General features: G+C 46.8%; 1 protein-coding gene and 2 pseudogenes across 1 annotated transcript; all 3 read right to left on the bottom strand.

Moving 5' to 3' along the window:
- Positions 1-7864: 7864 nt before the first annotated feature.
- On the bottom strand, positions 7865-9382 carry LOC147340555 (large ribosomal subunit protein uL22 pseudogene; annotated as a pseudogene).
- A 14393-nt stretch (positions 9383-23775) lies between these two features.
- NALF2 (NALCN channel auxiliary factor 2) lies at positions 23776-52434 on the bottom strand. The gene is made up of 3 exons (XM_086388510.1): positions 51571-52434; positions 27003-27174; positions 23776-26641 (listed from the first exon to the last, which is right to left on the bottom strand). Exons 1-3 carry the CDS (start codon positions 52432-52434, stop codon positions 26259-26261), a joined length of 1419 nt encoding a protein of 472 aa, XP_086244636.1. The 3' UTR covers positions 23776-26258.
- LOC147340554 (coenzyme Q-binding protein COQ10 homolog B, mitochondrial pseudogene) lies at positions 36958-37924 on the bottom strand (annotated as a pseudogene).
- Positions 52435-71408: the final 18974 nt, after the last annotated feature.

Genomic DNA, 71408 nt, shown 5'->3' with positions numbered 1-71408 from the left:
GGTTGCCATGTCTTCCTCCGGGGGATCTTCCCAACCCAGGGATTGAACCTGAGTCTCTTGCATCTCCTTCATTGGCAGGCGGATTCTTTACCACTAATGCCACCTGGGAAGCTCTTCCACAATACCACCTTCCAATCCTGGAAGTGAGGTTGGTCAAGCTTCTGAGGGCATGATCAGATGGCTCTTTCTTCCACCCCTCCCCAACCCTGCCCACCTGTAGCAGAACAGTTTTTGTGAATGCTGGCAGCACAGCAGAAGGTGGCTGTTAAGGACTAAATGTTTGTTTCCCCAAAATTCATATATTGAAGCCTTAACCACCAAAGCAACTGTATTAGGAAATAGAGACTATGTAGAGGTAATAAAGGTTAAATGAGGTCATAAGTGCTTGCATACGTGTGTGCATGCATGCTTCGTTGCATGTGTTTGACTCCTTGCAACCCTATGGACTGTAGCCAGCAGGCTCCTCTAGAGTGGGACCCTAATCCCTCAGGCTGGTGTCCTTGTAAGAGGAGGTGACCCCAGAGCTCTCTCTCTCTCCCACGTGAGACCATAGTGAGAAAGGCAGCTGTCTGCAAGCCAGAAAGAGAACCCTTTCCAGGAACCAAGTCTGCTAGCACCTTGATCTTGGACTTCCCAGCTTCCAGACTGTAGGGAAATAAATTTCTGTTGTTTAAGCCACTCAATCTGTGGTATTTTCTTAAGGCAGCCTGAGTAGACAGAGAGAGTGACTGTGATATTCAGCAGCAAGATCGAAAGAAAGCTCCCAGCCCACTGTGCAATCCCACTCTATTTCTTTGACCTTTTTGGTATTCAGTGAGAGCCAGGCTGGGTGTCCTCCCAGCCCTGGCTGTGGGGCCTAAGAGGAAGGGGAAAGGAGACAGTTTCTGAAGCTGAAGCTGGCTTGATGCATCTGCCTATGAACTAGATAGGGCTGCTCGAGCAGCTGGGGCCCTGGGTGTGAGGCCACCTCCCCAGGCGGGGCCAGGAACGCTGCAAGAGGAATTAATTCCAGCTGAAAATCTGCAGCAAGAAGCAGGGCAAATGCATGGTGCCATCAATACACAATTCATTTGTGACTGTGAACAGCATATTTGGGACGTGACAGCGGACTGCAGGGTCAAGCAGCCAGCAGAGCTGGTTTGGTTTGGAGGCAGTTCAAGACTCTAAACTAAAAAATCATATTTTGGTGGAAAGACCATGAGCATCTGTTTCAACTCCAAGACTGGCCCCTCTCCATTGATGTTGCTGATCCGATTTCTTTTGTCAAACTGTGGTGTAAGTCTCAACTGTGGCCCCTAGAAGGAAAGCTCCCAGTTGTTCAATGGCATCTCACCCTTGGGGATGTACCTGAGTTATCTTTTGCTGGGTAACAAATTATCACAAATTTAGTGGCTTAAAACAACAACAAATTTATTATCTCATGGTTTCTATGCTTCAGAAGTCTGGGTGAAGCTTACCTGAGTCATCTGCTTGGGGTTTCACTAGGTTGAAATCAAGGTGTCCACAGGACTGCAATCTTTTCTGAAGCTTGGAGTTCTCTACCAAGCTCACTAGTTGTTGGCAGAATTTAGTTCCTTGTGATTGTAGGACTTAAATCTTCATTTTCTTACTGGTTGTTGATTGGGGATTACTCTCAGCTCCTAGAGGTCACTCTCGGGTCCTTGCCACATGGCCCTTTCCATAGGCAGTTCATAACATGATGTTTTACTTCGATAAGGCCAAAAAAGAGCACCTGCTTGGCCCTCTGTCTCTCTGACTCTCTCCCTCTCTCATTTTTAACTTTTTATTTGGAAATAACTATAAAATTGCAGGAAGTTGTAAATATAGTACAGAGAAGACCCATGTTTCCTTATCCTGTGTTCTTCAGTGATTACATCTTATTTAATTATAGTATAATATGCAGATGGTGACGGCAGCCATGAAATTAAAAGATGCTTACTCCTTGGAAGGAAAGTTATGACCAACCTAGATAGCATATTGAAAAGCAGAGACATTACTTTGCCAACAAAGGTCCATCTAGTCAAGGCTATGGTTTTTCCAGTGGTCATGTATGGATGTGAGAGTTGGACTGTAAAGAAAGCTGAGCGCCGAAGAATTGATGCTTTTGAACTGTGGTGTTGGAGAAGACTCTTGAGAGTCCCTTAGACTGCAAGGAGATCCAACCAGTCCATTCTAAAGGAGATCAGCCCTGGGTGTTCTTTGGAAGGAATGATGCTAAAGCTGAAACTCCAGTACTTTGGCCACCTCATGGGAAGAGTTGACTCATTGGAAAAGACTCTGTGATGCTTGGAGGGATTGGGGGCAGGAGGAGAAGGGGACGACAGAGGATGAGATGGCTGGATGGCATCACTGACTCGATGGATGTAAGTTTGAGTGAACTCCGGGAGTTGGTGATGGACAGGGAGGCCTGGGGTGCTGTGATTCATGGGATCGCAAAGAGTCGGACACGACTGAGCGACTGAACTGAACTGAACTGACTGATCCAATCCAGGCAACTGACGTTGGTGCGATGTATGCAGTATTCTTGCCTGGAGAATCCCAGGGACAGAGGAGTCTAGTGGGCTGCCGTCTACGGGGTTGCACAAAGTCAGACACGACTGAAGTAACTTAGCAGCAGCAGCAGCATGCATATAGTTCTGTGCAATTGTATTGCATGTACAAATTTGTGTAACCACCACTGCAGTCAAGTTTCAGAACCATTTCATCCTTTCAAAAGTCTCCCTCCTACTACTCTTTTATGGTCACTCCCACCCCCTCCCTCCCACCATCTCTAACTCCTGGCAACTATTAATGTGCTCCCCAAATCTATAATTCTGTCATGTTGAGAATGTTATATAACATACAGAATGTGACTTTTTGAGACCCTTGGCTTTTTTTTTCACTCAGCAAAATACACTTGCAATCCACCTAAGCTTTTGAGTGTATCAGTTGGTTTGTCCCTTTTTATAGCTGAGTAGTATTCCATGTTCTGGATGTACGACAGTTTGTTTACTCACTCATTCGTGAGGGACATCTTGGTTGTTTTCAGTTCTGGTTGTTACAAATAAAGCTGATATGAACAACTGTGTGCAAATTTTTGTGTCAACATAGGTTTTCATTTTCCTGGGATAAACATAAGAGTACAGTTGCTGAGCTACTTGGTAAGTGTATGTATAGTTTTTAAAGAAATTACCATACTCTTTTCCCAAGGTGGCTATATTATCTTACATTTCTACCAGGAGTGTATGAGTGATCCAGTTTTTCACCTCCTCACCAGCATTTGGTGTTGTCACTTTAAAAAAAAAGTTTATTTTAGCTTTTTGGATGCTGCTGCTGCTGCTAAGTCGCTTCAGTGGTGTCCCACTCTGCGTGACCCTATGGACAGCAGCCCACCAGGCTCCTCCATCCACAGGATTCTCTAGGCAAGAACACTGGAGTGGGTTGCCATTTCCTTCTCCAATGCATGACAGTGAATAGTGAAAGTGAAGTCACTCAGTCGTATCCAACTCTTAGCAACCCCATGGACTGCAGCCTACCAGGCTCCTCCATCCATGGGATTTTCCAGGCAAGAGTACTGGAGTGGGTTGCCATTGCCTTCTCCAGCCTTTTGGATAGGTGACTTTAATCCCGTTACGACTAATGATGTTGAACATTTTTTCATTTACTTATTTACTATCTCCATATTCTCTTCAGTGTATCTTCATGCTGCTACTGCTGCTAAGTCGCTTCAGTCGTGTCCGACTCTGTGCAACCCCATAGACGGCAGCCCACCAAGCTCCCCCATCCCTGGGATTCTCTAGGCAAGAATACTGGAGTGGGTTGCCATTTCCTTCTCCAATGCATGAAAGTGAAAAGTCAAAGTGAAGTTGCTCAGTCGTGTCCGACTCTTAGTGACCCCGTGAACTGCAGCCTACCAAGCTCCTCCGTCCATGGGATTTTCCAGGCAAGAGTACTGGAGTGGGGTGCCATTGCCTTCTCCGCATGTATCTTCATACTTTTTGCTTATTTTCTAATTGGATTAGATAGCTTTTTACCACTGAGTTTTGAGAGTTCATTCATGATACTTGTCGTTTATCGTATACATGTTTGCAAATATTTTTTCCTAGTCTGTAGCTTTCTTTTCTGTCTTGTAACAAATCTTTCACAGAGAAAAAGTTTTTAATCTTGATGACATCAAATATATTCATTTTTTCTTTTATGGATCACTCTTTTTGTATCAAACCTAAGAACACGTTATCAATTCCTAGGTTCCAAAGATTTTTTTCCTATGTTTTCTTCTAAAATTGTTATAGTTTTACATTTTATATTTAAATCTATGATCTACTTTGAGTTAATTTTTATATGAGGTACAAAGTTTACACGAAGTTTAATTTTTTTTTTCCTGCCTATGGATATCCAAATGCAGCAGCATTGTTTGTTGAAAACAATTCTTGTCTCTTTTCAGGGCTCACCTGATTCAGTTGACATTCAGAATAATCTCTTTTTTGATTAACTCAAAATCAACTGATTACGGACTTTAATTACATCTGGAACATCCATTTTGAAATGTGGTAGCATAGCCCATCATATTTAATACTCCTACCTACACTCAAGGGGAGGAGGTTATATAAGGATATGGATCACTGGAAGGGTCATCCTACAAGTCTTTTTGTCACAGGCTGGGAACATCCATTCACACCCATTTTTTTTTTCTCCCTGGGTTTGAGAAAGACTACCTAGCCTTGGTGTCTTGTCTAGGTGAGGTATGGTTGGTCTGGGAAGTTCCATAGGGAGTTGAAGTTAGGTAAGGGTGCATGTATGAATGCCAAGCCCCAAGCCAAATATGATTTGGTTGTTTCTTCCAAGAGTCAGGGCCGGGTGCTTTCACTCTGCACTAAATAACTATGATGGGGACGTGAAACATGGGGTGGGAGAAGAGCACTATTACGTGAGCTTTTTTCCTTGAAAATAGACTTCAGATTAGCCAATGCAGAGCAGAAGCTTTCCCTAGGCCCAATTAACATAGGAAATGCCCATTCTCTTGCAATCTATTTTCTAACCTTTACCAGAGTCAGTATTCTGTCTCTGATCTATTCAGCTAATGAATGTTCTAGTCAGCTAATCATCAGTGTTTGAGGCCCAAAGGTTAAACTTCTTTTAGCTCTGACTTCTTTTAGCCATGGAACTCCTTTTGTACCTTTGTACTTCTCTTGAAGACATCTATCACATCTCTTATTTCTGAAAGAATCAGGTCTTCAGAAGGGAATGCTCAATTGGAGCCTTGTGGTAAAAGCTTCAACAGCTCCTCTGAAACTGCACACCAGCCCTTAATGTAGGGGGACTCGGTTGACTCTCTGACCTTTCAATGCAAGGTGATGTGGTGAAATCAGGTCACAATAGTGTTCTTTCAAGCTGGGGCACACCAAGAAATTGTAAGGAATAAGTGGCAAATAAGGCTGAGAAAAATTTAAGAAAAAAGATGCATTTAGAAATATAAAAGGAAGGCCATTAGAAGAAACCCACTTGAAATGAGTGAGATCCAAAACCTATTTGTTAATCAGTCCTTCATGAAGCCAAAAACAAACAAACAAAGCAAAACTTAAAGCAAGATGAGCTAGAAGAATCACAGAAGTCTCATCTGGTTGCAAATAGTCTTTTATTCTCCCACCCCCATACTGCTCTGAACTTTCTTCCTTACCCAGCCCATCATTCCCTATATGAATGGCATCTCTGGAGCTGAGCAGTGTGGCAGCCGTGATTCCAATGTGTGCTCTACAAATACCTCTCTAAGGTAAGCAAGTTCCTCTACATGCTCAGCCTCTTCTCAGTGTGCACCCTGGACCTCCTGCACTAACTCCTAAAACCAGGTTCTTTGTGGGCACAATACTTTCTCTACAACTCAGCTCCACCTCCCACATCCCACCAGTGCACTGCCTCAAAGTAGGATCAGCATCCCCTAAATCCCTGCAGCTGTTCCCAGACCACTGCTCCCCACTATTGTGTAAAACCACTTTCTCCTTCAATACTCTTTCCATCTGGTATTATATCACCCTCTATCCTCCTCCTTCCACCATCACTGTCATCTACTCTCCCACATTCTTAGAGGATTTTGGTTCCCTCTGGTTTATATACCCCTTTCCTATTTCAACTGCTGTTGTCCACTGGCTGATTTCAAAATGCATGCAGATGATTCCACCCATTTCTATAGCCCAGTGGTTCTCAACCTGAAATCACTTGGAAAACTTAAAAAAATACTTATGCTTAGGACCAACTCAAACCAATTGCATCTGAATGTCTGTGGATGTTAGCATAGATTTCTTTAAAGCTCCCAGGTGATTCTAGTGTGTCAAGATTGCAATGAACATTAAGATTTCCATTACAAGCTGGAACAAGGACTATTGTCCTGGCCTCACAGATCCTTGACATCCTCAATTCTAATGACTTTCATTTCCACTAAACTTCAGAAAACCAACTTCATGGTCATATCCTGACCTTTGTATCACCTAGAATCTCATTACTTCTGAATTCTGTCATCCCAAGAGTCCCACTACAATCTTCTAGCTCTCATACTTCCCTACTTGCATACCTCTTTTATCTCATTATAACTTCACACCCTTAACCCCATCATTCTCCTAATTTATTAGCAATCCTCCATCCTTGCTTCTTTTCCTATACATTCTGGCTTCTGTGGTTGACCATTCTGACCAGTATAACTTTACCCCCCAAGCTCTCTTACCTATCTATCACACTTATCTTGCAAATCCCCAAACCCTGATTCAACTGAAAAATCTGCCTCCTCTGTTCTTCTGCCAGAACTTCTAGAGAAGAATTGGATGCCCGTCAAATGGATACCACTACAAATGTGTGATTTCTAACTTTAGTTGTTTTCTGAACACTGTTGATCCTTTTATTTCTATTCAGCTCTCTCCCATTTCCCTTGGCCACAATTCTAAACATTTGCCCCTTTTTTGAATAGAGGCCATAAGTTATGAGCTCCCCTTCCAGAATCACAAGTTTTTTGCATCTCCTAGTCCCTCTCTCTTTCCTTTTGCTCTGAGAAGAGTATTCCTTTTCCTGAAAAAGGCTAATTCTTCTTTCTGTGTTCTGGATGCAATCATCATGCCTGCTTCTTTGTTGTCTCTTCAATCTCTGCTGGCTTCTTCCCCTGAGATTACACACACACACACACATACACACACACACACACAAATCTCATCTTCTAAAAACTCTCTCTTGAGCATCTATTTTCTTTCAGCTAGTATCTTCATGTGTTGAGCCTCAGCTAACCTTGAAAGAGTGGTCTAATTCATTGCCTCCATTTCCTCTCCTCTCAGTTACTCCTCAGACCACAGCTACCAGGCTTCTGCTACTATGCTAATTGTACAGGCAATCGTCAGGGCAGAAGCCACAGGGGCATTTGCAATCTTTCTTTGATTGGACGTCTTCTCTACACCATTTGTGCTAAGTACTACTGCCTTTTGAAAACCTACCTTGGTTCTCATGATTGTCTCCTAACATGGCTCACCTCCGACCTCTTTGACTGTCTGCTTCTTCTCAGTCTTCATTGCTGCATTATCTATAGTCTTTTTAAATTGAAGTATAGTTGATTTACAGTGTGTGTTAGTTTCATATAAACAGTAAGGTGATTCTGCTTATATATATATATGTACTTTTCAGGCTTCCCAGGTAGTGCCAGTGGTAAAGAACCCACCAACCAATGCAGGAGGCATAAGAGATGTGGGATCGATCCCTGGGTTGAGAAGATCCCCTGGAGAAAGGCATGGCAGCCCATTCCAGTTTTATTGCCTGGAGAATCCCCATGGAGAGGAGCCTGGCGGGTTACAATCCATGGGGTCGCAGAGTCGGACACGACTGAAAAGACTTAGCACGCACACACACATGATTCTTTTCAGATTCTCTTCCATTATAGTTATTATAAGATATTGAACATAGTTCCCCTGTGTTATACAGTAGGTCCTATTATTTATATATGTTATATACAGTAGTGTGTATCTGTTAACCCCAAATTCCTAACTTATCCCCCTATACATAGTCTTTCATGTGTATTTTTAAAGTTGGCATATTTGAAAGTCCTGTCCTTAATCCTCATTGCTTGTCTCTATACCTTCTTGCTTTTGTTGTTGTTGTTCAGTCACTGAGTTGTGTCCAACTCTTTGTGACCCCATGGACTGCAGCACATCAAGCTTCCCTGTCCTTCACTATTTCCCAGAGTTTGCTGAAAATCATGTCCATTGAGTTGGTGATGCTATTCAACCATCTCATCCTCTGTCGCCTCCATCTCCTCCTGCCCTCAATCTTTCCCAGCATCAGTGTCTTTTCCAGTGAGTTGGCTCTTCACATCAGGTGGCCAAAGTTATTGGAGCTCCAATCAGCATCAATCTTTCCAATGAATATTCAGGGTTGATTTTCTTTAGGATTGACTGGCTTGATCTCCTTGCAGTCTTTTGTACTCTCAACAGTCTTCTCCAGCACCACAATTTGAAAGCATCAATTCCTTGATGCTCAACCTTCTTTATGGTCCAACTGTCCCATCCATACATTACATATGGAAAAACTATAGCTTTGACTAGACATATATTGTTGGCAAAGTGATATCTTTGCTTTTTAATATGTGGTATAGTTTTGTCATAGCTTTTCTTCCAAGCAGCAAGCATCTTTTAATCTCATGGCTGCAGTCACCATCTGCAGTGACTTTGGAGCCCAAGAAAATAAAGTCTGACACTGTTTCCATTGTTTTCCCTTCTATTTGCCATGAAGTGAGATGCCATGATCTTCGTTTTTTGAATGTTGAGTTTTAAGCTAGCTTTTTCTTTTTTTTAACTTTTGTTTGCATTTATTTTTTGCGGAATTTATTCCCGGGCCATAAGTTTTTGTTTCTCCAGTTTCTTCTGGGATATCTTTTTCTTCTGTGCAACCTTCTCTTCTGGTTTAGGAACAATCTGTTGTTTTTCAGTAAGAGTCATCTCAATGTGGCAGGGAGAGCTCATGTAGGGGTTGATCCGACCGTGAGCTCTGTAAGTCCTGCGCTGCATCTTGGGGCTTTGTTCACTTGGATGTGCTCAATGACCAGAGAATCTGCATCTAAGCCCTTAAGTTCAGCATGACTCTCTGCATTTTTGAGCATGCGTAGTAAAAATCCAGCACTCTTCTTGGGCCACCGACCCTGCGTCCAGCCCCACTGTTTGGCCTGTGCACACCTACCAACTCCACCGTTGTAGCGACGGAATGGCACACATCGCTTCTTTAAAGTGACATCCTTCAGACACTTGGTGGCTTTTCAGATATGCATACCCTTTATGGCCTGGGCAATTTCACGAGTGTTCTTAAAGTGAACACGAAGATTTGAACCTCTTGATTTGCGTGATTTTGTGGGGTTTTCTGGGTTGAGTGAATAGCGCACCATTTTTAGAGGTCATCTCAGGCCACTCACCTGAAAAAAAAAAAAAAAAAAAACTAAGCTAGCTTTTTCACTCCCCTCTGTCACACCATCAAGAAACTCTTTAGTTCCTCTTCACTTTCTGCCATTAAAGTGGTGTCATCTGCATATCTGAGGTTATTGATATTTCTTTTGGAAATCTTGATTCTAGCTTGTGATTCATCCAGCCTGACATTTTCCAGAATGTGCTCTGCATAGAAGTAAAACAGGTGACAATATACAACCTTGTTGTACTCCTTTCCCAATTTCGAACCAGCCAGTTGTTCCATGTAAGGTTCTGTTGCTTTTTGTCCCACATACAGGTTTCTCAGGGGGCAGATAAGGTGGTCTGGTATTCCTATCTCTTTAAGAACTTTCCACAATTTGTTGTGATCCACACAGTCAAAGGCTTTAACATAGTCAATGAAGCAAAAGTAGATGTTTTTCTGGAATTCCCTTGCTTTCTCTATGATCCAACAAATGTTGGCAATTTGATCTCTGGTTCCTCTACCTTTCCAGCTAGTACATCTGGAAGTTCTTGGTTCACGTACTGCTGAAGCCTAGCTTGAAGGATTTTGAGTGTAACCTTCCTAGCATGAAAAATGAGTGCAATTGTCTGGTAGTTTAAACATTCCTTGGCACTACCCTTCTTTGTGATTGAAATGAAAATTGACATTTTCCAGTCCTGTGGCCACTGCCGAGTTTTCCAAATTTGCAGACATATTGAGTACAGCATTTTAACAGCATTATCTTTTTGGATTTGGAATAGCTTAGCTGGAATTCCATTACCTCCGCTAGCTTTGCTCGTAGTACTGCTTCCTAAGGCCCATTTGACTTCACACTCCATGATGTCTGGCTCTAGGTGAGTGATCACACCATCATAGTTATCTGGGTCATTAAGACCTTTTTTGTATAGTTCTTCTGTGGATTCTTGCCATTTCTTTTTAATCTCTTCTGCTTCCATTAGATCCTTACAGTTTCTGTCTTTTATCATGCCCATCCTTGCGTGAAATGTTCCCTTGCTATCTTCAATTTTCTTGAAGAGATTGCTAGTCTTTTATTGTTTTTCTCTGTTTCTTTGCCTTATTCGCTTAAGAAGGCCTTCTTATCTCTTCTTGCTATTTATTCTCTGAAACTCTGCATTCAGTTGAATATATCTTTCCCTTTTTCCCTTGTTTCCACTTCTCTTCTTTCTTCAGCTATTTGTAAAGTCTCCTCAGACAACCACTTCACCTTCTTGCACTTCTTTTTCTGTGGGATGGTTTTGATCACTGCCTCCTGTACAATGTTATGAAACTTTGTCCACAGTTCTTCAGGCACTTGGTCCACCAGATTTAATCCCTTGGATCGATTTGTCACTTCCACGGTCATTTAGGTCATACCTGAATGACCTAGTGGTTTCCCTACTTTCTTCAATTTAAGCCTGAATTTTGCAATAAGGAGCTCATGATACAAGCCACAGTCAGCTCCAGGTCTTGTTTTGCTGACTGTACAGAGCTTCTCCATCTTTGGCTTCAAAGAACATAATCAATCTGATTTTGATACTGATCATTTGGTGATGTCCATGTGTAGAGTCGTCTTTTGTGTTGTTGGAACAGGATGTTTGCTATGACCAGTCTGTTTTTTTTGACAAAACTGTTAGCCTTTGCCCTACTTCATTTTGTACTCCAAAGCCAGACTTGCTTGTTACTCTAGGTACCTCTTGACTTTCTACTTTGGCGTTCCAGTCCCCTATGATAGGTGGCACTAGTTGTAAAGAATACACCCACCAATGCCAGAGACATGAGATATAAGGTTGATACCTGGGTTGGGAAGGTCCCCTAGAGAAGGAAATGGCAACCCACTCCAGTATTCTTATCTGGAAAATTCCATGGACAGAGGAGCCTAACAGGCTACAGTCCATGGGGCTGCAAAGAGTAGGACATGATTGAGTGACTAACACTTTCATGATGAAAAGGACATCTTTTTTTACTGTTAGTTCTAGAAGGTCTTGTATGTCTTCATAGAACCATTCAACTTCAGCTTCTTTGTCATTAGTGGTTGGGACATAGACTTGGATTACTGTGATGTTAAATGGCTTGCCTTGGAAATTAACCAAGATCATTCTGTCATTTATGAGATTGCATCCAAGTACTTTGTGGCTCAGCTGGTAAAGAATCCACCTGCAATGCGGGAAACCTGGGTTCAATCCCTGGGTTGGGAAGATCCCCTGGAGAAGGGAAAGGATACCCACTCCAGTTTTCTGGCCTGGAGAATTCCATGGACTGTATAGTCAGTCCATGGGGTAGCAAAGAGTCGGACACGACTGAGGGACTTTCACTTTGACCGCATTTGGACTCTTTGTTGACTACGAGGGCTACCTCATTTTTTCTAAGGGATTCTTGCCCACAGTAGTAGATGTAATGGTTATTTTAATTAAATTCTCCTATTACCATCCATTTTAGTTTACTGATTCTAAGATGTCGATGTTCAGACTTGCCATCTACTGCTTGGCCACTTCCAATTTACCTTGACTCATGGACCTAACATTCTAGCTTCCTATGCAAATATTGTTCTTTGCAGCATCAGACCACAGTTGAGCATTATTTCTGCTTTGGCCCAACCATTTCTTTCTTTCTGGAGTTATTAGTAACTGTCCTCCACTCTTCCCCAGTAGCATATTGGACACCTCTGACCTGGGGGGCTCATCTTCTGGTGTCATATCTTTTTGTCTTTTCATACTGTCCAAGGGGTTCTCGGAGCAAGAATACTGGAGTGGTTTGCCATTCCCTCCTCCAGTGGACCACATTTTATCAGAATGCTCCACCATGACCCTTCCATCTTGGGTGGCCCTGAATGGCATGGCTCATAGCTTCATTGAGTTATACAAGCCCCTTTGCCATGACAAGGCTGTGATCCATGAAGGGGGCCTTCTCCTTAGCTAACTTCATACCAAAGAGTTCTCAAACTCTCATTTCAGTTGAGCCTTTTGCCTGAGCTCTAAACCTGTATATCCAGTTATCTGTTGGCTCTCTCTTCCTTCTCCTCCTAGTATTTCACATGTCCCAAACAAGCTCTTAACTTCCCTGAGTCTCTTCCTATCAAACTATGAAACCAGAGCCCATTGTTTCTCAGGTTTATTGGTGATACTATTATCTACTAAGTCTCTCACAACAAAAACCCAGGTGTAGTGTAGTTGTCTAGATTGCCCTCTGTCCCTCAAATCTTATCAATTCTACTTCCTAAATAGCTCTTCAATGTTTCTACTGCTCTCTGCTGCTACCACTTTCAGTCTTTACATTTTGCCATAACTAATGATACAGCCTTCTAATTTGTTCCCTTGTCTATTGTCTTGCTCCTCAATGATTGCTTCACCCAGCACCCAGAGTGATTAGATCTTTAGTAAAGTTTTGTTGAATGAATGGAGGTCCAAATTCTCTCTCAAGTGATGCACAAAGCCTATTCCTACTTTCCAGCCTCATTTCTTCTCTTGCAAGTTAATTCTAGCTAGTGAGTGTAACGGAGGAGGCCACTCTGGTACTCTTGTCTGGAAAATCCCATGGACGGAGGAGCCTGGTAGGCTGCAGTCCATGGGGTTGCAAAGAGTCGGACACGACTGAGCGACTTCACTTTCACTTTTCACTTTCATCCATTGGAGAAGGAAATGGCAACCCACTCCAGTGTTCTTGCCTGGAGAATCCCAGGGACGGTGGAGCCTGGTGGGCTGCCGTCTATGGGATCACACAGAGTCGGACACGACTGAAGTGACTTAGGAGCAGCAGCAGCAGTAGCAGCAGTGAGTGTAAGAACAACGATCTCATAACAGGGTTTCTGATTCTGAGCTTGAGCGCTCTTTCAACCATAGCCCAGCTGCTTCCCTTTCAGCCGTGGAAACCCTAAAAGACCTTCTACTTGGGAGCATATAGATACAATCTCAACTGGAGACAAGAGGACAGGCAATATACCGCCCCTTGTCACTTCCTCTGAGGAAATGCTATGATGTTAGACTCACAGAGGAAGGAAGGAGATAGATTCTGTCGAGGTGTAAAGCATGGAAGAATTCAGATCATAATTCTGCATTCATTAACTCACATTCATTTATTCAGCAGACATTTACTTTGTGCCAGCCTCTGAAGATATGATGTGGGTTCTCTTACCTTCAGGAACTGGACAGCAATGGGAAGTTTTTGACACAGTGGGAAGTGCAAGGGGATGAGCCATTGGAGCACAACCTTGGTAGTGGTGGGGAGTGAGCATGTCCCACACCAAGGATAATGGCCAGAGGGTGGCTCTAGGATGTGTCCTGGCTCACTGCAGTATCATGACAACATGACATCATGAGATGATGGGCAGAAAGGGAGTCATGAGTGTAGAGCAAAACATTATCGTTTTAGCCCCTCAATCCTTACTGTAACCACCTCTTAGAGCAACAATAAATCCTATATCCCTGGATACCTTGGATGCGGCCAAGTCAACCTTCCAAGATAGGTGGCAGCATCAACTTACCTGGGGAGATGTTATTGTATGGAATGGAGCCCTTTCACTCAGGGGCAAGTTGTCCAGGGTTCTTCTCAATCTGGGTTTCCTCCTATAAGCTTCTACCTCGTCACTGGTGACTCACTCAGGAGTCCTCCAAGGAGGATCTTTTGTGTAGAATTTTAGAACTTCTTGGACAGTATTTGAAAAACAATTTTATATACCACACAACTGCTGTCAACATCATTGGTGGTGAAGGGTTGGCCTCTCATACAGTTACTGGCCTGGGAGGAACAGGGCAAGCATATTGAGGCTGCAAAGCTTAGCAGGTGGAGGAATGTCTGTACCTTGACCCTCTGCTTTCTCCCCAGGGGTCTGAGCCGGACCCCTAGGCTGGTCTCCCCTGTGCCCCTCCCCTTGGCTCCCACCCTTTCTGGGCAGGGTTGTACCAGACCCAGAAGACACTGCCCCAGGGACTCATAACCTGAACGAGACAGTCCAATTATCTTCAATTTATAGAGCTCAATTGGAGTGAGTTCAGAAAAGCACAACCCAAACAATTAAGGGACCAGAGGGCTCAGCATCTGGGGCAAGATAAAAGGCAGGAGGTCTGAGGCAGCAGTAGTGGTTTCAGGGGAGTGGTGACTAAAGGGGAGGGTCCATAGGAACGTCTGCCAGCAAGTGAGCGTTGAAGGGGTCCAACGCCTGGGAGGAAGGGTGTGGAACGAGCAGGAACACGGCAAGGGCTGCAAGATTCAATGAAGAGTAGGCAAGAGGCTCAGTGCTCAGATCCAGCCTTTGGGAGTCAAGCTGTATTGAACAAGTAATAAACTTTGGCTTTCCTAGCTCAGGCTCGGGCTTGAAGGAACCTCAGGATGCCCCAGAAAACAGAGCAAGCAGGAGGGTGGTGCCTCTGATAGAAAGAAGCCTACAGCTGGGGCCTGTCGAATGCTCAGACCCCATAAGTAAGTCATATGATGGAGAAAATGGTTGAGCTCCCAAGTATCCTGGAGCCGTGATCTGTTCTAGCCATGCTAAGATCCCACAGGGAAGGATGCTCCTAACCCAACTCAATCCTTAAACTGGATTTTGTATTCCATACTTATAGTTGGCATCACCTAGTACTGGTTGCCAGGGGGCCCTGCTTCTGGACCAGGCTGTGTGACCTTAGGTAAGTCTTTTCCTTTCTTCTGGATCTATTTCCTTTTCTGTCAGACAAGAACCTTTTAAAGCAGCTGAACCTTCCCATTTTTCATGAACTCTTACACAGAACCCTACTATATAAAACAGATCAAAGCAGCACTTTGTGAATAAAAATGTGTTTAATGAGCCTCCTTGGTGGCTTAGTTAGCAAAGAATCTGCAATGCAGGAGACCTGAGTTTGATCCCTGGGTCGAGAAGATCCCCTGAAGAAGGGAATGGCTACCTACTCCCGTATTCTTGCCTGGAGAAGCCCATGGACAGAGGAGCCTGGAAGGCTACAGTCCACGGGATCACAAAGAGTCATTCGCAACTAAAGAATTAACACTTTCGCCACTTTCCCACTTTTTTATTGAGTTCAAGTTTATGAGTTCAACTTGAACTCATAAATCAATCTGAATTATGGGGGAATTTTGATTAAATTAGTGATTTGAAATAAAGGGTTCCTGTCTGATATCTACCAACACATCCAATATTTGCAGAACACCTAAAGCACATCTCTAAAGCCTGAGGCCTGCACAGAACTCTGAGGGAAAGCCATCATCGCCTCAGTTACCCCTCCAGAGTCCTTCCAACTCAGACTTTTTCAGAATCTATACTGTGAGTCTCTAGAAGGCAGGAGCTCTGTCTCCTTTACCTTGCTTCTCCAGTACCTCCGGACCTTTACACTGGCCCAGGGCTTCACGCAAACGTTTGAAAGAGCAAAAGGTAAAAGAAGGAGATCTGTTGGGTCGAACTGGGGACCTTCGGTTGGGTGAAGGAGGGGTACCTTGGCCGGGAGGGTACTCAGATGCAGGTGCTCTGCCCACTTTGGAGCCCCCCCCCAAATGACTGGGAGAAACGCTTTTGGAGAAGTATGCTTTTTAAGTCCTGGTCTTCTGGTCATTGCTCTTGCCAACCCGTTTTCACTTCAGCTGAAATGCTCAGAAGGCTTCATTTCTAGGTGCCAAGGAGGCAGCCCAAACCTGGACTCCGTAGAGGTTGAGTAAAGCCAAGCCAACCAGAGTAGATGAGGTGGCCCAGGCAGGAAGGAGCAGAGTGAAACTAACTTAAATACACTTGGACGTGGAATAATGACTGTAGTAGTGACTTTGCCAAGTAGTTCACTAAGCAACGGTGCACTCCATCTGAAGAGGGCCAATTCTGTTCTGCCAGGCAATGGGGCCCCAGTACTATCAGAACTGCTGACATTTTAAGAAGAGAGAAATACGGATTTTATGTGAACACGCCTCAATTTATAGACAATAAAAATAGTAATAGTAACAGCAAACATGCATATAGCACTTGCTACGTATCAGGCACTGTTCTAGGTGCTTTAGATATCCTAACTCAAAAATTGCTGTAGATCTATGAGGTGGAGGGCTATGGTGTATCTCCATTTCACAGATGAGCAAAGTGGAGGCACAGAGACTTTTAAGTAACCTTCCCAGAGTAATACAGAACAAGGGGCAGAGTCAGGAGGCAAATCTGGGCCATGCTCTTAATGACTATATTCTCACTGAACTTTCATTTAACATTCCTATTAAACCTCTTATTGAGGGAACCAAACCAACATTTAAGCACCGCACAGACCAACACTGCCAAACTGAACAAAATGTCTTTAGAAGCCTGATTGCAGACCTTGGCTTTAGAGGCTGTCTGGCAAGGCTGGTTCTTGCTATGTTGGTCCTGTAAACCTTATGTTCACTGAGCTCCCCTGTCATCATTCAGAGCCAGGGTGGGTGTCAGCACAGCCCAGGGTCCAGGTACAAGCCCCTTCCTCCACTTCATTCACACTGCCTGCATTTTCAACCACTCTTGAAAACAGAGTGATGGCCCAGGGCCTGGGCCAGCTGGCTTACCTTTGGGTCCTCAATAGGTCACCAAACTGTGGGTAAAAGGGTGTTGGCCAGTCTGGGAGATGGAATTCTTGGCTTCTAGTCCTGGCCTTTTGATCTGCATTTTATTTATGGTTTTCTTTCTTTGGGGGATGGTAGGTGTGAGGGTGGGGCTTGTAGCCTCTCTGAGCCTCAGTTTCTTCGTCTGTAAACTCAAAATGATAATCCCTACTGCACAAGGTCATTGTGAGGAGCACAAGACACTGTGTGTACATGTTCAGTGCAAATGGAAGAGGGTGTTCTTAGCAGTAGAGCTTGTTTGGGGAACAGAAAGCTGGCATTTCTTTGGGGAAGCTACCCTGAGATGCAGTCAAGGAAGATGAGCTGCCTCCTCTTATTCCACCCTTCTCAGGATTATGTTTTTGATCCCAAGCTCTTTCATCTATCAGGCCACTTTTAAGACCATGAATGAGCCATATCTAACTCTGGGCACAGATTTCAAGGGCACAGGGCAGCCTAGAATTAACCATCAGTGCTTGTTTGCCAATACATCTGCCTTTGCCAATTTTCCTGTTCACTTGTATGCTTTTCCCTGTTAATTCCCATGTTTCTGTGCCAGGTTCAACAAGGCTAAATTCAATATAGGCATCTCTAGCCTTTACTCACGAAGAGCTACCTATAGTCTTAGCATCTGTGAATATTAAGTTACTCAAGAAAAAACTGCTGGAAGTGAGACTGAACATCATGGGGAAACCTGGTCATGCATGTCATCAACCACTTTGTGAAAGGATGGTGTGCCCTTGTTGAGAAAAAGCCTCATGGACCAGCAGGAGGGGGCATAAAGGAGCGGGCAATGTGGTTGGGAAGGGGGACAGGGAGATGGCAGGAGAGTAGAACAGATCCATGGGACGAGGGAGACAAAGAGAGGGGGCAAAGGAATAAACCTGGATATGTTCTTATGCTCTAGGGCAGTGGTTCCCACCCTCTAGTTTCTAATGCCTGATGATCTGAGGGGGAGCTGATGTAATAATAATGGAAATAAAGTGCACAATAAACATAATGCGCTTGAATCATCCCCAAACCATCCCTCTCCACCTCTGATCCATGGAAAAAATTATCTTCCACGAAATCAGTCCCTGGTGCCAAAAAGTTTGGGGACTGCTGCTCTAGGGGAGGCAGGTGCTCCGTTCTCTGCATCTCTCCAGCTGTGACAGTGTGATCATGAGTTAAAGCTGTGCAAACAGATGCCTATGGAGCCCTGTACAGAGCCCCACAGAGCCTCCCACTGTGTTCACTCCCCCTTCTAGCTCCTCTTCTACTCAGGGCAGCATACCAGGGGTAGGGCTTTTACTCTAGATGTAAGTTGAGGAGAGGCCAAAATAGTGAGGTCAGTGGAGGGTCTTGAACGCCAGCTTTCCATTTTTCCAAGCAATGGGAGCCATTACATGGGCAGGATGCCAGACTGGTGCTCCAGGAGGCTCCTAGTCCCGTGCAAGAAGTCTGGGCTGCAGGGGCAGGAGGCTGGAGGCAGGGAGGCCTGTTGGGAGGTAATGAGGCACTGGGCAGACAAGGATGGCAGGATCAGTTTAGGATATATAATATACATAGAGTTATCAGATATCTGGGCCTATAGTAGGGAAGTAGAAGGGGCCAAAGGAGGAGTCCCGGATGAATGACTTCTAGTTTCAGGGGGCCGAGAGGTAAAGCAGGGCTGTTAACACAAACGAGGAATTGGCCCTTTCATAGCTGGGGCCTCTCTTCAACAAAAGGCTATCCCTGCATCCTTGATATCACTTTAATTCGGGTCTGGCTGGACTGGGTGGCGGGGCAGCTCAGGGCAGTGGCTCTATCACGTCTCTAGGGTCCAGGGAGACTTGAAGACCGATTGGGCTGAAAAGGGAGGGCGTCGCCGGGACCCCACGAGTCCCTGCGTTCCGCTCGGCCCCCAGCCTCTGGCCCGCCCGCCTCTGGCCCCACTTTGGCCTGGCGGGTCGGAAAGCCGAGGAGCGCCAGAGGCAGAGGGCCCCGGGGGCTGGGGTGGGGGTGGAATGGGGGTGAGGATAGGGGTTGGGGCGGGACGGGCCTGGACGTGGAGCAGCGCGGAGGAGGGAGAACTAGGCGGACTAGGAAGAGCCCGCTGGGCAGGCGCCGACGGACCCCCCGCGCCAAGGCCCGGTTCGGCGGTTGCGCCTCCGCCTCCCTGGCGCCTCCTGCCCGGGTAGGAGGAGCCACAGCGCCACCCAGCGGCCAGTGCCGGGGAACGGCAGTTAGGGCTCTTGAGTGGCCCCAGAAGAGTGGGGGGAGCCGAGTGGACCAGGCTCCCCATTCGCTTCGCTCAGCAATCCACCCGGCAGATGGCACTAAATGAATCTTTCTTCAGGTCAACTGATAATACTCCTCTTAATCTCAACCATCTTCCATGGTCCCCGTGGGCCCCCGTATAAAGTTCAAATTTCTTAGCGTGACCTTCAAGACCTTCCATATTTTGACCTCAGGCTGTGTTTCAGTCTTCATCTCTTGCCATCCACTCCACACATCCAAGCACCACTCACTCTTACCCAGATGAGCCACTCACCTCCATCAACATCCATTCAGGCAGTGAAGCTTTTCTAAGGCACTGGGGAGGCAGGGAGCAGACAGAAAACTATTGTTTACTCAGAGCTTACATTCAAATGAAAGAGAGGCAATGAACAAGAAAAATGATGTATAAACAAGATCATTTCAAATAGTTACCAGCACTTGATCATGGAGAAACAAGTGGTATGATGCAGTGTCTGGGGGCAAGAAGGGCAGTACCATACCTAGAAGAGTCAGAAAAGGCCTTTCTGAGAAAGTGCCATGTGAGCTTAGATCTGATAACAAGAAAGAGTCAGTAATACAAAAATCTAAGGGAAGAACATTTCAGGCTGAGGAAGGACACATAGAAAGGTCTTGAGACAGAAACAGGCTTAGTGTATTAGAGGAAAGGAAATGAGGCACAGTGACTGAAGGATGCTAAAGGGAGTGTCCTGGGTGATTGGAGGTAGGCAAGTAATATTGTGTAGGGCTCTGTGGGCCATGGTAGGGGGTTTCCCATCGATTAAGGTGGGAAACTATTGGAATGTTTTAGCAGGGGAAAGACATGATTTGCATTTTTGGAAGATCACTATGGGTGGACTGTGTGTGTATGGGGGGTGGGGGTGGGATGCAAAGCTGGAAACAGGGAGACCTGTTAGGAAGTCATTGCAGTGGTCCAGAAGAGAGTTGATGGTGGCCTGGTCTAAGTGGTGACAATGGAGGTGGGAGAAATTGTCAGATTCTAGAGGTATTTTTTTGTGTCTTTTTTTGGTTTTGTTTTTTTCTAGAGGTATTTTTGAGTGATTTCTGTTCATGTTTTCTTCCTGACCAACCCAGAAGTTTCTTGAGGGCACTTTCCCTATCTGAGTGATCTTTGGACTCCCACTCTACACCCCTAAACAGTCTATTCAGTGCTCAGTGTTTAGTGACTAGATCTCTGTGACCTTCTGCAGAGAATGTGACAGGAGGGAATCATAGTAAGATAGAAGCTTTGGCCTAGGGCAGAAGTTCTGGGTCTGCTTTCTCGTTACTCTGATGCATATCTCCCTTTTTCCTTCTTTGTCCCTCGGTGTCTTCTAAAAGAATCTAAGAATGTTTTTAGAGGGAAGGAAAAGCAGGGATTATGAGTTCTTCCTCTGCACCAGACACTGTACTTAATGCTATCACATATACTACTTCATATGCTAATTTATTTTTTTAATTTATTTAGTTTTTATAAAAACATCTAACCCTATCCATTCATGTTAGAGATAAATAGATCAAAAGTCCAAAAAGGAAAAGTGACTTTATAAAGGTAAAGTCATTATTAGCACTAAATATTCACTAATTGAGTCTGACACATAAGTCCTTCTGTCCCCATTTCATAGCCTAATACTGTTTATCCAAACCCATTATGCTAAGGTCTTTTTCAGCCTCTTGTTAATTGCTAGTATTATGCAATGCTAATAAATTTCAGAGTGAAACTGCAGGTCTTGAAAAAGATTCAGGGTTTCATGAAAACAATGACAGTGACATAGAAGACAATCTCTAATGTCATGTAAAGTCCTTGAAAATGGGATTTGGCAGAGATAAACCAGTCACTACCACTGTCAGAAAAGAAAATCGACCTGGGTAATGACAGGATCAAGGCTTCAAAGAGAATGATTTAACACTTAAAGGATTACAAGAGGTCCTAGGGATAACTGAAGAAGCTCTCTAATTCTGGAAAAACAAAACAACCTTTATGATTGTGTGGCAAAAGTCAATAATGTATTGTCATGCGCTTTGGTCAGGAAGACTGTCATCCCCCAATGATTGATTCATTCTTTGTTCAAAGAATTAGTGCATATTTGCAATTATTTACACTTTTTAAATTTAAATAAAAATGTTTCTCACCTTTTCATTTTATTTTCCAAGATAAAGTCACAGTCAAACCCTTTCCTCCTTTTCCCCCTCTCTGTTATGAAATATTGGTCCCCACTTCAAATGGACTCATTGTAAGAGGCCTTTTTCTAGCACCACTTATCTGAGAATAACAAGGACTTCATGTAGCCCCAATCATCTCTTCATCCTGTGATTGCATGCCTGGCTGCACATTAGAACCTCCTGTAGAGTTTGTTAAACAATACTGAAGCCAGGACCCCAACCTGGACTAATTCAATCCGAATCTCTGCTGGTGAGACCAGAGTGGAAACTCTGCAGGTGATTCTGTAGCATGGTCAGGGGTGTGACTGCTGCCACCGCTCCTGCACATGCTGAGACTGTAAGAGACTGAGGCTGCCTACAGTTGGACTGCTCTGAAGGGAGCACACCAGGGCCCAGGCCCAGGATGAAGGAGCAGCTGCAGGGCAAAATCCAGGAGTCAAAGGGCTGGTAGGGCTGGTAGGGTCACTTCTTTGGCAAAGCTGTTGTGCCCTTTACTGTCTTGGCAATGTGGCTACATAGCCTCCCCCAGTCCCTTGCCTTACTTTCCTGTGCTTTGGTCAAGAGAGCCTGGCTCCCTCATGGACATGTGGTGAGACAAAAACTTGAATGTTATAGTAAGTATATTATGGTTGCTGAGCACATGACATCATGTTATCTTATGGACCAATAACATGTCTATGTCTTGTTACTGCTGTATTCCCAGCACACAGCATGGTACTTGACTTATAGTAATTCCTTGATAGGTATGTTTTGAATGAAAGAATGCCTAAGTCGAATACAGGCAGGATGTGGTAAGTACCATGATTCAGGTACAAAGTGGTGTAGAAGTACAGAAGAGGAGAAGAGAGTGTTTAGCCTGGGAGAAGGGGAATAAGGAAATCTTTGTAGCAGAGGTGGCATTTGAGCTGGACTTTGAAAACTAGCTAAGGCAGTGATGGGTAGAGATGGAGCAAAGACATCCTGGTCAGAAGAAACCATGTGAGCCAAGGACAAGAGGTGAGAAGGTGCAGAGCTCATTCAGTGAAAGGTGTATGGGATGGGAGTGCTTGACAGTCTCAGACTGGTTGGATGGGAATTAGAATCCAAAGAGGCTTGAAAGTCTTGCTAGGAAGTTTAAACTTGATTCTACAGGCAATGTGGAGCCATCTGATGTTTTTGATCATAGGTGTAATATGTTCTCTTTGGGAAGATTAGATGTGTACTTTACCACAGCAGTTCTTTCACAAAATATTTATAGTGTGCCTCCTAAATGCCAAAGCAGGTAGTGCTGGGGAAGATGGATCAGAATCGGAGTAATCGAACAAGACATTAGTTGGGAGGTATTGTAGTAGACCAGATGAAAGTTGCAGAGGGCCTGAAGTGGCTAACCGGGGAGGCAGGGGTGGGAAAGAGGGGAAGGATTTGGCACATTACACCGGAGGAGTTGACAGAACTTGGTGACTGTTTTAGGTGGAGGTCAAGGAAAGAGTTGAAAGACTAAGAGACTGATGACAATAATAATGACCCATAGTTCAGCAGCTCCTTCATGCCAGCTGCTGTGCAGAGCCCTTGATGTCTATCATCTAATTCTCACAATAACCCGGCTAGATAAGGACACGAAGGCTCAAGGAAGTCAAGGAATTCATGCCAAGTTGTGAACTCATACACTCGGAGTCCAGAGACTGCGCCCTAAACTCCATGCTCTGCTGCTTTCTAGGGGAGTTGGGGCACTTGGGTTTTCTCAGTGAAGAAATTCGGCAGCTCAGTGAGGATGCCAAGATTCCCTCCTAGGTCACACTCTCCCCTGTCTCGGGTATGTGAGAATGTGGCTGTGATGGAGGGCTCTGTCTGCCGCCTCTCCTCTGCTACCTGAGCACTTTCCCACCTGGGATGGGAAGATGGGCCTGGTCAGGTGGTGTGGGAGAGATGAGGCTGGGAGACTAGGAACAAAGGCTGCCATGAAGGTGAACAACTGCTAATCCCCAGGCCATGTGGGGCCTGCATATTTAGCCCACAGAGAGGTATGTGGGTTTTTTTGTTTGTTTTAGACTTGAGCCAACATTTCAACATTCAAGGCTTCACATAAAAATCTCAAGCCTTGATATCTCTTGAAGAATGAGATGTCATCATTGGGCCCACATTCCCACAAGTCAGTCCTTGACTTGAGCTGTCCATGTAGATGCCTGCACCCTGAACTTGTCACCACTGCCAGCCCTGGTGTCTGTACTTCAGCCCAGCCTGGCCCACTTCCTTCACTCACACTTATCTGCCTGATCCCTGCTCCAGGTTGAATTTGGACTTCCTTCTCTAGAATGGCCTGCTACAGAGGTTACTCTTTTTTTTCTGAGACTTGAGCCAACAAGCAGCGGGGCAGAGGGGTCAGCATCTCCTGGTCCCGCCTCCTCTCCAAGCCATAGACTTTTTCCTCCGGCAATTTTGATGCCATGGAACAAAACCATCAAGGGAGGGTTATCATCAACTCTTTACCATTTATTTCTTTATGGGGTTAAACAAGAGCAGAGAGGCCTCTGCCCCACAATGCAACAAAACAGAAAGCGGTACACATACAGACTCTCACCGAAACACAGAGGCAGGGGTAGGGCAACAAGTGAATCATAGCCAGGTGAGGGAGGAAGGGATGGGGACTACTAGGAATCCGACTTGGAGACTCAGTCATAGGAACTAGTGCAAGAAAGTCCTACTCATGAAGCACAGTGTAGAAAATGGCGTAAGAAAGCTGCCCAGCTCTGCTGCCTGTGACGAAGGGCAGAGGCAGCTGGAGGGGTGGTGAAAGATCTGGGCAGTGGGGTGGATGGGGACAGTCAAATGACTTCGAAGTGGAGTGAGGTGCCCCTTTCCCCTGCCACTGGGCAAGGCCCTGGGCTGGTCTGAGCCAGGGGTCTCCTGGGCACTTGGTGAGGGGGAAGAGGGGGTAGAAGTCTCCAAGGGTCCATTTCCTGGGGCCCTAAGGCCCTCCCTTTACTTCCCAGTCCCTTTTCCCCTCTTGAGGATGCAGGAATTAGAAGGCAGTACCTAGGGTCTCTCACGGCTACAGAAGCATCTCTGGAAAGGAGCCAGCACCTCTTACCCTCCCCAGCTGAAAAGAGCACTCTAGGGATGGGGTATGTGGCTAGGCCTGAAATGCTGAAGGCCGAACAGGGAGTGTGAGGGCAGGGCACAGGGCTGGGGGTGGGTGGAGGGACACGCTGTGAGAAATGGGAAACCTGGCATGGAAGGACTCTGCAGTCTCACAAAGCCTATTTGGGGACCCTGCTGAGGCCCCTGAATGATTTCCTCTCTACTGCTGAGGTCTCTTATTTATCCCTCAGCCAACCAATTCCAGCTGTCCCCCTCTTGGTTTTGCCAATGTAGCTCCAGGTCCACCATCACCCACCCCCCACCTAACTCACTGGCATCTCATCCCAGACACAGGCCCTTCCGGCACTGAAAGCCACCTGGCCTGTCCCAGAAACATAGTTGTGGCTCCCTTTCTTGTCTGTGCCTGTTGGTTTGTAGATGTCCCAGGCCTTTCACTCCCAGGAGATCAGCACCAGGCTGATGGCCCCCAAGGCTCTCTGCAGGCCTCTTCTCTCGGGCAGCACTGTGGCTTGACTAAACACTTCAAGTCTCTTGGCCAAGGGACCACAGCACATTGTCTTTATCCAGTGGGTCCTCTTGCCAGTTTCTGGACTTTCTCCAGCAAGGGGCAAGGGTGGTTGGATTAGGGGACCCCGCTATAGGGTGAGGAGCAGTCTGGTGGTTCCACAATTAGGGAAGTAACCCACGGGGTCAGGGATTGGAAGGGATAAATACTCTTTGGTAGGCTGGGAATGGGGACAGGCTGGGGATGGGGAGGCTCATCTCTGGAAAGCCCTGGGGCAACACCACCAGGGTTTCCTTCATGGAGGCCTGGGCTAGGATGAGTTGGGGGAGTTTGGGGACCCAGGCCAGGCCTGACCCTCTTGGGCTTAAGTCCCTCCTCCCCGTGGAGATCAGAAAGGGAAACATCTTTGGCCCCAAGGCCAAGATCTCCAGGGCAAGAGTGGCCCTTGGGAGTATGTGCACCTTCTGTAAGATATGGCCCTTCAGACAGTGGCAGTCTGACCATGTGCCCTCAGCCTTCTGTTTCAAGGCCCAAGACCCCAGTCCCTGTGCTCTTTCCCCAGAGGGCTCCTTTTGCAACTTTTTCTGATTTGGGGCGGTGTCCTTGAGCCTGCCTCACTACTGATCATCTGCTTCCCCAGGGCCAGGTGGCGACAGGCCATTCAGCCATCTTTCTAAGCCCTCTGTGTTCTTCTCTCCGCTCCACTCCCACCCTCCACTATTCCTATCACCTAGGGTGCTGGGGCACAGCTTAACTGGGGCCCCGACCTAGCCGCAACTGCATACACCTCATGTCCCAGCCTGGTCCTTCCCTGTGGCGGGCCCCCCACCGTGGGACAAGGGGCGCTGGAGCGTGAGGAAGGCCACTGCATCGTCTGCCATTGCCTGTAGGAGTATGGGCAGGAGGGAATTAAGGATCGTGGCAACAAAAGGAATGCAGAGGGGGAAAAGAGTTTCTCCCCTCTGTGCCCCCCAACATTCCCTGCAGGGCCAAGACCAGATAAGCAGCCTTCTTCCCTGGGGTCAGGGCTCTCAGTAGGGGTGGGCATTTCCAGCCCCGACCCCCTCCCCTTTTCTTTTGGCTAAGCTCCATATATGGAGCCTGGGGGGGCACCTGCTGCTCCTGCCTTTTTCTCCCGGATGAGTTTTGCAGTTTCCTGGGGCCCTTTGGCGGCTCTGTTGGAGCTGCTTTTGGGGTGGGGGTTGGTCGGGGGTGATGTGTGACCCCCCATTTCCCCCGCCCCCCACCTGGTCCTACACCTCCCATGGGAGGGGCCCCCTCCCCCTCCCCCTGGGGGGGCTGGAGTTGATGTCAGTGCGTGGTGGAGGTCTGATCTCCCTCCCTGCGGTCACTCTTCCCGAGCCAGGCCCTCATCTAGGGCAGGCAGTGCCTCCAGGCCCGGTCCCCCACCACTCTGGCTGCTGGAGAAGGACACCATGGTATGCAGGAGCACGAGGACAAGGATGTAGAGCCGGATCCTGCTGGGGCTGAGGCGGGAGCCCCCAGAAACCGGCAGCAGGGAGGGCTTGTGGCCGAGACGGCCTGGGGGCTCGTGGCGGGGGTGGTAGTGGTGGTACTGTTGGTGGTAGTGGTGGAAATAAGAGTGGTGGAATTGCTGGTGGTGGGTTTTGGGGGCTTCAGACTCCTTGAACTTCTTCTCCGACTCACAGGAGATCCACTGCACGTCACAGCACTTGGTTTCTGGCCGCTTTGGTGAAGTATCCAGCAACCCTGCCAATGGATAAGGAAGGCAGGGTGGGGTGCTAAGGGGGCTGCTGGCTTTGCCTTTCCGAGAGAGGTGATTGTCAAAGCTGGGGCTGCTCTGGCAGTCCTGCCCAAGACTCTGCCCCCTGTCCCTTAGTACCATCCCTTTCTGAACACTATTTCCCAGGGACCCCAGATAGTTTCTCTGGGATAACTCCCTGGCCCTATTCTACTTCATCCCATCCCCACCTGGGGCCTCACTACCCACTCCGGCAGCCACTAACCTTCCCCTAACCCAACTTCCCTGTTGTCCTCCCCACCCACAGCCCTAACCTGGTGCCTGCCTTGGGCCCCCAGCCTCCCCCCTCTCCCAGGGCCCTGTCTTTACCTGTACAGATAAAGCCAGGGAGCCCTCCGTATACCATTTCCTCATTGTCAGGGAGGATAAAGGGGCATCGGGTCTGCACCTCCAGGCAGTATTGCTTGCAGGGCACCCAGCGCTGGCATTCCTGCTGGGTCACGCTGAAGTATTCTGAGCACAGCCAGGCCTTGTAGACAGCCTGTGGGGAGAGGAAAGAGCGTCAGCCCAGGCGCCAGCCCCTTCCGGCGTCAGAGGAAAGTGATGAGGAGGGGTGTACCTGTAGTCTGTTGGGAGAGGGTATTGTGTGCTTACTAAGCCGACCCTAAGATCCAGGGACTGGGGAAGAAGGGTTTGGGTCAAAACCACTACCTCCTACCCCAAAATCTCACGTTTCATAGCCAGAACTCAGAGTCCCCAGTCTGTAGTAATTGAAGACTTTTAATTTATTCACTGGTAAAATCACAAAATGACTCCTGTATCTGAGCTGGAAACGGTCTTACCAGTCATCCCAACCAACTGCACCATTTTATAGCTGGTCCCAAGAGATGTCCTGACTTCTCTGAGGTTACTTATATTGAGGTAAATTTCACTTGCTTTCGATTCAGCAAACATTTCTTTGGCTGATGGTGTTAAGTTTCTAAACTCAAGAAAAGAGATGGAGAGGATAATTTTTGCTCTGTCTTATTAAGGTGTTGTGTGGATCAAATAATATGACGTATGAAAACGTTTTGTAAATTCTATAGTGCAGTGCCAATGTGAGAGGTTATTTTTTAATAAAAACAGGAATCTGCCTTACTAAGCACCAGATGTGCCTTCAAGCTCTACTTAATCCATGCTCTGTCCTGTTGGCTTCGGCCTTGGAGTGGAGCAGACACCACATTTCATTTGCTTCAAACTTTGCTTGGCCATTTCACTTCACGTGTCTACTTTCTGCCCCTCATCTAGCCCTCTCCTACCAGGCACTGGGTCCCAGCTAAGAAAGGTTTCCTGCACTGTGCTCTTTGGCTATCATCAAGACCAGAGTTCCTCAATGGTGACACTCCTGACATTTTGGACTGCAGGATTCTTTGTAGTGTGGGCTGTTCTGTGCACTGTAGAATATTGAGCAGCATTCCTTGCCTCTACCCAGTCACATCCTCCACCTCCCCATTGTCTCTGCCCATTGCGAAATATCCCCTGAGCAGGGTGGAGGGCAAGGGACACAAAACCATCTCCCATTGAGAACCACTGATCTAACTTCTTGCTCCTGAAAGTGTGGACCTGGACCAGCAGCATCACCATCACCGAGGAGCTTGTGAAAAGTGCAGATTCCCAGGCCCTGCCCCAGACCTGACAAGTCAGACCTGCATTTTAACAGGATGCCCAGAGCCATGCCCACATCCAGTCCTCATGTCTTCAGTTGCTTCTTGTAGCAATGGCTCTCTGACTTCAGTGTGCCTCAGAATCCCCTGGGGTACTTGTTAAATAGGCAGATGGCCCCCTCCAATTCAGCTTCAAGAGGACAGAGGAGGGCTCAGGAATCTGCCTTTGGAACAAGGGTCCAGGTTATTTTGCTTCCAGAGGCCTTTCCACCACACTCTGAGCAACATGGTCAGAGCTTCTTACAGACATTAAACATGTACACTCAAATGCAAATAACTCCACTGTGAACCTGGATTTTGGCAATGTAACCCCACACTGGCCTTTTCCAAAGTGGGGGCAGGGGTGTGGTGGTAGTGCGTTGTGGTGCAAATTATCCTCCTGAGGAACACGGCTTTGCTATCTCACTGGCCTCTCAAGTTTAACATGCTCTAAATCTTAAAATTTAGCTCCTATCCTCCTTTTTTTAACTCCAAATCTGCCCACACCACTAAGTCTTGACCACTTCAGTTAAGTGTCACAACCATGCATCTGAATATTCAAGCCAGAAACTTAGGTGTTGGCCATCATGTCTCTCTCTTTTTTTTTTTTCATCATGTCTCTCTTAATAGGCATTCCCACACACAGTCTATCAGCAAGGCATGCCAAGTCTCCCTCTATGTCCATGACTCTGTGCAGGCCATTGTCATCTGTCACCTCTATGACAGTCTCCTATGTGGCCTCGCTGCCTCCACTTATGCTCTTTCGAATCGACTGTTTACACAAGAGTAAGAGGGATCTCAATATGACATTTGATCATGTTACTCCCTTGCTTCATATCCTTCAATGCATTTAGAATAAAATCCAAACTTTCAACCACAGACTTCAAATTCCTGCATAATGTGGCCTCTGCCTGTCTCTCCAACCTCATTTTCTACCTCTCCCTTCCAGCTCATCATGCTCCACACGCTGAGGATTTCTTTCTTTTCCTTGAACATGCCCTACTTCTTCCCACCTTGGGGCCTTGGCACACACTGTTCTCTTGGCCTGATATGCTCTTGATTACCCATTTCTGGTCTGCCTGGGTCCTTCTCAACTTTGAAGCCTCAGTTCAAATGTTATCTCCTCAGAGCGGGTCTTTCTGACCACTCTAGCTAGAGAATGACCCCTCATCATTCTTTTCTTTAACTGTTTCTTCGCCACAAGTATGAGTTTGTCGGCATCCTTGTTTCTTCTCTGTCAGCCTCACTACAATGTGAGTTGCATGAAAGCGGATGTAGGCGTGTCTTACTGACCATTGTGTACTCAGTGCAATATATGTAAAAAACACAAGTGCTAATGCAATGAACCAGACGAGTATATGAGGACATGTCCCTACTCTCAGAGAAACTCCGGTTTCATCTAACTTGAAACTATGGCACATTTTCTACAACAGAAGTTAAATCACTGGCCATGGGAGGGAAGTAAATAGGAAAGCTGAGAAAGATTTCAATAAGGGGATGAGAGTTGAGCAGGGATTCAAAGTAGGATTTTGGATGAGAAGGGCAGAGATGGGAGAGAGACAAAAGGGCATTTTGGACTGAGGCAACAGCTTAAGCAAAGGTACGGACGTGAGTGCAATGTACAATGTGTTGGAGGAATGGAGAATGGTTTTGTATGAATGAAGTGCAAAGGATACCAATTTCTTGTAAATGGACATTTATTTCCAGGTTTTTACTATCACAAACAATGCTTCAGTGAATAGGTCTATACACATTTCTCTTGAATACTTGTGTTAAATTTTATTTACATAAACTCTTAAGAGTGAAATTATTGGGATAAAAGGTCTGTGCAATGGAGTGAGAAGGGAGTGGAAGGAGGGTGGAAAGGGACAAGTAAAGGTAAGAGGCAGGGGAAGAGGGATCTGGAGTGGCAGGAGAGGGGCTCAGGGGTTGGAGAGAGTGGTAGTGGGGTCAGCAGTACAAGGGAGCAGGAGAGGAAGAAAGAGAGGGCAATAAAGAGTAGGGAGATGGAAGGGAAGAAATGGTGGTACTTGCAGGATAGGAAAAAAAGGGTTGAGGAGGAAGCAGGGGAATGAGAGATGGAGGGTGTAAGGGAAGCAGACAGGTGTGGTGAGGGTAAGAGAAGATGAAGGGTAAGAAAGAGTAGGGGATAGCGGTGAGGTACAGGAGAGCTGGAAGAGGGGCTGTGAAGAGGAGAGGCAAGAAAGAAGGAGTAAGAAAGAGGGTTTAAGAGCCAGCACGGGAATATGGAAGGTGAGTAAGATGGGAGCAGAGGAGAACCGAGATAAGAAAGAGGGATAAGAGAGCAGAAGGATACGGGGAAGAAAGAAAGACAAGACAAAAAGAAACCTGTAATGCTAAGGGCCCCAGGACCTCAGAGACCCCCCTCCATCCTGTGGGCCCCAGAGTTCCAAGAGAAATCTCTCTGTCCACAGCCTCTTCCCCAATCTCTACGGACTGGACCCAGAGTCTACCTCCACCCTCACCCTGGACTGTGTGGAACAGCCCAGTCCTCCACCACTGGGGTTCAGAGGCCCCCTCGGGATTCTCCCTGCGCGATTCTGGTTCAATATTCCTGCTCCCAGGTGAGGAGGTTGCAGTGGAGGGTCAGCCCTCCTCCCAGGCAACTGCAATTAGCTTAACGGCAGGCACTGGTGGCTGGCACTCCCCGTCTCTGCCCTAAGAGAGAGGGAGGGAGTTGAGGGAGGTGAGGCAGGAAGAGGGGTGGCCTGATTGTGGGAGGGAGGCCTTTCTCCTTAGTTAGATGACCCTCCCTCAAGCCCCACCCCCCAGAGTCACCATGGCAACAAGTGGGTGAGCAGATTGCCTGAGGAAGACACCAGGCCTGTGGGTGGCAAGGCAGGAACCGGCAAGGAACTAGTGAGGGAAATGGAGGAAGAAGGGGCTGAGAGGCAATCCAGTTCCTTGGCTCAGCAGATGGCCAGCTGAGGTCACTGCACTGGTCCACATGCTTTAAGAGGGGCTGGGGTCCTTCTCAGATGAAAAATCTGGCTTTCAGGACGACCACCTGGACAGCAAGCCTGCCTTAGTCTCTGCAGCCCTCTTCCTTAGACAGGCTTAAGTCACTTGCCTCATCTCATCAGTGTTAGGACTGAGCCAGAGGGGATTGTGTTACTTGGGCAGCTGCAGGGGTCCTGGGCATTCATCCACAAGGAAGGGGCAGAGCTGAGAGAGCCAGGTTCGAGACTTGTAGGGCTGGCTGGAGACGGGGCATGCAGGGCAAAGGAAGAAATGTCTCAGAACCAGACAGCAGTCAGTTGGGAGACCCTTGGAGATCTTTTGCTTGTTTCTCAATTCTGGCTGCATATTAGAATCACTCAGTCTTTTAAAAATGCTCCTGCTTGGCTTACATCGCACTCCAGACCAAGCAGTTAGAATCCTTGTGGGTGGAACCTACACATCTAGAGTTTTTCAAAACAGCTCAGGTAATTTTAATATGCAGAGATCTTAGCCTCACTTTATTTTATAACTGAGGGAACTGAGGCTCAGAAAAGGGGGGAAGGACTTGTCTACAGTCACACTAAATAGTGGCAGAGAGAGGAACTTGAAACCCAGTTTCTCGATTCCAACTCCAGGGTTCTTCCTACTGGACCATCCTATCAGTGACTGCATTCTAAACTCAGGACACAGGTGTGTGGGGAGGGGAGGACAGCTGAGGAGAACCAGGACTGCTCTGGGCTTTTCTTCAAACTCCAGCTCTGGCAGGAAAGGCTTCTTTATCACGCCCTGTGCACTGTGCTTAAGCATCCTGGACCTTTGAAGTAGCAGCAGACAATGGGTGGGGTGGAAGCTTTGACCTGGCAGTGCCCTCTTTTCCCTACAGAAGCCCCTTCCCCACGTCCAGCAGGCTGCTGCTGGGCTCACTCAAGTTCTGGCAGATACAGCCAAGTTGCTATGGGAACTGGGAGGGGAAGGAAGCAGGGAGTAACTAGAGGGAACACCAATTAACCCAAAAAGGAAGCTGAGAAGGCTATCCCACCCCTCCTCCCGGCTGGGCTGTTAAACCACTCTTGAAATGGGAGCGGGTAAGATGAGAGGGATCCCCACCCATCCTGGGCTCTGCAGCTGCTAGTTTAGGGGGGAGCAGGAGGACCTAAAGAGCCTTAACTTCCTGCTCCCTGGCGTGCAGCCCTGGCCCAGGCATTCTCATTCTTATGCTCTTCTGGGAAGAAGCAGGTGACTTGTCCAGGCCCCCACAGTGCTGCAGGAATGCACACGAGTGTGTGTATACATACACAGCCCACAGCCAAGACTTGGGGCCAGAAGGTTTAAGAAGAGGAGGCCACCCTGGACTCCTTGTTTTGGGGGCCAGAAAACCTCCAGAAAGGAGAGCTTCAGTTCCTGCCAACCAGAAAGTCGGCAGTTTCCTTCTTGGATTCCAACTTGCTTTCCTCCCTAGGGCCAGTTTTCCCATCCAAATACTCCCAATAGACCTTCTCTTCATCGTTGCTTGTTGTCCTAACGCACCCCTGGGACACTTGGCCAGGAGCTGCAGCTGCAGAGACTGTACAGGCAGAGTGGTAGTCTGGGCTGGGCTTGGGGATGAAACCCACTGTCCACAGCAAACAGTAAACACCCTGCCCCTAGATTTTACCTAAGGGGAAACTGAGGCCGAGAAAAGGGATTTGTTTCAGCCAACTCAGAAACATGCAAGAAATCAACTATTAATATAAAGCCAGGACTAGAAGGGAGTTACTCTGATGACTAACCCGATGTCTCTTCGCACTGAGTCCACACCTAGCATTGTGTGAAGGACCTCCGTGGGTAGATCTGAAAAGAGCCACATGCCCCTATTCCTGATTCTGGGCTTTCAAAGAGTTGGATCAGAACAGGGTAAGGTTAAAGTCAATCTCTCCAACCCAGGGAGGGAGATAATGGACATAATTCTGGGAGTAGTTCTTTGGGACTGGCAAAGTCAGACTGAGATTAGAGGCATTACAGCGCAAATGCAGGTGGGTGACATGGCTTTACTTAAGTGGCTGTAAAAATAAGCAATAGCTTTCCTGCTGCTGAGAATGAGCAGTCATGAGTCAGAGTGGCCTGGCCTGGCCTGGAGGAAAGTCAGGGTAGATAGCTGGAGAGGTATATATGAACCCAGAGCCAGTGTAGTTCCAGAGGGCCAGTCGCCTCCAAGTCCCTTAGGCCACCTGCTCCAAGACCAGGGGCAGCCTGGTCGGTGCAGAAGTGGTGTCCCTGGTGCAAGAGCAGCTCTCCGAAGGAGCCTAGAGGACCCGTATCAATCAGGTGATCAAGGAGGCAGGTTCATGACCATGCAGGAATGGAAAGGACTGTGACAACCATAACCCCACCTCCCTATCTGCTGTTGGAAGTTCCACCCCAACATCACTGCCACATCTTATCCAGCTACTGACTGTAAACCTCTTGTCATAGCACACATTCTCCTAGGGAAGCCCGTATCTTCAGACAACTCTCACAATTAAAGAATTCTTTCTCCTTTTGAGCTGACATAATGCCTCTCTGTGGCATTACTCATGGCTCCTACTAGCTCTTCTGGGGCCATAAACTTCCTGTCTCCATGCCAGCCCTGCAGGAGGTATTTGTAAACTTCCTTGAATCAGATCAGGTCTTCCAATTCATTTTTTTCCTGCAATGATCACGTTTGAACACGTTTGAGTGCCTGGCACTGTGCTGGAGAACTAAAGATGATAGAGATAGGGAAGACAAGATTGCTATCTTTAAGGAGCAGGAGAGATAACCCTGTGTATCAATCATTAGAAGTCACTGTAATAAGTAGTATGTACTTGGTACAAGTGATCCCATAAAGGGAGGAAGGATCAACTGTGTTTTGAGGGGTGAAGCATAGGAAAATATCTCCATATGGGAGAGGCTAGAGTTGGGGCTTAGAAAAAATGAGTTGAAGTTCACTGGATAGAATATGGCAGGAATAAGTGCACTTAAAGCAAAGGAATAAGCAGGTATAAAGGCCTGGGGGTTTGAAATACTGCCAGGTTCAGACACTGTTGGTAGTTCAGCATAGTTAGAGGATACGAAGGGGGCCATGATGGGAGATCAAGCTGCAGAGGAAGGCCATGGCCATAATATCATAATATATTATGATATGTTCTGGATGCCAGGCTTCATCCTATAGGCAACAGAGAACCTTTCGTGAGTTTTAAATAACTGCTTTTTAAAACTGCTTATCACTTCTATGACTAACTTTTTAGATTTATGTTCTGAAAATGTGGATGATGGATTATAGGCATCAAGACTGGAGGTAGAGAGATCAGCTAGGAGACTATTGCAACAATCTGAGTGAGAGACGATGGGGGCCTCAACTGAAGCAGTAGCAGCAGAGTTAAAAATGGAGAGAAGGGGATGGATATGAGAAGAGGTAAATTAGGGATATGGGGATTGAGGGTGAGGGAGGGGGTCAAGATGACTACCAGGTTTCTTGTTTGCGTGGCAGGATGAATAGTAGTTTCATTAAGGAAGGGAAAGCAGGAGGAGAAGTAGATTTGGGGGTCAAGAAGATGAATTCAGTTTTTGGTCATGCTGACTTTGAAGTATAGGTCAATATATACTAGGCAAGGTATAATGTCAAGGAGACAGTTGGACATAATGGTCTGCATTCTGAAGGAGGGTCTGGGCTAGAGATAAAGGTTTGGGAGTTACCAATGGTTAAGGAGTTAATCACTAGGAACATAGTAGGACTATACTTTCCCACACCTTTTGAAATCAGCTGTGGCCATAAGACTTTGGCCAATGAAATGTGAGTTGAAGTGACCTGGATCACTTCTGGGGAGAAGCTTTAAGAAGCTGGAATATGATTTGCCACATTCTCTTCCCTCTGCTGCTGACTGTGGAAGTGATGTTGAAATGGATCTTTTACTAGCCTAGGTCTCTTGGTGACTATCATGAACAGATGCTCCGTGATGACCTGTTTTGGACATGTATTATGAGCAAGAAATAACTGTTGTGATAAGCCTCTGATATTTGGGAATTCCCTGGTGGCTCAGACGGTAAAAGCATCTGCCTGCAATGCGGGAGACCTGGGTTCGATCCCTGGGTCAGGAAGATCCCCTGGAGAAGGAAATGGCAACCCACTCCAGTACTCTTGCCTGGAAAATTCCATGAATGGAGGAGCCTGGTGGGCTACAGTCCATGGGGTCACAGAGTCGGACACAGAGTCACAGAGTCGACTGAGCTACTTCACTTTCTTTCTTTCTTTCACAGCACAACCTAGCTCACTCTGACCTATAAAGCAATGGTGGAAGCCAAAGAAGTAGAGGATGTTGCCTAGGGAGAATGAACACATAGAGAAAAGGACCAACAGCGCAGCCCTGGAAAACATTAACATTTGGGGGTAGGTAGGAGAAGGGAGTGTGATGAAGACGAGGGAGTGGTTAAAGAGCTTGGAGAAGAAACAGAAGAGCGGCATTCTGTAAATTAGGGAAGAAAGTTCCAAAGAGTAAGAGTGGTCAGCAGATGAGGACACGCTGGCAGTTTCATCATGGTGAGAGCAGTTTCAGTGGAGCAGTGGGGACAGAAACCAATTTAAAAGGGAATGTGAGGGGAAAAAAATGGAGAGAGCTATGTGTACACTACTTTTCCAAGAAGCCAAACTAGTTTTTCAACTATTTTGGGGGATGTAGTTTCCATTTCTGTTTTATCCTGGTTGTTCCTATTCAGACAAATTCCTATTTTTTTCTTTTTTTTAAACAGATTAACTTTATTAAGTTACCACTTCAGTCCTTACATTGATTTGTTTACAAAAATATCAGTTTGAAATACATTATTGAAAGTGAATTCACACAATAAATAGAAAATAAGGATGCATAGTGCTGTAGACATATCAACCAACTTATCTTCATTTATTGTCCATTGCTATAGACAAAATTTGACACTGATTCAGCATTATTAAAATAGCAGTCAAAGGACTGGGGAGAGGGTTGCAAACAAAGACAAAAGTAGCTTAAAACTCTGGACCACTCAACAAAAAATTATTTATCTGGAAGCTAAGCTCAGTTTAACATTGAATTATCTACACTACCCATAGGAACAATTTAAAAATAAGAAAAGTGCCAGGGAACCTTCATTAACAATATTTTTAAGTCAAAGTTTTACTTTGTCTGATGACTACTCAATATCCTAAGCCATGAGGCAGGCCCTAAAACAATAAGTTATAAATAGTCTGAATTTAATAATTTAAACATGATATGGTTAATATTATACACACTTCATGAGTATCTCAACCAGCCTCTTCAGGTGACATGATAATTAAAAGGTTTAAATTTACAGTTTTGATTTCTGTTCAGAAGAGTGATGTCAGTATTCTAGCAACAGTGATGACATCCCATTATTATAAATATGCTAATATACATATTAGTCTGAATTAAACTTGATTAAATTCTACATACACGTGGTTTCATATTTCAAGTGCAAATTTTCAAAGGTACAAGTTTATAATCAAAGCTGGGTTTGACAAATGCTTTCTGACTTCCCTGGTGGCTCAGACGTTAAAGTGTCTGCCTACAATGTGGGAGACCTGGGTTCGATCCCTGGGCTGGAAAGATCCCCTGGAGAAGGAAATGGCAACCCACTCCAGTACTCTTGCCTGGAAAAATCCCATGGACAGAGGAGCCTGGTGGGCTAGAGTCCATGGGGTTGCAAAGAGTCGGACACAATTGAGCGACTTCACTTTCTTTCACTTTTTCTGACTTCTAAAAGCAAATGATGAAAGCACTTTCTAAAAGTAAATAAACTAGTTGCAAGTAGGTGACCACTTTTTTTCTCTTTATGTGCGGTGAACTTCATGAAGCATTCATTCCTGAAGTATATTTGTTTCTGGACCATACACTTACACGCTCTTCTTTCAAAGGCAGACACCATCTGCTTTACAACTTCATTGAAAAACCATGTGGCAAGCTGTGGTAGAAGTTTGCAAAATTCAAGAGAAATTGAAAAAATCCAAAGTAGAAGTTCTTGGGTAGCCAGGAAGACCTGGGCTAAAATGCCAAACAGTCTCCAAACGATTGAAGAGCTTCCCATCAGCACAGTATGCCTTTACCAAATGTGGTTACACTAAGGTTACTACTGATATATAGTGCTCCACTGCAGGTAGAAACCCAATTTCTAATCATGTTTTGCAGTATTCAGATCTCCTTGATATTACATCTGTTTTTTTGCACCAAGGAGCAAAATGCTTGTAATCCTCCATTCCTAATACTACATCATACATTTCCTGCATAGAACATCCTGTAATTCTCCTGTCTGAATATTTTTTTCTTCTGTTTATTAATGGTGCAGTGATTCTGAAGAAAGTTCTTGCATATATCTCCTTAGGCAAAGCTGAAGAGTGTAGTGGAAGAGTTCCGCTCATCAGTATACTGTGCTGGAGCCGGGGCTCTGGCTGCTACAGCCAGCTTTGGACAACATCCCCAAACCACCGTTTTCAGGGCCCTCTGACTGGTCCAAGCTGCCATGCCATCATCATCTTCTGACAAGTTCCTATTTTTCCATGTCCCTTGCAACTGAATGCAATCCCTAGACAGAGTTTATCAACAGAGTCAAGTAGAAATATCAGCCTTCCAATCCTAGAAGCTCTGTTTCTGTTAATACAGTCTAAGAACACATTTGCTCTCTGGGAGACTATATTGTATTCTTCTGATAATTTAGTGGAGATGGAGGGAGGAAGTTCTGCCTAGAGTGTGGGATCAAAGACATAGCTTAGATCAAAGTCCCTGGAAGGCGCTCAAGCCTTCTGGTGAGATATCTGAATAAATTATTAACATTCTTGGGACTGTAGGCTCCCTGAGGACAGGGGTTGTATCTTACATATCTGTGTATTTCCCTCAGGACTTCACAAGGAACTAGGTGTACAGAAGAGATGCTTGCTAAGTGCTTGAAATCCAACCGCTTAAAAGCCAAGCCTCCAGCAACTAGTCCAGACTGGAGGAAGGTGGAGATCTCCAAGAAAAGGATGGAAGTAATGGTTATGTAATGTGTCACATGAATTTTACAGCTTTGATGGAGAAATTGGGAATGCATTAGCAAAAAAAAAAATAATAGAAAACTAAGCAAATAGGGGGAAAAAAGAGGCAATTATTAACTCCAGGAAAACAAGTTGGCCAAGGAAGAAAATATAATCACAGTATTCTACATGACTCAGCTATGAACAATATTTATAATCCTAATGATATAAATATGGAATACTGTTAAAACCAGAAATTATGATATGACAATATTGGATATATGAGAGGAGTGTGCATATGGTGCTGCTGGTAGTAAGACAACTAAATACCCCTCTATAAAGTGAAAGTGAAGTCACTCAGTCATGTCCAACTCTTTGCGACCCCATGGACTGTAGCCTATCAGGCTCCTTAAAGTCAGTACATATTTAAATCAGAAAAAAATCAAAAAATAATAGCATACTATTTAGAGATGTGGAGGTACCTATCACAAGAAACAGCTAAGAAGTTTAGAAGTATTTGACTCTGAAGAATGAGGCTTAGGGTTGGAACAGAGGGCTTCTGCTTTAATTATAAGCATTGAGATTGCTATTTATTATTTAAAAGATATTATATTATATATAATTTAAAAGACAGATAGATGCTACAAGGATATATATGTATATATGTGATAGATATACATATGTATATATGTATATGTGTGTATCTTCACGTGCACAAAGATATTTCAAACAGAAAAGTCAAAAAATAGCAGCAGTATTGGCACATCATAAAAAATGTGACAATAAATATCAAAAGAAAAAGCTAAGTGTCTATACTGAAGATTCAGTATATATGTGTAGCTAATATGTCTTTTAAAATTATGAACATATATTACTTTGATAAAATGAAAATAAAATAAGAATATAAACTAATGCAGCCATGAACTTCAAAAACAACAAAACAAAGCCCCCAACACTTGACCTGATCAACCTTACCAGACTCAGCCCCCAAACCCCAGGTCCTAGTGTCTAGTCGTGGATCATCTATTCCATCACCACTGTCTGGGCCATGGGCTTGGGCCAGGTTAACAGGCCAATGAAATTAATGAGTGGTCCCATAGCCAAAGAGAAGAACTAGTGTGAGAGGAGGGGAACTTTGGTGGCCTCTGTACCCAAGCGGTGCAGGCTACCCACCCACAGAAATGGTGCCACTGTGACACTGACAACCATAGCTTCATTTGAGCTGCACACAAATGTGCTGGGCATGAAATCCCATTGCCCACTCACAGGCATGCCTGTCTGCCACACGTTGCTAATCCTGGGCTCAGGCTCAGGCAGGTATCTTCAGTTTCCTGCAGGGATCATTCTGAAACCAGCTCCTTACCGTTACCTTACTTCCATCCTCAAACACAGAACCTTGCTAAACAGACGACAGGCTGGGGAGAACAGAGACCCAATGAAAGGACCTGTCAGTTGTGCTTGGTCTCTGAGGGTGAGGTAAATAAAGGCTTTGGAGTCTTTCCACCTCTGGCTCTTCCCTCTCCTACCTGAGCATGTCTCTGTGTTCTCACGCACTAGAATCTCTCCAGTTGCCTTCTGGCTCCTAACTTTCCACCTCCACACTGAACACGTCACCTCCTGCTCCCAAATTACCTTTTCCTCCTCCTAAGGGAAAGTGTTGTTGATCTCAATTGAGTATTAAGCAGTCATTTAGATTAAATACATCCAATTAAAGTGAGAATAATAATAGCTACCATTTATTAAGTGCTTCAGAGAAGGCAATGGCACCCCACTCCAGTACTCTTGCCTAGAAAATCCCATGGATGGAGGAGCCTGGTAGGCTGCAGTCCATGGGGTCGCTAAGAGTCAGACACGACTGAGAAACTTCACTTTCACTTTTCACTTTCATGCATTGGAGAAGGAAATGGCAACCCACTCCAGTGTTCTTGCCTGGAGAATCCCAAGGATGCGGGAGCCTGGTGGGCTGCCGTCTATGGGGTCGCACAGAGTCGGACACGACTGAAGTGACTTAGCAGCAGCAGCAGCAGCATTAAGTGCTTACTATATGCCAGGCTCTGTTCTAAGCAACTGACATTTATTAACTCATTGAATCCTCACAACCACCTCCTGAGATGGAGACATATTTACAGGTGAGAACAGGAAGGACCAGAATTTAAACAGCTCATCCAAGGCCACACAGGCAATAACAATAATGGTGGCTACCATTTCTTGAGCACCTTCCATTTCATAGGCACTGTGTTCTTGAGAGATTAGCATGTTATATGCTATTGAAACCTCACAATGACCCTATTTCTTAGTTTTGAATTCAAAGAAAGTGAGGTTCCAAGAGAGATGAAAGGTCTCAACAACTGTTTTATGTAGTAGACAGATTTTGAGCCAGAATTTGAAGTCAGGTTTACCTGGACTTCAGTGCCCAAGCTCTTATATATAATATTGTCTCTTGGATGGTCCCTCCATTTCACTATGACCATTGAAGTAATTAGCTTGTTACTCAAATCTTTTTGATGGAATTTCAGGTCAAGTTGGGGAGAGATTTCTAGGACTGGATGGGAGAGTGATTTTCTAAAATCTGTGTATTCAGCTCATTCCTGATATAAGTTTTCTTTGTAAGGAGGTGTGGGGTGAAGAACATTCAAGTATGAGGGGCTACAAAAGACCATTTCCATTCCTCCATCAAAGCACTCCCTTTCCTCTTTTCTCTAAATGTATGCATGTGTGCAAGCACAGACACACACACACACCTTGGGAGTGTTGAAAAGAGGCAACTGTTCCTGCTTTAGCAACTGGTGATGGGAAGGCAGCTGTCTCCTTGTAGAAAGGTCTTCTTGTCTTTGGACATGAGGTTTCCTGTCCTAGGTCTTACCATGTAGGGGCTCCTGGAACTGCCTTGCTCTAGAAGGCTCCAAAACCAGAGTTAATTCCTTTAGAAAGGTTTCAGGGCAGCCACACACTCTACCTAATTGTTCTTTCTTCCCAGTTTGCTCTGTAAATATTCTTCATCGAAAAGCCTTTGCTCTGGTCAGGTAGTTAGCCAGAGCTGGGTTCTGCCACTAAGTGGCTGTATGAACTTAGACAAGTCATCTGTAAGGAGGGAGAGACTCAGTCACTAATTTGCTATGTGGCTGTAAGCAAAGTACTCTCTCTCTCTCTGAGCCTCAATTTGTATCCAAGAAGATGGTCCCTAGGGAGGCAGCATGTATAGGGAGAAGACAGGGTCAAACATCTTTAACCTCAAACAGTCCTGTGGGCAAAGGTCAGGTCTGCTCTCACTAGTTATGAAACCTCACACAAGTTACTTAAATTCCCTGATCTATACTTTCCTCATCTACAAAATGGGAGATAGTAAGAGCATATATCCTCAACCTTTCTGCAAATGATGTCTGTAAATCAACTAGCACAAAGATTTACCTATAGTAAAATTACACTAGTACAGATCGGGTAGTACCATTGCCTTCTGGTAACTAAATCCCTGGATTTGACCTGAATTCAAATTCCAGGTCCAACCCTTACTAGCTGGATGACCTTGAGCTAGTTACCTAACTCCTCTGAGCCAGTCTTCTAAGTAAAACAGGGATAAATATATAGGCACAAGACAGATGTAAGAATTAAGTGAGATAAAGTATATAAAAGTGCCTGGGATAGTTCCTTTCCTTCCAATGCACCCCTTTCAGCTCCAAGAGTCAAATAATAAATGAAAGAATACTGCCATAAATGTAATCAGAAAAAACTCATTAATACACATAAAAGAGTACATACAAATCAATAATAAAAACATAAGACATAAATAGACAATTCACAATGCAAGCAATACAAATGGCCCATAAATAAGAAAAACAAATGTTTGACCTAAGGAATGAAAATTACAACCAATGATATACCATTTTTAGCTCCAAATTAATATAGTTTTTAAAAATATGATACTCAATACTGGACAAGAGTGGTAAATTAGTCTCACATTTGTGGCAAGGGTTTAAATTAGAATCACCCTTCTGGAAATAAATTTGGTAAGAAAGAAATTTGTATGCCACAAGCTTGAAAAAGGTCAATACTCTTTGATTCTGTAAGACTCATCCCGGAAGTTCATTCTGCAGAATTAATGTATATGCTTTCATGTGTATGCAAAACAAGGGAAAGAATCATTTTGTGTACAAATGCTAATGTAAGCTCAGAAAGAGGGATGGAAGGATACACACCAAATTGTTAACATCAGTGGCCTCAGGGCAGTAGGATTGGGAGAGGAGGGAACAGAAAGATTATTAAATATTTTTTTATAAACCTCTGTATTGTTAGATTTGGTACAATGAAGGTGCATTATTTTGTGATTTAAGAAACTTAGCAAAGTACAGAAATAAGAAAAAATGATTGAGGTAGAAAATTTATTAGAAAAAGAAAATTGTAGATGTGACAAAGACTTATGGACAAAGTTATCCATCACAGCATTATTTATAAAAGTTGAAGGTAAATACCTAATAATAGGGAACTAGGTAAATAAATTGCACTAAATTCATGTGATGGAATATTATATGCTCATCAAGAATGATGTTTGTGGGAATTCCCTGGTCGTCCAGTGGTTGGGACTCCGTGCTTTCACTGCCGAGGGCCCAGGTTCGATCCCTGATAGGGGAACTAATCCCACAGGCCATGTGGTGCAACCAAAAAAAGAAAAGAATGTGGTTTGTGAATATTTAATTACATGGAAAGATACTCAGTATAATTTTAGCAATAAGTTAGAAAAAGTAGAGTAAAAAACCTAGATGATTTCAACTATGTAAAAAATATATAGTCACATCAATTAGGATGGCTACTATCAAAATAAAAGAAAGGAAAAGAGTAAGTGTTGATGAGGATGTGGAGAAACTGGAACCCTGTGCATTGCTCATAAGAATGTCAAATGGTGCAGCACTGTAGAAAGCAATATGGAGGCTCCTCAAAAAGTTAAATATGGAATTACCACGTAATGCAGCAAGTCTAGGTATACAACCAAGAGAACTGAAAGCATGGGTTCAAATAGATATTTGTATACCAATGTTCATAACAACATTACTCACAATAGCCAAAAGATGGAAGGAAATGAAAATATAGGTCCACACACGAACTTGTCCATGAACATTCATAGCAGTTTTATTCATAATTGTCCCAAAGTGGAAACAACCCAAATGTCCATAGAGATGAATGAATTTTTAAAATGTGGTATATCCAGACAGTGGAATATTATTCAACTATAAAAAGAATGAAGTACTGATACATGCCACCACGTGGATGAACCTTGAAAATGTTATGTTAAATGAAATACGCCAGACACAAAGGACAAAAAGTATATATGATTCCACTTAAATGAATTATCTAGAATAGTCAAATTTATAGAGATGGGAAGAAGAATAGAAGTTACCAGGGGCTGGGGGAGGAGGAATGGAGAGTTATTGTTTAATGGGTAAAGACTTTCTATTTAGGAGAATAAAGACATTTTAGAAATGTATAGTGGAGGTGGTTGTACAACATTGCAAATATACTTTAATGCCACTGAACTGTACACCTAAACATGGTTAGAATGGTAAATTTGATGTTATGTATATTTTACTACAGTAAAAAACTATGCCACAAAAAGACATATTGGGAGGAAATACACTAACATTAAGAACATCTCAAGGACCCTTTTCAAACTGTTATATTTCTATTTTCCAAAATATTTCAAAGATCATTTTTTTGGTAATTGAGAAAAAAAGTTTTTTTGTTTTTTTTTTTCTGTTAAGATTCTGAGTCTATAATAGTTCTGAAGGATTAACCTGGTTGGAAGTTTTAGTTGAGTTCAACACTAAGCAGATATGCTCACCTTCCACAGATCAGCCAGGTAGACATGCTATCTGCTGGAAACCAAATACAGAGACAGGGAACAACAGTAACACCCACGACTGCCACATGTCCTTCTCCAGGCAGAGCTTGGTGAGTTTGCACTTCCTTCTACCTCTAAGAGAAGTTCAGCCATCCTAGGCCAGGGCTCACCAAAACCCTGGCATGGGAACTGTGTGTCCAAAGCCCAGAGGCTCTTGGGTAACAAGGTCTCATCATTTTCTCTCCCAGCAAAGGCTGGGCAGGGCTCAGGCCTGTTTAGGGGGATGTACTCCTCTCATGCTCTGGTTGATCCTTCTAGCAGATTTGGATTGAGAATATAGTAGATACCTCCCCTCCAGGCAAGAGGAATCCAGCTCCTCCCATCCCCTTGGAAGAGCCTTTAGAAATAGAAGGGAGCAAACACCTCCCTTTCTCATCCTCTGTCACAATCCCAAGAGGATACCAGTGATTATCACTGGGGCTCAAGGACAAGAGACTGGGGTACTGAACAAAGACGGTGCTGGTAGGTCCCCACTTTGGATCTGAGCCACTCCAGGGGCTCCCTACAAGTTGGCAGTAGGTGTTGCTGGATCCCCTTGCACTTGGTCAGCTTCTCACTCCAGTCTCTCAATAGTCAGCTGGGCATTGCCTCTGACAGCTGGAGGGAGTTTATTAAGCATTTCTTTGTACATGTGTGACTGGGGAAACAATGGACAGACCTGGGTTTGTGTGGCAGTCTTCCCACCTTTTAGCTATGTGACCTGGATGAGTCCCTTTCTGTCAATAAACCTCAGTTGTCACATTTGTAAAAAGGGGATTATAAGAGTACCTGCCTGCTAGGATGACTGTCAGAATTAACTGAGTTCATGGACACACATAAAGCCCCTGGCATCTCCCAGGCACTTGAAAGCTGGCAGTTTTCTTTTCCCCTTTCTCTTTCTTCTTTGGTGCCAGCCTGCCTTTGCCTTCTGGCCCAGAGACTTGTGGTTCAGGTTCCAGCTCCTTTTGCCAGAGTCCATTCAAACAGGAGCTTTGGCCCTGGCAGCACCTGTTACTCCATAGTAACTTTTTCCTTCCCCAGGGCCAGCTGCAATTCACCTGGTACCCTTGCTCTCCCCCTCAGCACCTGTCTGGCTCAAAAATTCAGGCTCTTCTGAACCCCCTTACATGCCCAGGAAGAAAAGTCTGGTCCAGCATCACTACACACACCCTGGTTTGCACCCCTGTAACCACAGGAATAATACATCTGTCCCAAGAGGCCTCCTGGGTCAGCATCAGAGAATGGTGCTCCTGGAGGCCCACAATTGTCTACCCCAGCCTCAGAAGCTGCCTCTGGCTTTCCAACAAACACCTGCAGCTGGAATCCACATGTGGCTGAGATGTGAGCTGGGGGCAGGGAGGGGCAGGTCTGACTCCCAGGGCACAAGGGCGCACAACAGGTAAACAGCCTCACAGGGTGGGAACATAAAAGACTGCCCTGAGGGAGAAGTTTTTCTAGGGCAAACTCCCACCCTCGAGTCTAAGGTGTCCTACAGATGCACCCACACACTGAAGGGTGGATATGCCCTTTCCCTGAGACACTGATGCTGCAGGAGGAGACCAACACACACCACCTGGCTTAGAAGCACCCTCCTGTGCTTGTGATGTGTTTGGAGATCCTTAGCCCTCCTTTAGTCTAAGCCCCACCGGCACCCACTGTCTTCCCTTTCCTCACCCTTCCCTCCACTGTGTTCGGCAGACTCTTCCAGCCAGACCAAGAGATGGGTGGGAGGCTGCTGGGCTCCCTTCCTCCACCTAATTCCCCCCACCCCCACCTTCAGGAGATACCAGTGTATCCTTCCTGGAGGTTCCCGTTGCTATGGTGACTATAGTAGTCAGGCACCAGCCTGTGGGAAGGATGGGAAGTTGCCATGAAGAGGACTGTGTGTCTGTGTGTCTAAGCATGTGTGCACATGTCCACCCTGAGTGGGGAGGAGAGAAGGCAGGAAGGAGAAAAAGAGCAGCGAGGGAGAGAGAGGACAGGAGAAGAGGGGACCAGAAGATCAAAGGGGGCAGGAAGAGGGATGCGGATCAGAGAGGCAAACAGTGAGTGGGGTGTGAGGGATGCGAGGGGTGAGGGGGCATGGAGGTGACAAGGGCAAGAGGTATAGTGCTTAGGGGATGAGGCCAGAAGAGGATCACAGTGGGGCAGGGTAAAGGTTGGGGGAGTGTGAGAGACAAGGGGAATGGAGCAGGATGGGAGATGGGAGAGGGCTGGCTGTTAGAAGGGAGCAGTGAAGGGCGAGGGGGGAAAGGAAGGGGTGGGAGCAGATGGGGGTAACTGTGGGGAGAAGTGGGGACTAGAGGAGTGTAGGTGTGGGGATAAGAAATAGAGAGTGAGGTGCAGGTGTGGTTTGGGAAGGGTCTAGGGTGACCTTCTGCTTCTCCGGTGGCTCAGACGGTAAAGAATCTGCCTGCAATGTAGGAGACTGGGATTTGATCTCTGGGGTCAGAAACATCCCCTGGAGAAGGGAATGGCTACCCACTCCAGTATTCTTGCCTGGAGAATTCCATGGGCAGAGGAGCCTGGGGGATACAGTCCATGGGGTCACAAAGAGTTGGATACGACTGAGCGACTAACATAGGGTGACCTTCTAACAGAAGGTTGGGAAAATTGTGCAGTCCTTGGAGTATGGATAGGGGATGTTGGTGGTGGGTCAGAATTCGGGGGATTGTGTGGATTGGAGTGCGGTGGGTCAGGATAGGGGTGAAGGGGTTCAGAGTGGTGTGGGTAGCATAAGGCCACTTTCCCATTCTCACATTTACGCTCCTACATCCTGTCCGAGCTACAAACACTGCCTTTTCCCTATCGCTGGCCCTTCCCAGAAGCCCAGTGCTCATGGCTGTGGCCAATGAACTTCCACGGATGTGGATGCCCCTCCTCGAAGCTTTGCCATGGTTCCTAGGAGCCTGCTTCTTGACTGACCCCCCCTTTCTTCCTCCACCCTCCACATGTGAACAGGTTCTTTGCCTGTAAGAACCCTGGGTCAGGGAGGCTGACTGTGGGGCACTGTTCCCTGCCAGCAAGCTTGGGTGACAACAGGGACCACTTGCCAACTTGGGGCTCCTGCCCTTAGCCCAGTGCCCTGAGCTTCCTGCTCGCAGCGCCAGCGTTAGCCTGGGAGTCCTGATTGGCAGGAAAGCTGTGGCAGGTGGGAGGAAAGAGGAAGGCACCGAGGCAGAAACAGCTGCCAGCCGGAGTGGAGGAAGAGCAGGGCCCCTAGAGTAAGGGCAGAAGGCAAGGTGCTGGCTCTGGCAGCCCCGACCCCTGCTTGTGGGTGTTAGGCCTCCTTCCTGGCCCTCTCTATTCAATCCTGCTGCTGAGGGAGCAGCCTCTGTTCACGAGCCTGAGCTCTGAGCTGACACAGACCTCAGAGGTGGCTGGTCCAACCTGCCCTATAATCTGGAGTCAGTCATCTCCACAGCATTTCCTCTAGGGGTCTGCCTGAATCAGCCTAGACCTTTCCCCTGGGAGAAGGAACTCACCTCCTCTCAAGGCACTCTGTTTCTTCTTTGGAAGGAAAAAACTGTTAACTGAACAACTCTGACATGCCAGGTCTACGTACTGTGCAGATTTCTCGTTAATAATGAGCTCACAGGGCCATTCTGATGAATTAGCTCCATTTTACAGATGAGAAAAGTGAGGATGAGAGAGCTGAGTCCCTAGCTCAAGGTCACGTGGGTAATACATAAAAGAGCTGAGTTTGAGCCTAGGACTCTCTAACCATGAAGTCCCCTTGGGGTTAAGCAGGACATGCCTCTTCTTTGGCACCCCGACAACTCTTCAGAGGTCTGAAGTCAGAGACCACACCCTACTGAGTCTCCTCTTCTCCTGGTGAAACAGCTCCTTCAACTATATCCAGGAGAACTTGGGTTTTAGCCTCCTCCTACCTGCTCAGTGTGAGACCCAGAACCAAATATACAATCTGCCAGGTGGGTGCAGGTCAGTCTAGAGGAAAACAGAACTACTGCATCCTTCCCTGGCCCTATGGCTAGTGAGAGCTGAGCACTGGCCTTCTCTTGGGCTTCTATCTCCTCCTGGATCAGAGCTATGAGAGAAGAGGTCAGGGTTTTGTTCCCATCTTCACCACTGTCCCCATTAGACTATACTGAATTTAGACTAGGGAAGGGGCAGGGGTGAAGGAAGAGGCAATCAGAACCAGGCAGGGCCTGGCAGGGTTGGGAGATGGAGAGGGTTGCGGGAGTGAGGAGGTGGTCCAGTAACTGTAGGCAGGGCCAGGAGGGCCAAGCAGAGCGGGAGGCAAAGGCTGAGGGGGTACCTGCACAGGGAGTTAAGGGAGGGGTGGAGAGTGGCCCTGGGGGTTGGGAGAGGCCAGGGTGGGGATGGGCATCAACCTAAGTTATCATCGCCCTGCTGTGCGAGAGGAAGTCAGTCGCACATTAAGGAAATGTCGCAGCTGGTACTAAATTGGGAGGTGTCACAGGAAGCAGTGAGGACAGGTATGATGTGTGGGGCCCTGTGTGGCCCAAAACAGGGGCAGACACTGCAAAGGGAGAGAACAGGGTTTCTGGGGCTGCCCGGGAAAGATCTGAGATACTCGGGACAGGCCCCTGGGGACGGGGGGGTGCGGGGGTGTCACCTGGCCCTGGAGCAAAATCTCCAGGTTTGGTTTCCAGCAGCAGAAGAGGCCTCCTCACCCTGGCCTGGGGCTGTGGGCTTTCCACCCTGGAGAAGCTTGGAGGACGGGGCATTGTCTCCAAGGGGTCCCATTTGGGGGAGGGGCTGGGCAGGACGGCTTGAAGCTGTAGGCCAGACTAGGGATCTGCAAAAAAGGTCTGGGATAGAGATGGGCACTGGGGTGAAGTGAGAGAGGCTGCAGGAAGGAGGGGAGCAGGGCTGTCTTTTCCTGTAGGGCCTGTAATACAGCTGGAATTGAGAGGCCTGTGGGCGTAGGCCTCAGCGGAGGGAGAGCACATCCTCGGAGAGGGTGGGAAAGACAGGAAGAAAGCCGTGGAGCTTGCACTGCCCTTCTCCCAGCACAGCAGGCAGCAAGAGAGCAGGCGGAGTTCACTTGAGAGGGGGAGAGAGAGAGAGAGTGAGAGAGCGAAAACGACAAGGAGACAAAGGAGAGCAGGGAGGACCCAGGCCACTGTGGACCAGATAAGACACCACGGCCAAAGCATGGGCTTAGCACCAACACCATGAGGGTTAGAGGCCTGGTACTCCTGCTCGTTAGCCAAGTGGCGTTGGGGTAAACTGCTTGAGCCTGCACCTCAGTTTCCCCATCTGTAAAATGGAGCTAATGATGCTGGTATTACCAGCCTCCCCAGGCAGTTGTGATCTCATAATATATGTGAGAGAGGATAAAAACCCTAAGCAGGACATCACCATTAGATGTTTTATTATTCTTACAAAATATTATCAGCTACCTCTTCCCACTTCAATTTCACAAAAGTCTCAGGATGTGGGCACAGCCAGGGTTATTATGCTTGTTTTATGAATGAGAAAACAAAAGCTTAGAGAAGTGAAGTGATGTGCCCAAGGTCACACTACGAACAAGTGGTAGAGATAATCAGGCCTCCTGAATCCAAGAGACCAGTTGCTTTTCTCCATCAAGCTGCCTGGTAAAAATAATCAATGGGAGGGGTTATTATTTAGTGCCTCATCAGACAGAGTTTGAAGCCAACTGTGACCTGGAGAAAAAGAAAATCCCGTGGGAAAGTTGTGGCATGGTCTCTCTTTTATCCTGCAGATTGTGGGAAAGAAAATGTCAGGGCCATGGGGTCAGAGTGAAGACCACAAAAAGACAGACATCCTTTATTCCACTTGCTAGTGGGCTGCATCCTTCTATTTGTGCTGAGTGTGTGTATCTGTGGCTGACATCAAGGGTGTACGTCTATCCCTATGTGACAAAATGTGTCCTTTTTTCATGTGACGGTACTTCTGCCTGTGTGTCTCTGAGATGCTGGGGAGATGTGCATGTGTATGACACCATGTCTGATTCAGTGGCACTGTTTGTGGGTGTGCCGACCTCTCTCCATCTCGGTGTGACTTTGCCTGGGGTGGCGGTGGTGCTGTTTGGCAGTGTGTGCATGTCTATCTGTCTGTACACCTTTAAGAAGTGGAATATCTCATTTGGTAGTGTGAGTGAGGCAGTGAGTCAGCTGAGGCTGAGGGAGGCGGGAGGGAGACTGCTAGGTTACGAGAACAGGAAAAAGGAGAACAAGAAAGTGAAGTCAGGAGCAAGGAGCTACCCCTTTCCTCCCCAACCCCCTGCTCAAATCCCTAAGGAGCCCACCATGAGCTTGGAACCCGGCAGAAGGCCACGCTGTCACGGTGGATGGAAAGGGGCACTTTCCGCCCCTCCCCAAAGCCTCAGAGGGAGACAAGCTAGGCTGGGAGGTAACCATCTTCCTCTCAGCCCCCAGTTCTAGGATGGGTGAGGCCAGCACCCCACCTGGCCTCCTCTTCACTTGACCCTTTGACCTTGCTGTTCCTTTTCCTTTCAAAGGCAGGCCACCTGGCAGGCTGCACGAACAAAGGAGTAGCACCACGTCCCAAACGTTTACAGCCCCCACACACTCACTGTCCAGAATGACCCTGCTCAGGGTCAAGAAGTTTCTCAACACTCAGCTCTGCCCCAGGCAGGTGCATTCTGCAGCAGCCTCGCCTCTCCTCTCTCTGGATGCCTGTCCCCAACAGCTTAGAAAGCCAGCTTTTCCTCCACTGCCACCCCAGCGTGCTGGGAAGGCACCTGAGACTTGTAATGCACCAGCCTCCAGTGACCCTCTCACAAGCTGCTGTGCCGGGCTCCCGGCTCCCAGCTCATTCTCTTGTCGGGGGAGAGGAGCTAGCAGCTTCCTTTCTTGGGAGAAAACAGGCACCCTGGGGCTCCACTTGCCTAGGCTCTGACCAGCCACCTCAGGTCATATAAGGTCAGCAGTGTGCTGTGTCCCACGACCAAACGCCCCTCCCCTCACCCACTGGCAGGGGCTGAAGAGTGAGGGTTAAATGGCAAATATTCTTCCCCCCACCTTTGGCCTTCCCCTTGTAGCAGCCAGTCCCAGGACTTTCCATTCCAGCCCAGGAAAGGAAAGGGGCATCGCTGGCTAAGGATGGGGGCTGGGGGAGCCAGAGCCCTCTTTCCACCCCTTTGCTGACTTGCCCCCCCGCCCCACCCTCCGGAACCCTTCCCGCCTCATGCGGGGGACGGGATGCAAGAAAGCCCTTGTCCGATGGTGCCCAAACCCAGAATCAATAGAAGTTAGCCAGGTGGTTACCTGACCTAAATCCCTGAGGCCCCTTCTCCGCGGAGGGTCCCACAGTAGCACTACCCGTGGCCCACTGAGAACGGTGGGGGTGATGGGAGGCGGTAGGGTGGGTACAGGGGGAAACCTTTTTTCTCCCGGTTCCACCGCCACCGTTCCCGCCGCCAAAGCGGCAGCCGTTGTGGCCGCGGACGCCAGTCCCTACCTTACAGCCTTTCGTGCAGGACCGGATTGAGTACTCTTCTGCCTGTAAGTATTTATGCAGCACGAGGTCGAACTCGTCATATTTTTCCTGAGCATGTCGGTCGAGCCGCTGGTACGCCTCGATACAGTTGCTACACACCTCCCAGGCCCCGGAGCCCGGGCTAGCCACCACGGCCAGCAGGTCCCCCAGCAGGTTGTCCAGGCTGCAGTCCAGGCTGTCGGGGCGGTCCATGCCCAGCAGCAAGTCCCAGACCGTGTAGGTGTCGCAAAAGGAAAGAGTGAAGTTCCGAAAGTGGCCTTTGAGCAAGTTTTTTTTGGCGGTGGGGAACTCGGCCGGGGCACGGGAAGGGGAGTCAGGGGGCCGCAGAGGGGGCGCTGGGGTAGTCGGTTCGAAAAGTCTCTGCAAAGATTGCAGTTTGGTGCAAGCTGCGTCCAGCCCCGTGGGTTCTGGGACGCCGCCGCAGTCCGGCCCGGGACCGGCGGCGGCGGCGGCTTTGGTCAGGTTGCTGTATCGCGGGCCGCAGGTGCCCGGGGGCGCGCTGGGCTGGCCGGGAGGCGGCGGCGGCGGCAGGGGCAGCACCGCGCGAGGAGGCACCGGCTGCCGCTCCCGGCCGGCCCCCCAGGGCGGCCGCATGGCGCTGCTCAGCTCCCTGGCTCGGGGCCGGGCCCCCGCGCACAGCCACAGATGGTCAGCGAGCAGCACGGTGAAGAAGAGCAGGGACGCCAGGGACAGTCGCCATCGCTGCGCCCGCTCGGAGTCGGCGCAAGGTTTGTCGCTCGGCCTGGGAGCCCAGCAGCAGCAGCAGCAGCAGATAGTCAGCGCGGCGGCGTCTTTTCCGGGCCACATCCAAGCGCCCCTGAACATATTTCAGGGGGGTCCGGGCTGGAGGGAGCAGGCGGGCGCGAGGCCGGACGGCCGTCTCGGGCGGGCGGCTGCGCGCCGCTTCGCGCTCCTCGGCGCCGTCCAGGCTCTACCTCGGGGGCTGCATGGCGAGTCAGGCCGGCCGGCCCGGGGCCCCGCTCAGGCCGGAGTGGCGGGGCGCTCTCGCACCGTCCTCGCGCCCGTCCCGCGCTCCCTTGCTCGCCGCCCGGGCGCGGCCGCCCGGCCCGCTAGGCACTGCCCAGCGTCCCGGCGGGGGGCGGTGCGGGGCACTGGGGCGGTGGCGGCTGAGGCGGCAGCGCCGCACTCCTCATAGTGTCGGGCCCCTCAGCTGCCCCGAGCCCAGCGCCACTCCACTCCGCGCCGGCGGCCGCCCGGCTAGCACTCCGCTCCGGCCGTCTCGGCTCGGCGCAGCTCTGCGCCCCTCAGCGCCGCCGTGCGGGCCCGGTCGCCGCGCTCCGTTCAGCTCGCTCGCCCCGCGCCGCTCCGCTCCCGCCCGCCAGTCCGCCCGCCCGCCCGCCGGCCGCCCGCTCCGCACCGCTCCCTGCCTCGCTTGCGCCCTCCTAGGCCCGCCGGCCGGCCCGCTGCCCAGCCCTTCGGGCTTCGCTCGCGCTCTGGCTGTTCGCCGGGGCCGGTCCGGGGCCAGCTCCGCTCCGGCTCAGCGCCCGTCGTTTCCGGAGTTCCGGCTCGGGCGGGCCACCTAGCTCTCCGCGGCGCCACAGGCGCCGGACGCCGACGCGGGGCTTTACTTAGTGAGCCTCTAGCTTCCGCCTCGCGTTCGGACCGCTGTGGCGGCAGCCGAGCGGCACGGCCCCGTGGCTCCCGCTGGCCATGCCCCCTCAGTCTGTCGCCATCTTCCGCTGTGCGGAGAACACCTTGAGAGCCCGTGTGCGAGTGTGTTTGGGGGGGAGTGGGGCGGAGAAAGAGCCACGAAGAGGAGGAGGGAGCGGGACTGGGGCCCCGACTGCGCCTGCGCCTCAGGACTTACGCCCCCCCCCCCCCCCCGCCCCCCCGCCAGCCGGCTGCAGCCTGTGCTGTTTGGGGATGTTTCCAGTCCACCCCCAACTCCATTCACTTCAGCGCCTCCGTTCATACGCCCGCTCTCCGCGTGCACACGCCGCACGCTGAGTCCCAGGCCCCGGCGCTCCCCCTCCCTCGCAGACCCGGGCGCCCGCCTTCGTCCCCGTAGCGGCCGCTCACTCCCCACCCGAGGGCTAGGGGACTTTTGAGGGTGATTGTTAGAGGCAGAAAGCAGGAGGCACCTTCATAGCGTCTCTTTGCCACCCTGGGTCGCCGCCCCCGTTCCCGTGACTAGGCGACGCTGGAGCCGGCTGCGGATCGGACCAGTCCCTTGTCCCTAACTCCGCTGTCGCCCTCACTGTCCTGCCTGAGGCCAGGGCGGCCTCTGGTGCTGAAGGACAGCTCCCGGCTAAGCTACCTCAGAGGACAGAGCTTGGAGAGCGTCCTGGAGGGGCAAGACAGTGGGGAGTAGCGATGGGGTGTCGTTTCTGCCCTTAGTAAGATTTCCAGCAACCTCTCCCTGTCCTAGCTTCCTGGCTCCCCCTACAGACTGCTGAGAATAGCTGAGCGAGAGTTAGGGAAGCTACGCCGCCAGGATGGAACCATGTGCTTGGGGCCCTCACAGTCACATGGCACTAGGAACTCAGACGTACAAACGTCCTGCCGCGCCACTAACCTTGTTTGGATTCCACCAGATCTCAGACTGAGCTGGTTGTTTGCTTCCTTTTCTCATTGCCTCATACCCCAGTAACTCCCACCTCCAATTTTTGATCAACCACTACCAGCAAGGATTTGTTAGTATTAAGAATACCAACAATAAAGAAAATAGCCTTTATTGAGTGTATACTAGGTGCTAGCACTTTATATTCATTATTTCATTTGATATTCACAACAGTCTAAGTACATAGGCATTGGTCTTATCTTCATTTATATACGAGGAACCTGAGATTTAGAGTGGTTAGGTTGTCTAAAGTCACACAGCTAGTAACCAATGAAGCCAAGAGAGAAACCTCTAGAGCCTTCAACACTCCAGTTAAGTCCTGGAAAGATAAATGGGTGGAAGATAGTCTTACATTCAAGGAAATTGTAGTCTTCATGAGGAAAATATAGATAAGACACATATTTTGGTTATTGGGAGGACTCGTGGACTGGAAACTTGGGTTCAGGTAATATTTCTACCACTGCACATGCTTTGTGCCCTTAAGAGAGTCCTCTTTCTCTCTCTGAGTTTTGGTTTTCACATGAGTAACATGAGGGGATGCCCAGGGCTGAATGAGATGGTTGGGCATCATTAGCATTACTCAGAGGTGGGCTTGGGTGGATGCATGAAAGGTTTCTGGAGGAGGGAAAATTTGAGACAGTTCTTAAAGAAGTAGCAGAATTTGAGTGGATGGGAGGGAAAGGCATATAAAATAAGAGGATGCGGGTGAAAAGTCTCAGGCATGAGGAGGAGCTTTGTATGATTGTGAAGCCACAAGTGTGACAATTTGGCTGTATTAGTGGTGAGAATTTGTGGGTAAGAGAGTAAAGGAATATGAGACAAGGGACAAAACTGTCAGGTGTTTGGGAGGCTTATTCATTATACTTCAAGCATTATGCTGCAGACTAGGTAGAAGCCTGAGGTGGATCAAACATGGCTCTGCCCTCGAGATGCTCACAGTTGAATTAGGGAGGCAGAATTTTACAGAAAGAATTGCAACCCAGTATAATAAGGATAATATACGAGAGAGAGAGAGGGCTCCTTCCTTAGAGGGAGGGACTGATCAACTCTGCCAGCATCCGTCAGAGATGATTTTCCACACAGCCAACTGAGTTGGGGAGCATTCATTCATTTATTGGGCTTCCCTAGTGGTTCATATGGTAAAGAATCCACCTGCAATGCAGGAAACCTGGGTTCGATCCCTAGGTTGGGAAGATCCCCTGGAGGAGGGCATGGCAACTCACTCCAGTATTCTTGCCTGGAGAATCCCCATGGACAGAGGAGCCTGGTGGGCTACAGTCCATGGGATCACTGAGTAAATGAATTTATTTACTCAGCAAACAACTACTGAGGATCTGTTATATTCTAGACACTGTACTAGGCATCAGAGACACAGACAGCAGTAAAATACGTGTCTTGGGCTGAGGGAGTTTCGTCCAAGTCTTAAGAAATGAGTAAGAGTTGGCTAGACATATAGGAGAGAAGGATATAAAGAATGTCCCAGGCAGAGGGAATGTCATGTGTAAAGGCCTAGGAGCAAAGCCAAGAATGGCGTGCTCAGAAACCTGCAAAGTAGTTCATTGTGACTAGGTGTGAAATGGGAGCAATGCCAAAAATGAGGCTGAAGATTTGGCAGGAGCCAAATCATGAAGGGCCCTGGGTGCCATGCTAAGTAGTTTGGACTTTATCCCAAGGGTACTAAGCTCCATGGGAGAGGTTGAAAGGTTTTCAGCAGGAGGTGACACAACCAGGTTTTCATTTTTAGAAGATTGATTTGGCTGTAGGATGGAGACTAGGTTGGGTGGGGCAGGGGGTGGGTCGGGAGGACTCAAGGCAAGGAAACCGATTATGAGACTGGTTAGTAGTCCAGGTAAGAGGTATTGAGGCTGAACAAGGCCAGCAGCAGCAGGAATAGAGATAAGAAATGCACCGGGGAGGGAAACGACAGGCGTAGAATTGAATGAAGCTAGGACTGGCCTTGGAGAAGGCAATGGCACCCCATTCCAGTACTTTTGCCTGGAAAATCCCATGGACGGAGGAGCCTGGTGGGCTACAGTCCATGGGGTCGCTAGAGTCGGACACGACTGAGCGACTTCACTTTCACTTTTTACTTTTCACTTTCATGCATTGGAGAAGGAAATGGCAACCCACTCCAGTGTTCTTGCCTGGAGAATCCCAGGGACGGGGAAGCCTGGTGGGCTGCCGTCTCTGGGGTCGCACAGAGTCGGACACGACTGAAGCGACTTAGCAGCAGCAGCAGCAGCAGGACTGGCCTGGATGTAAGGAATCAAGTAGAGACAGGGCTTGAAGAAGGAGGATGAAACCAAAGGGTCTGAATTAGTGACATGGGCACAATTGCCCCTGCCCACCTAGGAACTATCTTTCCAGAGCCATTCTTTGTTTAGTCCTTGGAGGGTTCAGTGTTCTGTTTAAAAAAGAAGGCTAATGGCTTACAGATACCCAGTTCACAGATGATTGGCAGGACCACAATGATTGACATTCTTGAGTGCCAATGAAACAGCAACTTGCCAGGCCTAGGCTATCAGCTCTGAGCACCTCTGGAGCTTTCTGTGAGAAGTCACTCAGGCAAGACTCCCTCCCTTCTGTCCAGCAGAGACAGGGTGAAAATTGTCTCACAAAGATCCATCTATCACAGGAACGCAATGTAGCAATAACTTATCTACACAGTACCCAGTGCACACAAAGGAGAAGTGGTAGCACATCAGTGGTCAGAGGGAGCTCTGCTCTAGATGACACAAGAAATTGGGATGGGGAAGGGAAGGCATTGGCCTCTAATCAGGCCCCTGGAACAGAACAGCCTTGTGGGTGGGGTGAGGGGCTGGGGGGTGGCTGCTGCTCCCCAGAGCTGGTGGGCCCTGGCCAGCCTTCTTCCCAGCCCCTTCTCTACACCTGCTCCCAGGTCAGCAGAGGCTTAAGCCGGAGGATAAAGGTGGATCACTTCTGAGGGGAGCCCAAGAAGAGTGATAGAGTGCCTTCAAACTGGGCAGAGGAGAAGACAAGTTGGAGTAGAAGGAAGAGGGAAAGGGTTTTTCCACAGTGAAATTCTGAAAACTAGGCAGAAATAGAAGCGGGATCCATTTAAAGAGACTAATGTGGTGACACAGGGAAATTTTTGTTAAGCTCAGATCTTAAAAGGGCACAGGCAAAAGATGAAAACCAGAGCCCATAATTAAGGGTGAATCGAAGAACGCATAGGAAGACTGCCAGGATGGCTAAAGCACAACTTGAGCTAAAGCTTGTCAGGTTTTGCCTGATCCCACTTTCTGTCCCCCTTCCTCCCTCCACAGTTGGACAAATTTCCCTCCCACCTGCAGGCTATACCTGTCCTAAGACAGGAAGAGTTGAAGTTACTCCTCTCTGTGCACTGGAACTCAGGAACAAGTAGTCCCTTTGCCACAGGTCTGAGTCTGATCTCAAGTTTTCACTGAAGTTATTGTTCAGTTCTGATCCCTGGCCTTCTGTCTCATGTTCTATGTCTGAGTCCCCCAACCTGATCACCAGTCTCATGTTAAGGCCTAGGCCAGTCATGCTTTTAGTTCACCCTCTAGGGAGAGAGTCCTGACCCCAAGCCCTAACACAGTGGCTGATGTCTTACTGATGGATTCCTTTGATCCTGTTGCTCACTTGTATTTATAAATGTCTAAATGCCTCTAGTCATGTTTACCTTCCATTTGGATCCCCAATTTTCCTATACTATAACCCTAAGTCAGTTAGGTGTGCTTTAGGCTAGAAATTGATAACTCTACAACAGTAGCTTAAATAGATAGGTTTCTTTGTCTTATGCAACAAAATTTCCCTGAGTACATGGCCCAGGGATGGAAGGGAAGTTCAGAAATGCCATCCAGACCCTGGCTTATTATCTCCACCATCCTTAGGGTCAGCTTTCATCTACTTGCTTTTTGTCTCATAGTGACAAGACAACTGCTGTCACTCTGGACCTCCTGTTTATAGTATAGACAGAAAGAAGGGGCAAGATGGCTAAGGACAATCGAGCTTCTAGAGAGGTTTTACTTTTTTATTCAGAATGGAGCACTCTACCCAGTGATATCTACCTACATCTCTTTGACTAGAACTGTGTCACATGGACACTCCTAGCTACAGAGGAAGCTGGGAAATCCAATACTTTTAGCTGGGCACATTGCTGCTCCAAGCAAAGTCGGGATACTGTAAATGATCAAGAAAGAGAAATCCATACTGAGTAGGCAACTGGAAGCATCTGCCATGAACCCCAACTACCAACTGCTTGCCTGGACCACTTTTCCTTTTTTAGTAAATTCTGCAGATACTGGGCTTTGACTGTTGGACTTAAATTCCTCACAGCAACTACAGCTGGTTTGTTCTTCTAGCATAGGATAGAAGAGACCTGCCTGGTTTAACAACAGCACGTGTGAAAAAGACCTTGATTTGATTGTAAAGTCAGTGCGAGCCAACAGAGTGATGATGCTGCCAAAAGAGGTAATTAGATTTTAGGCTGCATTAATAGAAATATAGAACCAGAACAAGGGAAAAGATGGTTCTGCCCTTCTCTACACTTGTCACATCCCACCCAGAGCACTGTGCTCCATCCTGGACATCCCCTTTAAATAAGGATACATGACAAAGCACAGAGCGTCCAAAGGTGAGTCACTAGCCTGGTGCACCAACAGCCACATTATATGGGGAACATTTGAAGGACCTGGGGTTATTTGGTCTAGAGGTAAATAGACCCAGGGGGAAGGCTCAGAAGTAATTTTTAAAGTTAGGGTTCAGAGCCAGGGATGTTATAGCAAGCAGGGTAGTATCAAGAGATTAAGTGGGAGAGAGAATCAGTAACAATAAAAACAAACATTTATATAGTACTTGTTTTATGTCCTAGGTACCAGTCTAAGCATTTACATATATTAAGCCACTTAATCCTCTATGACAACAATTCTGTGAGATAGGAACTCTTATTGTCTCCCTTTTCCAGACGATGACAGACACCTTAAGTCATTTACCTAAGATTACCCAGTTAGAAAGTGGCTGAGGTAGAATTTGAACATAAGAATTCATGCTCACCTTACCTCCTCTTTGAAAAGGGTTGGTAATTCTGGGTAATTTCCGAGATATGAATACCAGAGACCATTTGCAGCTTGCTTGATTGTTCAGCTGTGGTGAGTAAGTTGGCACAGATGGGGCAGAGAGATATAGGGTGCCATTTTAAGACCTCCATCTCAGGGGATTCCTCTGAGATACTTTCTTTGATAGCTTCTCAGTCCAAACCAAGAGGAGTAAATGTCCATATCTTAGCCCATCTTGGGCTTTCTCTCTCGCTTCCAATTTCTAGTGTGAGGAATCCAACCTCAACTCTAGGAAGCTGACAGAGTGACCTCACCGTAGATTCTTCCACTGTAGCCCACAATGGTAGAGACGGTCAGCCACCTCTACCCTGGGGCCTGCAGCTCCTGCAGCTGCCACCAACCCAGGCCAAGAGACCTGATTTTCTGGCCGCCAGGCCCAGAGTCTGATAACTCCTCATAGACACTAGGAGTAAATCCACCCTGATCCACATTTCCTGATGTCATCACCTCACTCCCAAAGTGTAAACCTCACCTCTACCCTCCCACTGAATTTCACTTTACTATCAGAGTAGTGATAGTATTACCATCCAATCCATTCTTCCAGTTTTTCTTCACTTTCCTGAGTCTTCCACTAGAGCCTTCTTGACCAGCTGCTCTCTAATCAGCATTCTCAACCTCTTTCACCTAACAGAAACCTAGTTCTACCCAGAAGGCTCTGTTTCCCCTGCTGCTTTCTTATGTGAAGGCTGCTTGGTGTCTTGTCCAGTACCTTAGGGTCAGGAGGTGGGATAGATACCTTCCTTGTTCCCCACTACTACTTCCAGCCCATTAGCTTTCCTCCCTCTTGCAAAAACTATAGCTCTTTTGAGACTCCCATCATGTTGATATTTCATTCACTCCTTTTCATTGGTGTCATGTACATAGCCTCCATAGTGGGTTGAAGTCCTAATCCCCATTTACCTGTGAGGGTGATCTTATTTGGAAATAGAGCCTTTATAAATGTAATCAAGTTAAGAGAAGGTCATGCTGGGTTAGGGTGGGTCCCTGATTGGCGTCCTTATTAGACAAGGGAAATCTGAACACAGTGACAGGCACAGAGGGAAGATGGGAATGTGATAACAGAGTCAGATATTGAAGTGATATCTACAGGTCAAGTCAAAGGATGCCAGGGATTGTTGACCATCACCAGAAACTAGGAGAAATGCATGGGGTAGATAATCCCTGAGGGGTGCTAGAAGGAATTGACCCTTCCAACACCTTGATTTAGGACTTCTGGCCTCCAGAACTGTGAGAGAATAAATTTCTGTTGTTTTAGGCAAACCATTTTGTGGTAATTTGTTGGAGTAGCCCTAGGAAATGAATATATCCTCTTTCTCAGTGAAGACTTTGGTTTTTGTCTCACTGGCTTTCTCTCCACTGCAAATCTTGCCATCATCCTAAGGAACTTCACTGTCCTTGTTGATGATTCAGCCATCACTTGGACCTCCTGCTTCCTAAACATCCTCATCTCTTCCACTCCCCCCGAGCCACCTACCTCTATTGTCACAAATTGGGTTTACTCTACTATAAATCAGCAATCTCAATCGAGTGATCAATACTATTTCATAATCTTACTAGGTACTCAGTTGTTTTAGTACCTCTAACACTCCAGATGGAGAAGGCAATGGCACCCCACTCCAGTACTTTTGCCTAGAAAATCCCATGGACAGAGGAGCCTGGTAGGCTGCAGTCCATGGGGTCGCTAAGAGTCAGACACGACTGAGTGACTCCACTTTCACTTTTCACTTTCATGCATTGGAGAAGGAAATGGCAACCCACTCCAATGTTCTTGCCTGGAGAATCCCAGGGATGGGGGAGCCTGGTGGGCTGCCGTCTATGGGGTCGCACAGAGTCAGACACGACTGAAGCAACTTAGCAACACTCCAGAATGACTATTTCAAATCTTCTCCACTCTTTTCTTAAACCTCCAATCCTTGTGTCTACTCTCTCTCTACCATAGCAGACTATGAGAGATAATATCATTTACTTTATCAAAAGATTGCTCACTAGGTAGAGCCTCCACTTCCCACATTACCCAATCAACATCTCTGTAGGACTTTTCCTCCTGTAACAGTGGAGGATATGTCTGTTCTTCTCAGAAGCCCATTCCTTCCACTGGTATTTGTAGCCTTTTCCTGCCTTCCTTTTCACACTATCAGCAGTCTCTTTTCTCGTCTATTGTTTCAACCTCTTTCTCTCAAATGGACCTTTCTCAGTAGCAGGTAAAATTTTCCCATCTTAAAAATAATGTCCCCTCAACTCCACACTCTTCTGAAGTTATCAGTCATTATTTTCCCTTGACAAAATAAACCTAAAAGAGTTGTCTACATTAACTTTTGGCCTACTCCAAATATGCTTCCTCCCCATCACCTTGAAAGTGGTTTCATTCAGGTCACCAATGATCTTCATGCCATTAAATTCAAAGAGTTCTTTCAATTATTATCTTCCTTAACATCTCTGTGGCATTTGACATTACTGATTGCTTCCTCTTTGCTAAGGTACTTTCTCCCATTAGCCTCTTTTCTTTGTTTTTCTCCTACCTCTCTGAGAATGCCTCATTGGTTTCTTTTGGGAGCTCATTGTCCTCTAACTGGCTTTTAAATGTTGGAGTTCCTCAAATCTGCATTATCTTCTTCCCTTATACTCTTTCTCTAGGAAATCTCATCCATGATTATGGTATGTATCCCATTTTTATATCTCTACTGAGATGACTAAAATGCAACTCAAGTTCAACACATCCAAAACCAAACCTAGGATCTCTTCCTTGAGATCTTTCCTAGTCCATATTTGGGAAGACCAACATTATTTTACATTGAGGATTGCTTTAGGGGGTGGTTAGAAATCCTTTAACCTCCAGGTCTCTCTCAGTTATGTCATTCACTGACAACCTTGCTTCCAATTTTCATCTTTCCTGCTTAAATTTAAAGCTATTTCCTCATGTTCCTCCTAGTAAGGTTAGTAGTACACTGCCCTAGCTATTTCCAAAGAGTTCTTAATAAAGGTTATTGTCGTGGGCTGGATATATGTCCCCACATTTCACAGTACAGAGAATTGAGGTGCCATCTGTTTTACTGTATGTAGGCTACTTTTGGTATTCGGATATTAAGGGTCTTGTAAGATTGAACTGTTGTAAAACCATGGGGGTCAAATCCATGCCTCTCAGTGTAGGGGACTGGTTCTCACCTGAACTGTGGACTAATAAATGGTATCTATCATAATCCTGAGGATCACCTGAGAAAGAAATGTATTTGTCAGAGAGGGAACCAGGACTGAGGGGGAGGCCTCTAGAAAGTCTGGGAATCAGGTTTCTGTGGTATTGGCTGGGAGGGAATTTAGCCCTCAAATGCTTCCTCACTGAAATTGGAGGTGAGTGGTCTACCCTGTGAACATGGGCCAGGGGCAGAGAGGGAAGGAGCCTGGCCTCTGATCCTTTGGAGCTTGAATGTGGTACAGACAGTGTGAGTCTCAGAGAAGAGTTGGCCATGGTTAGCTCAGAGGTGTTGCTGTGGAAGCTGGGCTGTTTGGGTTTCTGTCATTGCCCTGCGCTTCCCCCTGAATACCTTAGGAAGCTCTTCATGAAAATGCTTCCTGTTGCCTCTGCTGTGCCCAGGAAAACGCAAAGATTGGTTTTGTAGCCCTCTTAGGCCAGAGTGTTAAAAAGAGAGGGTCATATGCTTGAAGCTGGGTATATGGCAGCAGGTTAAATGAGAAAGAAGCAGAACCCTACCATGGGACCCACTGTGGAGGTCCTGGGAGTGAGAGCTTCCCTCCTGCTTACCCCCCTCCCCAAGGTCATCATTGCTCTAGTCTGAGAGACTCCATGTTCTGTTTTGCCAAAGGAGTGACAGTGGTAAGATCAGAGTGAGGCCTAGGGCCCTAAAGGTAAGGGAGATTTAATAGACCAGAGTTAGGAGGCAACCACAGCCTCTTTCCCATGCTCTTTTCAGTGCATAATGAGGGAACTGGTTTCTTTATTCACCGGGTACTTTCTCATGGGTTAACAAGGGACTTATCTATAGAGACAAGTAGATTTTCCAGTTGGCATTGGGCAGATGGGGCTCATTCAGCACTGCTCTTCAGATCTTCTCTGGAACCAGTCCCCTAGGCTGGGCAAGGCCTTGGTCAAAAGCCTCCCAGTCTGGGATCCAGTACTGATTGCCAGAAAGTCTCCTTCTGCAGTTTCTTGTGTTGTCAAACCTAGTAAAGGTGGTGAAATGTAGGCCTCCATCCTCCACAATTCAATACCAAGTCACTGCCTGTTTCATCTTCTGACACCAGCAGAGATGAATACAGACGGGAACTGAGTGGAGATTGTAATGCAACAGAGCTGGGCGGAGCCCTAGAGTCCAAATTACATTGAATGCTGCTCAATCTATGATCTGGGACCTTGAAGGAAGGAAGGCCTGGTTTCCTAGACTTGAGCTTTTCCCCCAGTCCCTCCCACAACCTGCTCCTGCTCTGATTCTGACTGGGGTCCACATCCTGGCATATGCTGTGCTTTGGCTCTGTAGCTGTCCTGTCCCCTGGAGGGTCTGTGATTCTCCTCCTTAGTTTTGGGGTATGGCATGGTAATTTAAGCCTTCCTGGGTGGCACTAGTGGTAAAGAACCCACCTGCAAATGCAGGAGACTTAAGCCACGTGGGTTCAATCCCTGGGTTGGGAAGATCCCCTGGAGGAAGGAATGGCAACCCACTCCAGTATCTTGCCTGGAGAATTCCATGGACAGAGGAGCCTGGTGGGCTACAGTCCATAGTGTCACAAAGGGCTGGACATGACTAAAGCGACTTAGCACTCATGCATGCACAGTGATTTAAAAGTTGCCTCTTTCAGCTGACCTTGTGAGCTCTAGTCTATGGCTCCCACCCTCTTTGGGAAGCAGCACATTGTAGTAAAACCAGTACAGACTTTGGAGTTAGGCAGGCTTGGCCTGGTTTTGCCTCCCAGCCCAGCACAAGCCATCAGAGCCTATCAGTTTCCTTATCAGCAAAATGGGGAAAAAATAGCTACTTCATAAGGCTTTTGTGCAGACAAAATGTCATGATGGCTCTGAAGAGTCTGCTATATGGCCCTCAGTATATATTAGTCCACCCTGAACTGTTCCTTGAAGCACAGGTGCATGCATGCTCAGTCATGTCCGACCTTTTGCGGCACCATGGACTGTAGCCCGCCAGGCTCCTCTGTCCATGGGATTTTCCAGTCAAGAATACTGGAGTGGGTTGCCATTCTCTTCCCCAGGGGCTGGTCCCGACCCAGGGATTGAACCCGTGTCTCCTGTGTCTCCTGCATTGGCAGGCAGATTCTTTACCACTGTGCCACCTGAGAAGCCCCTGTAGCACAAGGTAGGTATTTCCTTTTTGTCTCTCATGGCGTCTTTATTCTGTTGCGTGAAACACTAGCAGGTTATTAAGTCTGGTTCTTGGCTAAGAGAAAATGCTGTGTATATTAGAGGCTTGTGGGCTGGGTGCTTGTCTTCATGCCCCTCAGGATAAACATCCTCTGAGATCCAGAGAAAGGGAGCCTCCATGCCCTTGCTGCTCAGGTATGAGTGGGAGAAAGGTGTGTGAAAGGGTGTTGGGGGAAGTAATTCCCACTCTCAAGATAAATAATGCAGAGGGAGAAAGCCTCACAGACCTTCTAGTGGGCATCTTAGAAGGGAGTCAGGAGATAGAGCACAACCTCTTCAATCTCAATCCTCTCAATCCAGGAACTTTCGAAAATGGAAATTTCGCCAGTTCATATTCATTCCACTGTAATACTTCACCAAACCTAGTATGTTCAATGTGTTGCTTCTGCTCTGTATTGCTTTGGTGGTAAGACAGGAAAGGAGGGACTTTCCTGGTGGTCAGTGGTTGGGATTCCGACTTCCAATGGAGGGGATATGTGTTCGATCACTGTTCGGGGAACTAGGTTCCTGCATGCTGAGGAGCAATTAGGCCTGTGTGCCATAATGAGAGAAGCCCGTGTAACACAGCGAAGGATCCCGCATGCTGCAACAAAGATCCTGTGTGCTACAACTGAGACCTGACACAAGCATATAAATTATAATATTAAAAAAAAAAAAAGACAGAAAAGGAAAGGAGACTGAATCCCTAGGTCTTCAGGAAGGAAGCCAGTGGGTCTCTTGGAGTTGGTATGAAGTTCACACATAGTTTGGGAGCTTAGGAGGAAAAGCATGGGAGAGGCTTCCTTCTGCAAGGTATCCCTCAGAGAAGCTCAGCACCTTCATGGGTTGGTCTAAAATCTGAGCCTGTTTATTCTATCAGCTCCATGGTCTTTTGAACCCCTTTGGGGCTCTGATATGTCAGTTAGCAGTCTCTCTTTTCCTGTTCTGAACTCTGAGCTTGGTTTTGGAATCTTCCAATAAGGACCTATTTTTTAGGAGTGCTTCTGGCTTTCAGCTTATTTGCAGGATGTGGATGGCCAGTGTCTTCTGAGTTTAGTAATGAATTAAGCTAGAACTGGTTACCAGACTCACCTTCTTCCCCAAGAAATCACTGATGATTCACTCTTTTGGTGTACCTAAGGGGAAGGTGAAACTCTAGGAAGAGTCCATGCATTGCCCTCTTATAATATCTGGGTACCTTAAATGTATGGACCTTAACAGTAAGAAGGTGGCTTTTCCATGCCAGAGAAACCAGCATGGTTTCCCAGCAATGATATGGAATAAAAGTCATTGCTAGAATGATCTGGGAGAGATGTTGAAGCAGCTGATCAGAAGTTCTAGGCTCACACAGCTCAGCCTAGAATATCAAAAGTTGGAAAATGTTTCTATGTGAGAGTCAGTTAGGGAGGGAGAGATTTCTGTGCACAGATGTAGTAAGTTGCGTGTGTGCTCAGTTGTGTCTGACTCTTTGCGACCCCATGGATTATAGCCCACCAGGCTCTTCTGTCCATGGAATTCACCAGGCAAGAATACTGGAGTGGGTTGCCATTTCCTTCTCCAGGGGAGCTTCCCGACCCAGGGATCGAATCCACGTCTCTTGCACTTCTTGCATTGGCATGTGAATTCTTTACCTCTGTGCCACCCGGGAGCCCCACAGACATAGTAAGGACTGAACTGAATTATTTGCAAATAACTGCCCCCCTCCTTTACCATGCTTTGGACTTCTTTGTTGCGGTATTCTCAGTCCCTGAGGCTGCCCCACTGTCCTGGAACGTTTCGTCTTCTCTAACTTCTCTGGTTGCTCTTTGGGCTGACTCCATCCTCTACATTGGGTTCCATATGAACTGGGCTTCAGGGAGTGATGCTGCCTGGGCATGGCTCCATGCACAGGCACAGATTCTAACCCAGGAGTTCTGAGTCTAGGCTAAGGGCTCTGTAATTTGGCCTCTGCTGCCCCCCCATGGTAACTGAGGTTACTTTTCCTCACCTGAGGTGACTTGTGAAATAAGGCTGTCAGATCTGCAAATTGCTGGCTGCTTTCCCTAGTTCCTTATGGCTTTCTCAACCCTCTCTGCAGTGCTGCCAAGAACATGGCTCTCAGTTGGGGCAGGAGAAAGACACAACTTGGTCAAGTCCTGAGACTGGTAAGTCTCAGACCATCACTGAGAATGGCTGCTGCTCACTTTGGCCTGTATCCAGACTTCCTCCGTCAGAGTTCTTCTAGGGATATGGAAAGTGAATGGAGAAACAGGGTGTTCAAGACACTGGGAAGGTTATAATTCCTCTCAAAGCATGCTCAGTCTCAAAATTGTCAGCATGAAGCCCCTTAAGATCACCAAGCACCCATCTCAAAGTCTATCACAAGTAAGTATTCTCAAAGGCATCCTAAGTATGCCTTGAAGTTAACTTAGGAGTCATGACTTAGCTTCTATCATTCTTTGCCAGGTAGCTCTGATAGGTCAAACATGATCCAGAACCCAGCTGGCCCACCTCTCACTCTCTGGGCTCTGCACACCTTTGGACATTAGGGCATGGATGGAAGATGAAGCAGACTCTTTATCTGATGCAAAAGACGTAGGCTCCTCCATGGACCTCAGAGAAATGTCCCATTGCTCTCAGAGACAGTACAGCTCTACCCACTGAGCCAGAAAATGAGTTTAAAGCCAAGCCTGACCGCCCAGACAGAGATAAGAAGGTTTGGAGGGATTTATGCCTCTCTGAATATGAGCTGGCAGAGTAAGGATACCACCAGCATCTCACCTCTCAGCTTAAGAATTAGGTGGGGGAAAAGACTCCTGGAAATATCAATAGATGTAGCGACTTTCATCTTGGGCTCTAAGTCCATCCATCAGTAAGCTGGGAAACTGCTGCTCATTTTCACTTTTGGCTCCTTCCCTCAGGTATTCCTTATACAAATCCTTCCTGTGTCCAAGACCCTATCCCATCCCAGAGGAAGAACTTGACCTATTTAGGGGCAAAGTTAGAGATCTGGAGTCATAATAATAAATATCTCTAGGCACTTTATATGTATGATTTCATTAGTCCTCATAAAAACCTTGTGAAAGAGGGATCACAATTCTTTTTTACAGATGAATAAACCAAGGCTCCGGAGAAGGCAATGGCAAGCCACTCCAGTACTCTTGCCTAGAAAATCCCATGGATGGAGGAGTCTGGTGGGCTGCAGTCCATGGGGTCGCTATGAGTCGGACGCGACTGAGCGACTCCACTTTCACTTTTCACTTTCACACAATGGAGAAGGCAATGGCAACCCACTCCAGAGTTCTTGCCTGGAGAATCCCAGGGATGGGGGAGCCTGGTGGGCTGCCATCTATGGGGTCGCTATGAGTCGGACACAACTGAAGCGACTTAGCAGCAGCAGCAGCAGCAAACCAAGGCTCAGAGAAGTGAGATTGCCAGTCTCACAGACAGGTCTTGGAGGATTATCTGGTTTTTAAGCCAGGATTCTAATAGAATCTGCCACCTTTTGTTGTTTTAGATCCCTTCCTCTCCCTTACCCTTTGTATCCTGCTGAATGTCAAATTTATAGATTTTACTTTAAATAGCTTCTATGTCTGCTCCCTCTCCTCTCCCTTTCTCTCTTTCCTCTTGTCTCTTATATTCTGTCTCAATTGAGATAAAATTTACATACAGTGAAATGTACTTATCCCAAATATAATAACTCAATGCATTTTTATGAATGTGTACATTGTATTTTTACCACTCTAAATCAAAGTATAAAACATTTTTATCACACTTGAAAGTTCTCTCATTTCTACTTTCAGTTACCCCTTGGCCCCTGTAGGCACCATGCATATATTTTCTGTTATTGTTATAGAATTTCATATAATGGAATAACAGTATATACTTTTTAGGGTTCCACTTATTTTGGTCATATAATGTTTTTATATTCTACATGTTATTGTGTTTATCAGACACTTTATCCCCCTCTTTTTGGAAACAGCTTTATTGAGATATAATTCACATACCATACAATTTACCCATAGAAGTGTACAGTACACTGATTTTTAGTATATTCACAGAACCATGCAACCATCACCACACCGATTTTAGAATATTTTCATTAACCCAAAAAGAAACCCTAAACCCCTCTACCACCACTGTCCAGCTCTCGTCCCTACCCCCAGCCCTAAACAACCATTAATCTATTCTGTTTCTCTATAGATTTTCCTATTATGAACATTTCATACCAATGATATAATATGTTTTTATTGTGACTGACATCTTTCACTTGGGCTTCCCAGGTGGCACTAGTGGTAAACAAGCTGCCTGCCAATGCAGGAGACAAAGAGACACAGGTTCAATCCCTAGGTCGGGAAGATGCCGTGGAGGAGGATATGGCAACCCACTGCAGTATTCTTGCCTAGAGACTCTTATGGACAGAGGAGCCTGGCGGGCTACAGTCCACAGGGTCACAAAGACTGAAGCGACTTAGCACACACACATGCATCTTTCACTTAGCATAATGTTTTCAAGGCTTATTCATGCTTAACATGTATCTATAAGTACTTCATTTCTTTTTATGGCTAAATAACATTTCATTGTATGGATATACATTTTGTTCATCCATTTGTCAGTCAATGCACATTGGGTCTGTTCCCACCCTTCAGCTGTTCTGAACAATGCTGCTATGAATATGCATGTAGAAGTCTTGGTGTAGACATGTTTTAATTTGTCTTGTCTCTTAAGGTAACTGTGTGTTTACATTTAAAGCAACTGCCAAGTTGGGAATGTCTTAATTTTTCCTTCATTTTTGAAAAACAGTCTTGTTGTATATGTTTCTTGGTTGATAATTTTGTTTTCTTTTAGCGCTTTGAACATGCCATCCCACTGCCTTACAGTCATTGTTATTGATTAGAAATTAGCTGCTAATTTTATTGGGGCATCTTGCATTTGACAATTTGTCAAGATTTTCTCCTTGTCTTTGTCATTCAACATTTTAACTATGATGTATCTGGATATGGATCTCTTTGTCTTTATTGTATTAATACTTGGAGTTTATCAAGCTTCTTTGATGTACAAGTTAATGTTTTTCATCAGATTTGGGAAGTTTGCAGTATTATCTCATTGAGTATTTTTCTGCTCTTTTCTATTTTCTCCTTCTGGTACTCCCATTACATGTATGTTGCTGTATTTAATGGTGTCTCACACTTCACTGAGGCTCTGTTAATTTTTTCTTCTTTCTTTTTTCTCTCTGTTTTTCAGATTGTATAATCTCTAGTGATTTATCTTTGAGTTCACAGATTCTTTTTTCTACTAGCTCTAATTACTCTTGAACTTCTCTAGTGAATATAAAAATTCCAATTATTACATTTTTAGCTCCAGAGTTTCTATTTGGTTTTCATAAAAAATAACTCCTATCTCTTTATTAATATTTCCTATTTGATGAGACATTGCCAAAATAGCTTACTTTACATTTTAAATTATAGTTTACTTTAGTTCTTTGAACATATCTGTAGTAACTGTTCTGAAGTCTATCTGCTAAGTCTGACATCTGGGCTTCCTAACAAGCAGTTTGTATTGCCCCTACTTTATTTCCTGTTTATGGGTCACAGTTTCCTATTGTTTGCACATCTTATAATATTTTTTTTGAAAACAGAATGTTTTAGATAATATATTGTAGCAACCCTTGGAGAAGGCGATGGCACCCCACTCCAGTACCCTTGCCTGGAAAATCCCGTGGATGGAGGAGCCTGGTAGGCTGCAGTCCATGGGGTCGCTAAGAGTCGGACACGACTGAGCGACTTCCCTTTCACTTTTCACTTTCATGCATTGGAGAAGGAAATGGCAACCCACTCCAGTATTCTTGCCTGGAGAATCCCAGGGATGGGGGAGCCTGGTGGGCTGCTGTCTATGGGGTCCCACAGAGTCAGAGACAACTGAAGCGACGTAGCAGCAGCAGCAGCAGCATCCGCAACCCTGGATACTGATTCCCCTGTTCCCTGGGGTTTCTTTTTATTGTTGTTTGCTTGTTTTCTTGGCTATGGTTTAGTGACTTTTCTGGACTGTTTCAGTGATACCTGTTTCCCCCACAGTTTGCTGCTTCTTCTGTCCTCCTCAGAGGCACAGCCTTGGACAAGTGCACAGTCTCCTTGAGTACCTGGGATGGTCTTCCTCTACTGGTATCCCACCCAGTTGTTAGCCTCAATTAATTGCTAGCTGATTAGTCTGTTGATTGTGATGATGCCCTGGGGTGTGAATCACTCCATGGTCTGATCTGATTAAAGTAGATTCCCTTTGTAGAAGCAGAGTGTTACCAATGTTTGTGGCTGCTCAGATCCCGCATAAGCTCTGTGTCTTTCTGTTAAACTTCTAGATGGTATACTATTTTACTTGTTGCTTTAAGTATTCTAGAGCTACTAACTTCCTTTTAATTGTTTACCATCAAGGTCTCCATTGTCTTGAACAAGACTTAGACATGAACTTCCCCACACTCTATTCCAAGTAATGTCAGTTCCTTTGAGGAGGGCTACAGAGCCTTTTGTTTAAAATGTTTTTCTTTCAGTTTTAGTGAGATCTAATTGACATACAGCATCATATAAGTTTAAGGTATACAACATAATGATTTGACTTAACTACATCATAAAATTATTACCACAACAAATTTAGTGAATATTCATCACCTCATATAGATACAAAAATAATAAATAGAAAAAGATGTTTTCCTTGTGATTAGAACTGTTAGGATTAAATCTCTTATCAACTTTCATCTATAACATACTGCAGTGTTAATTATATT

Source organism: Bos grunniens, chromosome X, assembly GCF_055505025.1.
Source record: "Bos grunniens cultivar Pamir isolate PY7600 chromosome X, Bosgru_T2T1.0, whole genome shotgun sequence".
NCBI classification, from domain to species: Eukaryota; Metazoa; Chordata; class Mammalia; order Artiodactyla; family Bovidae; genus Bos; species Bos grunniens.
This window is presented reverse-complemented; position numbering and strand designations above follow the sequence as displayed.

What these genes read in the sequence shown, in the direction of transcription:
- NALF2 (XM_086388510.1), bottom strand. Translation starts at nt 52,434, where the DNA reads ATGTTCAGGGGCGCTTGGATGTGGCCCGGAAAAGACGCCGCCGCGCTG. An exon ending in CCTGCACGAAAGGCTGTAAG is followed by an intron (nt 27,175 to 51,570) that starts GTAGGGACTGGC and finishes CTCTCCCCACAG; the next exon opens with GCTGTCTACAAGGCCTGGCT. An exon ending in CCCTGGCTTTATCTGTACAG is followed by an intron (nt 26,642 to 27,002) that starts GTAAAGACAGGG and finishes ATCCATTGGCAG; the next exon opens with GGTTGCTGGATACTTCACCA.